Consider the following 60,948-nt stretch of genomic DNA (forward strand, 5'->3'; position numbering starts at 1 on the left):
CATCCCAGAACTGCACTAGAAATAACCAAAGTTTAGAAGTCAAAATCCATATGGTGGGATTCACGATAAAAGTCATACAACCAACATGAAACATAATAACACGAAGACAAAATGGGAAATGTTTAAAGTCCCCGTGAAAATAAATAAACACAGGTTCAATACCTTGATTCTATAACTAGAGACCATCTTGTAGTTATTCGTGAAGAAAACAACGCATATTCATCTATTATATCTGAATACTTTTAGATGAACGTTTTAGAAAGGAGACACACTGACGTTCTTTGCTAAATACTGGCTAGTTTTTTTCAGAGACCGTTATTGCAAAGTCTTAGTAGCACCTACACGCTCTTGAATATCACATCGAGTTCAGAATTTTTCATTCTGATCGCGGATGAAGTTGGGTTTCTGATAAAAAGGTGAGGAAAATTAATAATTTCAAAATTAAAATATTTTCATTTGTCATAGATTTGGGTACTGATATGATCGATGTTATCAAATGTAAGATAAATGTCTAGAAATAAAGCGAAGAAAGCTTTATCTGTAAAATCCTTATTATCTGTCCAAAACGACAAGGATGTCATGAACTTAAGGTCACTTTACGACTTTTAACCATGAAAAAACCTTATCTTGTGGTAAAAGGCATTAAGATAACAAAATGAGAAACAAATGATTATAAAAACTGCACATACAAGTATGAAAATTGTGTATGATTACTAATGAGACCACTATTCATTCTTTACAACAGTACAGACCAAATGAAGTCGATGTAATCAATTTTACATGTAGGTCTAAAACAACCTGCTAAATCCACCTCGCCTACTGAAAGACAAATGTTAAACAAGTTAAATACGAATCTAATAACCGCCTTATATATGAACAAATTAATACCCGATAACAAAAAAAAAAAAAAAAAAAAAAAACGGCACCACTGAAGTAAAGGATCATAATTTGCGGCAGTAACATTAAGCATAACATCAAATGAACAAAGAACGGCACAGGGCAACCAAATGCAATCTCTGGACTATAAATGTTTGGCTTGAAACAGGCACAGCACAAATGTGATGGTCTTAACCATTTTGCAAGAGTACAACCCTCTCTTTACTTACTACCTTGATGTTTCATCAGAAAATTAAGAACAAACACTATGAGTTACAATTTATGACAAAAATCAGCAAAGACCCATCGAAACAACATCTGATAAACAAATTTAATAATACTTTTAGATATTTGGATGACATTTTGGCTCTCAATAATGACGACTTCAGTCTGTATACTATAGAAATTTATCCTGTTGAACTTACTTTAAATAAAGCTAATACTAACAATGACCACTGCTCTTTCCTCGATCTTGATATCTATATCACTAACGGAAAGCTTAATACTAAAATTTATGATAAAAGAGATGATTTTTCATTTCCTATCGTTAATTATCCATTTTTAGATGGTGACGTTCCCTTGTCACCATCTTACGGTGTTTATATATCTCAACTTGTACGATTCGCTCGTGTATGTAACAATGTTTTAGATTTTAACGAGAGAAATTTATGTAATACTGAAATAATTATTACACCAGGGTTTTCGATATCACAAACTAGTCAAAACATTTACTAATTTTAACATCTGTATAAGGACATCATTCGTAAATAGAGCTCATCATGTAGACTTCTTATACGTTTAGGTATTTCACATCCATTTTTTTATGGAAATATTCTTTATAAAGCACAAAAATGTCAGTATTCACCGCAGAAACTAACAAAACCTTTAAATAGACTTATTAAGAAGGGATATAGTTACGATACTGTTGTCAGATCATTAAAGATTGCATATTTTTGCGTTAATATTGATTCACTTATAGGGTCTTTGCATCAGACCTATACACATTTATTCAAAAACCAGTTGTTGGCATGACACGGGTTATGTTCTTCTCATATATGTTCTGATGGTATCATACTAAACCCCTAACGGGAAGGATTGTGCCTGATATTCATATGATGAAATCATAATCTTTCAATCAGTTTAATTGAAGTCTGGAGCTGGCATGCCAGTTAACTGATAGTAGTCTGTTGTTATTTATGTATAATTGTCATTTTGTTTATTTTCTTTGGTTACATCTTCTGACATCAGACTCGGACTTCTCTTGAATTGAATTTCAAATGTACGTATTGTTATGCGTTTACTTTTCTACATTGGTCAAAAGTATAGGGGAGGGTTGAGATCTCATAAACATGTTCAACCCTGTCGCATTTTTGCGCCTGTCCCAAGTCAGGAGCCTCTGGTCTTTGTTAGTCATGTGTTATTTTAATTTTAGTTTCGTGTGTACAATTTGGAAATTAGTATGGCGTTCATTATCACTGAACTAGTATATATTTGTTTAGGGGCCAGCTGAAGGACGCCTCCGGGTTCGGGAATTTCTCGTGACATTGAAGACCTGTTAGTGACCTTCTGCTGTTGTTTTTGCTATGGTCGAGTTGTTGTCTCTTTGATACATTCCCCATTTCTATTCTCCATTTTACTTTAACTATTTAGCTTTCTCCATTACTCATAGTAATGATGTTTTGTTGAAAGCCTGCAAAATAATCTTTTACTACAAATATCACATACATTTGAAATGATCAATCTTTCGAGTAAATAGGGTCAATATGCACCTTGCAAAGCAGGCATGTTCTTACTTAATACACCAACTTCATTGGCCCTTTTTATTACCAAATCTAAATAAAAATAGACATGAAAAAAGACATGCTTAAGGTCAGCTGAAACCTATGAGCTGGACATGTACATCTTACAATCCTTCCATAGATTATAAATATACAGTTAAGTACTATAGTATTTCTTATAGGACCTGAGTACTTGACCACGTAAATTTACTCCTGATTCCATATACATGAAATAAGGCCAATGTAAGGGAAACAATGTCCAAAAACTATGCAAGGATTCCATATACCAAGTTTAGTTATCCTATTACTCATAATACATGTAATAGATGAATACTCAAAATTACAAAATAATACATTTATTTTCATAGTAGTTGCTGAACCATGAAAATGAGACAAAGGAAAATAGAATACGACAGACAAAAGAAGTTTAGCATAAGGCATCTGCATACATAGTATGAAGCATCAATACTTCTACACTCTGAAATATAAAGCTGTTTTCACACAGTTAATGCTGCCATCGACTTCACTCGCAGATGAAAACCTTCTCGATACCAAACATTGATCAAATGGGATCCATGATAATTCAACATAACTATACAACACAAAGACTATCAAGCATATGCCATTCTAAATGCAAATGAGGTGAAAATCACGGGAAAATTCCTCGTGCTTCGAAAGGAGGAGCACTAAATTTAGATGGCATATCTATCAACAGTTTTCAACAATATTTTACAGTCTGTTGATGATTTATACAAGATATGGAATATAGTATAGTTGCCATGACAAGTTTCTATCATAGTCAAATTAAGTAAATTCGAGAAGCATAATGTAGGTAGCTGTATGGCCTGTAACAATGAGAAACACAAACAATTACCATATCATTCACGGTCTAGCTTTCAATTTACATGACGCTAACAAACTGCAATTCGGTAAACTGTTTGAGCCATTGTGATTGTGATACCCCAAAACATACTGAATGAGAAGAGAAAATGTATTACCCGTTCAAAAAAAGATCAAATGTAGTTGGTATGTTCATTCGTATAATTTTGTTTAGGAAAAAAACTTGATTATCAACAGGTTAATCTTTATTTATGGGTTCCCCTCGTTCATAGGTAATTACCCTAAGGAACATATATCCAAGTTATTACTGAATTATCTTTGTCACTGTTATCAAACAGGAAGAGTTTGTTTAAGATTCCTCTCTTTGAAAAGTTGAGTTTTTTTTTATTGAAAGTATAACTGACATAAATTCCGAATTTGAATATTCAAACAGTAAAATAATTGGGTATGCTAATCTTGTTAATATAATACTGCTATAATAAAAACAAATATCGTTTTTTTCTCCAAAACTTAGCGAGGTTCTGACCGTAATTTAGACATCCATCTACCATTAAGTAACAGAAACGTGGATAAGAAATCTCATAGATTTTTATGAAATTTTGCCCGAAATTTGAGCATGTGAATTAAAAAAAAAACATAATTTGTTTTTTTTTATATGTTCAAATGAAGAGCAAATTGAATATTCATTTGCAGTCCCTCGTGTTCTAGCTTTATACAAATTTTCATAAAAAAAAATCCGTGCGATTTATCGTATCTGCTACCTTCACTGTTATTCAGATTGTAAATAAACTCATCATAGATACCAGGACTAAATTGTGTATATACGCAAGACGCGCGTTTCGTCTACAAAAGACTCATCAGTGACGCTCGAATCCAAAAAAGTAAAAAAGGCCAAAAAAAGTACAAAGTTGAAGAGCATTGAGGACCAAAATTCCTAAAAGTATTGCCAAATACAGCTTAAGTAATCTATGCCTGAGGTAGAAAAGCCTTAGTATTTCAAAAATGCACAAAATTTTGTGAACAGTAAATTTATAAATACAACCATATCAATGATAAATCATGTCAACACAGAATGCTGACTACTGGGCTGTTGATACCCGCGGGGAAATAAATCTCCACCAGCAGTGGCATCGACCCAGTGGTAGTAAATAAACTCATCATAAAACATCGTTCATACTGCGGAATGTGTTCTTCCCCTTAAGTCATAAAGCATTTGTTAATTCTTTGCTTTGCACTTTTCATCAAATTCTTAATTGATTTTTCAAACTTTGAGTACCGTTGACGAGTCTTATGAATACGAACCTTGTTTTTAAAACATTTGTTTTAGCAGCCACGTCCAATCAGAAAATATACGTTAAATAAGATATTTTTTTTATATTTTACTAAATATATCGCATTACGTGGATGTATGCCAAAAATATAACTTTATTTTAGTTGAATCTTTTATATTGAAACGTAAAAATATGAACTTCGTTGCAACTTTTATTTTGATAAAAAAAATAGCAAGAATGAGGTAGCTTCCGTTTGAACGAATTCGATATTTATCTGACTCTATTCACATGACATATGAGCTAACTTTTTTTGATTCGACTTCTTTAATAGAAGAGTTGTTTTTATTGATGTAAAATGTTTAACAGTAAGTTACTAGGGACGGGACACGTTTGGGAAATATTGTTGCATTTTTCAGCCTTCTGAAAATGTTTACAAATCATTTTTCAAACTCAGCCTCTAGACTTTCATCTGAAAATGAGATTGTTTATAAGAGACTTAAATGTGTTAAATCAAGTACGCGCTTACATCAATAATCAGTGCTCTTTAAATTCGTACTGTAATTGGCCATTGTAACTCTTCTAACTCGAGAGTTCTTTTTACTTCTTTTGTACACGAAACGCGCATCTGACGTTATTCTATTTTAGTATCTATAATGAATTTATTTGCAGACGATCGAAATTACAGGCTCGAGGAAAAATTATAGCATATTCGCCTTTTATTCTTATAATGGAGGAACACATGTGAACACTAGTTATATATAACTATAAAATAAATGTATTGATACATTAAATAAGTATTAAATAACTATTTTGTTATATTGGTTCTTTATTAACAAACCGCCATTTAAAAGAAGCAAGGAGTCTGAAATTTTGTCTAAATCGATTATCGAATAGAGCATATATTAAAGGATTTGCCACATGATTAATCATATAACACCTCTCAGCAATTCGTAACACAGAATATTCCATTTCGTTCAAATCTTTTTCATCGAACCAATACTTAGCAATTTTTAGAAGAAATAGAGGGAGATAACTCAGTGCAAACACAACTGATATTGTAAAAGCAATCTTTGTCATTTTATCTATCAGTGGAACGTTTTGACCAGGTTCGGCAGTATATACACGCAGTCGTGTTTGTCGTTGTTGGTAAACTTTCTTTCCTATGAGAGAATACAGAACAAACAAGATAACCGTATAAACGAAAAACATACATACATTAAAAAGACTGTAAGCGATTGAATATTTTGAGGGGTCAGATGCAGTCACCGGACATGTGTGTCCGGTAATGTTCCGCTCTAAAACCACATGTTCCATTTCGATCAAAACTGCCTGTGGCCATGACAGTAGGATTCCTATTATAACACATGCAGATATAAAATATTGAACATTCTGAAGAGAAATTTGATTCTTCAAAGGAAAACAAATCTGTCTGAATCTGTGAAGTGAAAGTAACATCACTAAATGTGTAGAATACATTATTCCAAAAATCAGCACTGCTGTGAACGTTTTACACACCCACTGTCCTTTGAATGTATAGTAATGAACGATACGGGCTATGTTGAACGGAATCCCGATGGTACAAAATATCAGATCAACAAAGGCCAAGTTCAATATTAGAGATCGGTATACTGACTTGGCATATTTATTCCAATATATAATAAGAACAGTTAAATTTCCTGGCACTCCAACAACTAACAAAATGCAAAGAAATACTATTGGTGCGACCAAACGACCAATGTGTTCATCGTTTATGTGTTCAAGTGTAAAGTCAATTAAAGTTGCGTTCATATTTGATAAATTTGATTCCATTTGTTTAATCCATGCGTTATTTCCAAAAGCATGCGTTTTATGTAAGGTTAATATCCTGTGTACGATTTTGGATAGTGAACACCAGGACACACAATTTCATTGTGAAGTGGTATTGCAATGCTATTTACTTTAGTCACCAGTCACTTTTATAGTGTTTATTTTTGTTTTATATAACGCTGTAAACTACAAATTTAACTTACGTCGGCATTGTACATGTAGTTGTAAATCTTTTTAAAGGTATTTAAAGGTACTGGACGCGGAAGAGATTGTCATATCATTCAATGATACACCTTTTCCATATAAACAAGAGTTATACTTTGGGGAGAACAGTTCGTTATATCAACAATATAATCTTTTTCGTGGTATTTATTAGGGAAATTGTTTTTATTATATAAGATGTTTATCTAACATTATTACAATGGAAATTCTTTCTTTTCGGATTTTCTCTATTTGTACAAGTGCCCGCTATAATTTATTTGGATATTTCATGTTTTCTTATAAGTATAAAAAAATTTAATTAAATAGTGAAAATAGATTAATATCAGAATATGTGGTTTGATTGCCAATGACATCTCAACCTAATCGGTGACAACATGACGTAGATGTTAGCTGCTAAATGTACGGGCCTCGAAACCCCTATCACATAGTAACATAGCATGGTATTAAAGTCATAATTTTTTTCTTTAACAAAAGTTATCAGATTTATGTACAAATTTATCAACAAAATACATTTATACAGGAACAAACGTTGACCGGAAGCTGCTAACATCTATGTGATTTTAATTGTATATAAACACAAACGGCTGAGGTGAATATCAGTATTTGTGAAGTCAATAGAAACACACATTTACCGAAACAAATGACAGTATTATTTTGCAATTTCTGAGTTTATTACGTATAATTCATTTTAAAATTGTTAGTTTTGATTTATCCCGTTCAAGGGGAGGTAATCAACTTTGAAACATGATCGTCATGTACACAGGCATTCTGCATCTTATACGTATTGTGACTTTTACTCATATATAAAAAATTGAATAGCACATTCATAGACTAAATTAAGTTTATAAGAGAAAAGAGAAAAGATACGATTTTTTAACTTCATGAAGTCAATTTGCATCAGTTCTAAGGAACTCACATTATTTGAAATCTTTTTTCATATCTTAAAGCATTCTGATATTACTAATTATATGACGTTCGTTCATTTATCACACAAACAAATGTTTTACCAATACATGTACGCACGTCATAATTATATATATGTAAAATGTTGGTAATCAAAAATCAAAATTTAAAAAGGAAGAATATACAAAGGTAGGTTGTACAATGGAGTGAATATTAAAAGTCTGGGTATGTACCATTTTTCCAAACAATTCTTGCCGACGTCAAGGCTGCAAAGAAATGCTGCATACAAAGAAATGCAACACTCACTACTTACTGGTTTGACAGGTATACTACCCTTTGTAACAAACTTATGTGTGCAGGGAGGCGTCATATGATTGAAAGCACATTAATTATCATTTGAAATCATAGTTTTTTACCTCAAAACTGTCAAATCCTTTTCAAGCAGAATTTCGATTTACTTCGCTTTTCTGAGTTTCAAGGATGCATCTTCGGACCCTATTACACGACTTATCACATGACTATCGTTCATTTACAAGGCATTTCAAAATGATACAAACAGATGTTTTGCCATTTCTCTATATAGCTACAATCATAACTATATATATCTAATTTCTGCACACCCACACAAATTCAAGAAAGTAAAAAGATAACAAGGGTATGTTGTATAATTTAGTGAATATTGAAAGTCTTGGTATTTAGAATTTGTTCCAACAAATCGTGAAGATCTCTGACCTGCAAAAAAATGCTGCCTTCAAACAAATTCAACAATCACTCACTTTACTGGTATGACATGTACCATGTGCTGCAATATGTCTTGTCAGGCTGCAAACACAGTGTTGATGCTACAGTGCACAGAAAGATTACGATATCGAACAACCATTCCACAAATATATGAATGACCATCGTAAAATCTATTACTGCAAAGATTGCTTAGTAAGAACTAAATTTTAACCCTGTCTAATATAGCATGAAAATAAATATTTTGCCCCAAAAAAACAAGCCGGAAAATAAGACGTTTTTAATTGATTATACATTTTCGTGCGAGCTTCACAAATTGCGATACTGACTATTCCGTCAGGAAATAATGATCTTGCTTACATGTACCATCTCCCTTCGCCCTATAATTGTAAATAGTTGTTCACTATGGCAGATCGGAATTACTGCCTATCACTTTGATCGAAAGACAGGTTAGTGTAAGGAAGAGAACATCAGCCGTGTATGATTTTGAAAACGATAATGAAAACGACTGATAAAGGCGTTTTGTTAAGCCCAAATATTTGTCAACAAGATTTTATAACATCATCTTCGTGTATTACCATAAGTCATGTCCGTCTTGGGTTTGTTTGTTGGACATGAACATCGAAAATATCAGGAATGGATGGTTTAGTGTCTTAGTTTTTGAAGGTTTTCTTGAATCTGTATTGATTATACCCCTATCCACAACAATCAGTTCTTGACGAGGATTAAGTTGTTTAACATCTGTCTATTTTTTTTTTATAACTTTCAGGCAAAAACACTCATTTATCCATTACTAAAATCAGGAATTAAACGTAAGTATTAGTTATTAAGATGAACTATTGGAATCCAGTAATGAAATTTTATTTAAAGAAATCTAGCTGAAGTTCCATCATCAGGAATATAGCACATAAAAGTAACATGCATTGACCAGTTAGATCGCATATGATAACTCGTCTGGTACATGCTTTAGTACAAATTTCATCTTCATTGTCGTAATGTATGCATTCACAGCAACAGTATCTAATACACAACGTTTTAATTCTGAATAGCCACATTAGTCGTATAATTTGAATGACTGTCTCAGCTATTGCATATCCTGCCTTGATAACCTGTACATCAGAAAGCAGCTTCGATGTCTTAACAGTCACACTTATTGCAAGAATAATTTGAGGAAAGTCTTCAAGCCACGTTGAAATCAATGAAAGTAAATAAAGGACTGATGAATCTTCTTTTCCCTTCCAGACACAATAAATCTTTATCAGTATGCTGGTAATGCATGTCAATGTTCCAAAAATTGCAAAGGCAATAATTGCAGTGTGCAGGTCTTTAGCAGTCTGTATAGATTCTAGTTTTGTTGCAACAACCTCTGCGTAGAAGTCCCAATCTAATACTAGATCGACTATCTCAAATGCGATCCATACGAAAGTTATTATTTCAAACATTTTTAAAAGTTTTTCTGAATAAGTACTTTAAACTGTTATTCATGTCCATTCCTTATCATTTAACACATATTTCATCATCCAAATGTTGCAGTCGTCCATATGGTTGTTGTGGAAACGACATACATGTATTTCTTTATCCATACATTATCTTGACTTGTGCTTCCACACATATCATACATTTAATTGAAAATTAGCTTACTGTTTCTAAGTCGTGTAATTTTGTTTTAAGGAAAAGGCCAAATGATCTTAATTTATAATGTTATATACTTGTTTTTGTTATTTAAAAGTCACAGATTGAAAAAAAATATACACTACGTATATTTTTTCAGGGCGGGCCAAATTAGTGATTTTATATCTTAAACGGCTTGATCTTACATGTCAATGTATACTTTTGTGTCACGTACTAGTATGTCCGGACGAATTTGTTTTGAACACATGTATAAGCGACTATAGTGCAGCGGCGAAATCTGAAAAGACGCTTAGTTAAGGAGTTTAATGCACCCAAAGAACACACACCTGGATTTTTTTTTAAATGAAAAAATACATGTTTAACTTTAATTTTAAACATGCCGTAAGAAAGTCGTATGGTCGAATTTCCGTAAAAATGGCTTTTATAGCATTATGTAGTGTAACAAAATTCACTGATACACTAAAATGTGAATTATTATTACGAATCAAAATATTACGGCTAATTTTTTTATAAGAACATGTAAGAATATATCACTGACGATAAAAATAAACAATAACTGTTTTTAAAATATTTACCATCAACATTTTAAAAACCGTTTTACTTCAATAGTTGTAGTTATTACAATTTTCACCAGTTACCTTTAATTTCAGAATAATTATGAAACACTTAATTTGTGTTTATCTGGCATAAATATGCACTTCGATATTTACTTTATACAAAACAACTTTTATTTTCAACATTTCTTATTCGATTTACAAGATTTTTATAATTTGATTAGGACACATCAGTCCATTACACAATTTATTTAATTCCGGAATTACGTTCTGGGACTTTTTTTTTTTATAATCCTCACTCCGTTCAGTTCTATCCTTGTCCAAGCCAAATATCGATTAGCATTTTCACATTGAAACTGTTTAATTAATATCACTTTTAGGGTTTATATCTGTCTTAACACTAATTTTATATTTGCTTTGTTGTTGATTTCATTGTTTTTTTGTTATTTTGAATACCCAGAGTGGTAATATATATTGTTTTTTTTTATCATTGTTTACATTGTGTTATCACTTAAAATTTATTCCGGATCAGTTGTGAAAAATTTCCTGATAATGTCGCATAAGTAGTCCATTAAAACTAACCCAAAAAGTACCAAGAGAGGGAAATCTTCCTTAGATTGGCAACAATGCATCATTTATCTACTGACAAGTGCAAAGTTAGTTTTATTGAAGCTATTAAAGTACGGGAAGATTACATATATTTGAAGATTGTAGAAGTTAGAGTGCATGTCTTCTATTGATCATTTTTTTCCTGGAAACTATTGAGGTTAGATATCCTAGATCGTGTTGTAAATCCTACACGAGTAAGCAGAATTTATCTTGTTATAAACAAGAATTTATGGAACCGAAGGAGAACATAGATAGTGCTTGCATTATTTCACCTGCTGCAAACACATCTAGAATCACAACTCGATCAGAGTGGTATTCCTGTATTTGAGCAAAACCTACAAAAGCGATGCTAAATTGCACAAAATGGAATCAGAAGACAGAATTAAGAATATACTAGAGGCAGCTAGAAATAATTCGGTTCATGAAATTGAGTCAATTGTTTTACATGAAAATTTTACTGAAAATGCCCTTTATCATTCGGTCTGTATAACTAAATATCTACTGAAAACACCACAAAAAGTAAAAGCAGAATCTTCTGACCACAATACTGCATTTGTGAAGTTGGTTTCAGAAATAAATTCAGACCTGATGGTAAAGCATAAAGCTCTTATGATGTCCACCTTACTTGAGAAATTTCGATTCTTGCTTCCACATGACAATGCCGACAAATACACAACCTATAATTTCAACAACATTGACATTTACAAGGAAGTGGTGGATGGCAAGGATACTTTCCATTCTATGACTACAGCTGTTTTCCAACTGCAGACTGAAATGACAGATTCAACCGTAGTACATGCTGAACAGGTAAAAGTTAAACAAGGACAGGAAAAATATCTACCAGTCAACGAGCAGACAATGTCTTTGATAAACTGTGTACCATTCAACATTCATTCTTGAGAATGGAAATGGGTAATGTGCCAAAGAGACAACAACCCGACCATAGAAAAACCAACAGCAGAAGGTCACCAACAGGTCTTCAATGTAGCGAGAAATTCCCGCACCCGGAGGCGTCCTTTAGTTGGCCCCTAAACAAATATATACTAGTTCAGTCATAATGGACGCCATACTAATTTCCAAATTGTACACAAGAAACTGAAATTAAAATAATACAAGACTAACAAAGGCCAGAGGCTCTTGACTTGGGAAAGGCGCAAAAATGCGGCGGGGTTTAACATGTTGTAAGATCTCAACCCTCCCCTTATACCTCTAGCCAATGTAGAAAAGTAAACGCATAACAATAAGACAGGTGAAAGGGACGAAGTCTGTATAACGAATGTTATTTCTATTGTGTTGTTGTCCATATTCTGTTTGGTAATAAGATATGCAAGCTAGAGGGAATTTGTTTTACTTTCAACATGGCTGCAGCTAACAACAAAACAGGGACACGGTAACACAACTGTTGAAAATCAATTTTGAGTTTATATTAAGTTAATCGATTTTTCGTACTAATGATTTTCTTACAGTTTTTTTTTTTTTTTTATCTTCTCCCAACATTATTAACTGTAGTTAAAATTGATTCCGCAAAGATAAAATTCGCCGGTTTTGTTGTTCAATTAATGCCTCAATATGGTTTTAATACCCTTCATTGTGTTGTGTCCATTTTTCTGAAATGTTCGGTCCTCGAGTGTACCTGGTTATGATGACCGGATGCACAGTATAATACCATGCTATCACCACGCATACATGACTATTGATAACCTCAATGTGACTTTTGAAGAATCTAGCAATACCAAGGGATGTAAACAGTCATTTGAAATACAACAGGTTTAACGTGTTTAAAGCATTTATTTTATTAACACAGACAAGTGATACTTTCTATATACATTTAAGTAGACGTAGAATTACAGTAAAAACAGAAAACACATTGCTGCAGTTTCACAGCTGATACAGTATGTTTCAAATCTTTTGTTGTGTTTATTTCTTTGTATTTAAGAATATATTGTTCAGCTTAGAAATACCAAAAAAGGTTATTTTGACGTTTCACAGTAGGGTTAAAAATATGGACGATCTTAGCAATATTTATCAGCCACATATGAATGTTCCTCCACTTTTGCCCATCTGATATTGTAACCTATTTGTAGAATTTCATGCCTTGACTCATGCTTCAAGTTATGACTTATCAATGTCATCTTATTTATTTTCTAGTTTGAATTGGTTTGCATTTGTTAAATGGGGCCCTTTATAGCTATATCTACGCGATATTGGATTGTTCAGTATTAAAGGTCGTACGGTGACATATAGTCGTTAATGTGTGTGACCTTTAGTCTCCTGTGAATAGTTGTCTCATTGGCAATCACACAATATCTCCTTTTTTTTAAATGATATATATATATATAGCAACATTTGATTACCATATTTGCAATTGATTATTTGCTAAACTAGTTTATAAAACTGTTTTGCTGCTGGGCTAGACATGTCATTTTGAGATATTAATTTTTAATCGCAATGGCAATGTTGATCAAGAAAAACTTTTACAATTATTCACTTATGTATACGTATTAACTATATTTTAATGAAAGTTGTAATAATGTATGGTATTTAAATAACTTTTCATCATGAAATATATATAAGTATCATATGTTAAGGCGTGGTATACCTTTTATTTGTAAGATGCATTGGTAAGGTAGAAAGGGTATGCACAAAGAAAATATGGAAAAAAGTATTTTAATACACCTCCCTTGATACATCTTATCGCATACATACACATTAAACGTCATATGACAGTCATACAATACTTATCCATACCACAGCCATACAATGCTTGTGCGTATCACAACTATACAATGATATAGAGTGTGTACTCACAGTAATTCTGATTACATCATAATAGATAACAAAGCTTCCTTAAAACATGTAAACGTTTAAAAACTGATGTGAAGAACAAGAATACGATGACATTGTTTGGATCTGTTCCATGAATATGAGTTGATTTTCTGGTCTATTTCTATATTTATAGTAGTGTCGATACAAGTCTGGTTGGTTATATAAATTCATATTACCTTTATTGGTCTCTTTTATAGATTTAATATGTTTCTAATTTGACTCCCCTGTACTCTTCTAGATAAATTTTAGTCGATCAATTGTTTTATAACAGGTTACATAATGTATGTTCTTTAATATATCACGATATTCAACAGTATTGCAACGCTAATTTAGACTTTAAATGATTGTCGTGGATGCTGTATGGTCATGGTCAGTTATCGTATGGTCAGTTGAATGATCAACATTGTAGCGTTTATCTTTATTTTCTGATTTAACTCCCCTTTTGAAAGAAATGAGATTCCTCATACTTCGCCTAAAACGTTTGTCAAAAATAAAATATATTATTGGATTTGCAACGTGGTTGACAATGTAACATCTTTCAGCAATTTTCAAAGTCGAAAATGCGAATTCATTGATATCGCTCTCATCAAACCAGTCCTTTGCAACTTTCAGAAAAAAAGAGGAATATAGCTCAGTGCAAACACCACTGAAATAGTAAAAGCAATTTTTGTCATCTTTTCGGACATATTGCCGTCAGAAGTTTGTGTATGAGGACAAAGTCGTTTTTGGCGTTGTAGGTAAATTTTCCTGGCTATCAGTGAATAAAGCACAAACAAAATTACAGTATAGATCGAAAATAAACATACATTGAAAGTACTATATACAATCGAGTACTTCGAAGGATGCTCAGCAGTAATTGGACAGGTGCGAGTAGTAATGTTATTTTGTAATTTTATCGCATCAATATCAATTAATACTGTTTGTGGCCATGACAGTAGTATCCCGATAACAAAACAGACTATTATAAAATAATAAATGTTCTTGACAGAAATTTGAGTTTTGACCGAATAACAGATTTGTCTGAATCTATGCACTGATAGTAACATCACCAGATGAGTAGAATATATGAATCCAAATACAAGGACTCCTGTGATAATTTTACACTCCCACCGTCCATCGAATGTATAATAATGAACAATACGAGCAATATTAAAGGGTATGCCTAAAGTGCAGAAAGTAAGATCAACAACAGCTAGATTACAAATGAGTACTCTGAACACACATTTGGAATATTTGGTACCGTATATGAATAAAACAGCTAAATTGCCTGGTATTCCAAAAATCAACAATAGACAAAGAAATGAAATCGGTGCAATGAAACGTCCGATATGTTTATCCATTATATCATCAATTGTGATTGTTTCATTCATTTTATATGTTTCTTAGCCACAATTCTGCAGTATACGTTATCTACGTACAAAACGAAATAACTTCTCGCATGCTTGACAATCAGAAGTGAAGTGAATGAGGTGAGAGTAATATATTTTATTTACAAATTAATTGTTTCTATGTAAATATTATCATGTCATGTGTAGGTGTTAAACAATATATATTCTGTGAAAAGTATCAACACCGCAGACAATGCGGAAATGAGCATTTAATTTTAGAAGACAAAAGGTCAAGAGGAAAACATCCACACATTCTACGCATATTATAAATCATATTCAACACCATTAAAAACGCACTACTAATGTTTTCGTTGGACTAAACATATATTTTGAATATCGCTAACAAAGTCATTAAGATTTGTCAAAACTTTTACACATTACTCCTAGAGTTATACTTTATGTGAAAATGAATCTGAATTCAGTATTCAGTTTCGTAATAGATTATGTTGCCATACAAATTTGGAATGGCTTATTTACTTTCTAATTATCAAGTTATAAAATTGAAACCATCCCATCGTAAAGTTTATGGACATCATCACTAAATGGTTGACCATTATGGAATATAAAGGAAGATGTGGTATAATTGTCAATGAGACCAAATCACACCCAAATTAACAGCTTAGTGAGATCTTACGGCCTTCAATACTAAACAACGCCTATAATACATAGTCAGGAATACACAGCACCGAAATCACAAATGTAAAACAGTTCAAACAAGAAAAATAATTAATGTACAAAACATGAACGAGAAACAAATATGTATTACAACAAATAACAACCACTGAATTACAGACTCAGATGACGACACATATGTTCAAAGTTTTGAAACTGTAATCGCGTTACCAAGACAGGTGTAACATGTGGAGCATAATGTTCTTTCCCATTTAAGTTCATCTGCGATCAGTCTCAGGTTTGTACGGGGATCTAGTTGCGCATTCCTTAGTTTTGTATGTTGTGTTTTGTGAACTTTTGATTTTTTATTCTATTTTAGCCATGGCATTTGTCAGTGTCTTATGAGTTTGAATGTTCCATTGGTATCTGTTGCCTCACTTTAGGAACATATCTGTCGTTTTATATTCCATAATGGTTAACACATTGCTTTCTTGAAATTAGCCAATTGATGATTTGTTATATACCACTTGGAATTCTTGTCTTAATAACTTCCTTGCGACTAGAAACCGAATTCTAATGACATCAGGATGGCTTGTTATTCTTATTAACTTTGGACATAATTACTCCATATTCAGGAGCTGCTGGAATATTACTACCTAGAAATTGAAAACTGACAACTTAAAAGCTGAATAAACAGCACTGTATTGTGTATGTCAACATATCATTGAACTTTAACAGTAGTGTATTTATGTAAAAGGCATAAGGTCAGATGAAATGATAGACATAATTACAGCCACAAGAAAGACATTTTTTTGTAATTATGTCTTTTTATTAAAGATTGATGTTTTATCACATGGGCGAGTCTCAAAGCGTAAATAAGTGTTTTATTGCCAAATGTATAACACCTTTTTTATGTTTTTTACGAACCACACCTTAAACGTTGTCAGAAGGGTAGGATTTTATTTTTAAACAGGTATTTGTTTAAATTCAATATCATCATCAATGAGGAAGACAGTACGCCAAACTTAAACTGTTCACATTCATATCCGTTTTTCATTCGGTTAATAGTTGTTTCATTGAAAATCGTATTATCCTTATGATTTACAGTAGTTTTTAATGAGATATAACACTTCCTGATAAGACAGCAATTTCATATCTAGTGTACGAGTTTATTATTGTTTTCTATTGTGTGTGTTTACTTTTTTTTGTCTAAATAAGGACAAGAGTAGTATAGTTTCTACAGATATCTGTATATTCAAAATATATTTGGCACAATACTGTTCGCTTCTTTAATGACACTGGTTACAAATATACAGGCAATATAGTGAGTTATAATTATTCTTTTACTGTAACGAAATAATGGTCAGTAAACTTTAGATATTTATATATATATATAGTTATCTTAGAAGATTGATTATATACCAAAGGCTAAGTCGCTGTCCGTGCATACAACCTGATTAATAAACTAACTATAAAGGTCTTTTGAAGCAAGAAATATATATATATGTCGTGTATAAGTTGCAATTTTGTACAGGTTATAACATGTACAAAATATTGTTCATGTTATAACCTGTACAATGCTAAAATACATGTTATAACATGTACAAAAGTAACTCGTATATGTTATAACATGTACAAAATATTGCTTAAAAATGGTTTTTACCTGTACACAATTTGAAAATTATAATAAAGCAGAATATACATGCAAGATTGATATTTATTAAATAATAAAGAACAAGAAGCAAAATCAAAAGAAGAAAATTAATAAATGGCAACTAAAATTTGATCCTGAAAAATGTAAATACATGAAAATATGCAAGAAATCAAATAACACTGACCACTCAACAAATCACAGTCAACTAAATCATACAATGGCAAAGTTTAAAGAGCGAAAAATCGGATAAGGCCAACTCATTTTTTGAAGTTTGCAAAAGTACTTTCAAGTCCTTGGGTTCTGAGACATTCATACCATTGTATAAAACCATGGTCAGAACTCCTTTGGACTATGCTAGTTCAGTATGGTCTCCATACAATAAAAACGATATTGATAAAATAAAAGGAGTCCAAAGAAGGGTAACAAAACAACTACCAGGTCTTAAAGACACGAGTTATCCAGAGAGACTAAAACAACTAGGCTTACCTCCACTATCATATAGGAGAATACAAAAGGATATGATTGAAACCATCAAAACATTGTGTATGATACGTGTACAATGATCTACAATGCTGTTAGGCGAGTTATATTTAGATTTGATTTATAATTAAAATATTTTTAGTTTTATTATATGTCTATGCGGTCCTTTTAAAGAAATAATGGTATAAGTCTTGAAAAGGAACACATAAACATATAATAAAACTACCAAGTTGACACACAGTTGGAAAACAAGTTGTCGTACAGTAAAGATGTGAACAGTAGCATGGTGGGTCGGAGGACGATTGGCCTCAAAATATTCTGGTGCTCAGTTTTGGAGTATAACACACAATTTTGTATTTATTTGCTACTTGTTGGTTTAAAAAAGTAAAGCGTTTTTTATCAGTAAATCGTTTCAAAGCATAACCTTCACCAAACCGCTTGAAATGAGTTTAAAGGAATTCTAGACTTGTTTATTTATTTTTTTCCTTTCTCTCCGCTTTGTTTGTACCCAACTACCGGTGGCGATGATACACAGTGTTCATACTCCAACTTGCTTCATAAGCCATGTTAACATCACTTGAATTAGTTCAAGAACCATTGTTTCTGTTTCTTACCAATGATTTGTTCATTCTTGTCGGCTGAATCATGACCATTCAATTCAACATAAGTTTCAGTATTTGTGCCAGTAATAATACAAGTCTCTGATATTGTTTTGTCAGTTTCAGTGTCGGTATAAAGTTCTCAGACAGTCTCGGTAAAAAGGGTCTTCACTATATTTATTATTGAACACAAAACTTGCTTCAAATACAGCTTCTAATTCATTTTCTGTTTGAATACCAGGTCAGAGAATACCGCATAAAGCCGGTTTATTGACTAAATGTGTATTTCAAAGGCTTTTGTTTTTAAAAGTATGAAGTAATTATCAAACTAACATAAATGGACAATAACAAAACAATGATAAAATATTATTAAGTAGAAACATATTTTTTATTTACAAATTTTGTACAAGTTAAAACCAATTTTAAGCAATATTTTGTACATGTTTTAACATGTATGAGGTACTTTTGTACATTTTATAACATGTATTTTTACATGTTATAACTTGTATTTTTGCATTGTACAAATTATAACACGTACAAAATTTTTGTACATGTTATAACCTGTACAAAATCGCAACTTGTACACGACATATATATATATAAAGACGTACAGATGTTTGAGATTTATCAATAAGTACTATGTTTTATAAGGGGCTCCCCTTTTTCCTGGATCTGCAGCTGATTATTTTTTATATAGGTTATTAGAAAACACTCCAAAATATATTAAACACCCCAAATGGTATTAGAAAACATTCCAAGTTTATGCATTTGTTATTATAAATCAGCTGAAAGCTTTTGCAGCGGGTAATGCAAAACATCACAAACCATTTCGTAGATGAAATGAAAAATGAAAAAGATATTACGGAGTCTCCAATTTTGGTCTGATAATGTACATGTATAATAAAACGACGATAATTGCAAAATGTATAATGTGTTTTAGCCTATTGAAAGGGTGGTAAAGAAATACACAATATAAGAACACGTTTTTAGTAGAGAAAAAAAATATGAAAAATGAAAAATTACAGGTACAAGGGCATCCATATACTCTTTTCGAAATTCTTTTTTGTATCACTGGCGAATTTTTGGAACACCTTTTTTGACGAGCAATATTTTTGAATAGGAAAATATGGTCGGAACTCCCATTCACCACGGATTGCAACCCTCTTTAAATAGCTAGATTCGTCCCTGTTTATTTCCATTTTTTTTCAAAATAATAGCTCAGAATTACTTGTGTTTCGGTTATCTTATGGAGGGGTTTATTTGCTATTTCACAATTATCAAAAGGCTTGTTCAAAAGAGAGACGGAATATCTCAAAGCTATGAGCAAACTCATTATTCGACAACAGCCTGACAATTATATGGCAAATATCAAGAAACGTGTAAAATACTTCAAATATAAAGCATGCTTTATAGTTGTTGCTTCAATAAAATTGTCTGGGCTTTTTACCACCTACTTTAAAATGGAATGTGCTCATTGTTTAATAAAGACCGTGCAGTGGTCTTTAGTTGTTTAAAGTAATATCACCATGTTGTCTCAATGGAGATCCTAGCACATCTCCTTATGAGTTACTACACTTTCAACGGTTATATCATCGAAACTCGTTATTGAAAATAAAACATTAAATACGGCCATTAGTTTTCTTGTTTGAATTGTTTTACATTGTCTTACCGGGCCTTTTATTGTTGACAATGATGTATGGGCTTTGCTCATTGTTGGAGGCCGTACGGTAACCTATAGTTGTTTATGTCTGTGTCATTTTAGTCTCTTATGGACAGTTGTCTCATTGGCAATCATATCACATCTTCTTTTTATATGACTTTAAAAAACTAATCAATTGACAAACAAAGCGCAGAAATCCGAAGACAAAGCAATACAAACCCAACAAAACAATATTAGTGAAATATTTCTTTAACGGGTCTTAAAAGATTTGTTTACATTCTTTCATTATTGGTGACCTTGCTATGACCCATATTTGGTTACATCCTTGTTCTTGACTCATTTGTAATTGTTTTATTAACAATTATACCATCCTTAGTTTGATATGTTATACTTAACGTTAAGTGAGAAATTATTCTTCCTGATTAGATATCCGATTCATATTAAGTTAAGAGTATAAAAGTAAAAACAAGTATTCTTACTTAGTTTCAGGAAATCACCCACTTTAGTTATTTATGAAAATCGAGTAATTGTTTTCATCGTAAATATTGCAAAACGTTCAGCATACAATGTACTTACTACGTATTGCCCGATTTAAAAAGCTGACGAAATCGAGAAAAATACTTGATAGGCTTGAAATGGATGTTTGAAATTATAAAAGCAATAATTTTATTTTTGAATATTTACATAGATGATAAATATAATAAAGTTGAATTTTTGTCCGTGAAACTCCCATCAGTATGGAACCAACTTGTTAAAATCCTTAGATGTTTCCTTTTGACAAAAATGTAAAAATAAATTATAAAACAATTGCATTTTAATTTTTTCATAGGCATTTTCGATTCTTAAGCTTTTTTTTGCCTGTTCCAATTTTGTTCAGCAATATTTTAATTTCTGTAAGAAAACATTACCTGATTATCTGAGAATGTATCGAATATATGTACCCCTATCCTACAAATATTTTTCCAGATTACCATGTCTTGGGCAATAACATTGGTTTCAAATGGTTACATGTATGTATATACACAATTTTTACATTTGTAATAAATCATTCAATGGTTTTCATAAAAGAAAAAAAAACACCAAATTTCGAAAGTAAGTGTGTAGTCGAAAAGACAGATAAAAAACCGATATACTAGAAACACTATCCTGGATTTAGTTCGAAATTTCATGCAATGTTAAGCTATGATAATATATCGGTAACCAATCGGTGTTATAAACAGCAGCTTCAGGTACAGTTCAATCAGGAGACCACTGGGTAAGCGATAGATACAAATCAGTACATCTTATCGTTAAAAATATCGATTATTTATCGATTGGAAGCAAAGTTTCTAATAATAGTATTATGTGGCCATCAGTACAGGGACTTTGGATATACATGGAGTTCGCAAGCCCGGTAAATATCTCAAATTGGACTTCAGCCCTTTGCTATTCTGATGTTGAGACCCTTCTTACTATGAAGTGTTTTAATTCATAAAATTCAAGACATATTTTTCTCAGTATTGTCTATTAGTTTTATTTGTCGTGTAGTGTATTTGTGAATTTCATATTCATCGCTATAGTTGTTTCCATTCAATGCGAGCTTACTCTATTTTCATATCGAATTTTAAAAATAAAAATAATAAAACCTATAAACTATATCACCTAATAGTCTGATTTTTATCATGTGTTTTATCATTTTTATTGTGTGTCAGCTATCATTTTATTTTTCGTCAAAAGTACTGTAGTATTTTAAGGAATTTTAACTTCAGTACGTTCAATAATCTAGGTTTCACACCCTACCAACTATATTATATGAATATAAAGTATACTTTCCGTTTCGAACTTTGCTTTGATTTTTTATCCTGTATAAAAGTGTACAGTTTTAGCATTTTTCACTAACAAGGATGATGATAAATAGTAAATCTTCGCAAGTTCACACTAAGTCTGGTAATTTGTAAATGTTCAGCCTGCATAACGGAGCTCGAGCCATTTTATGATGCATCTACAGCTACAACTGTTTTGATACTTTTGTATCGCTTTAAAGCGGACTGATCCAAATGAATCAGATAATGAATTGCTTGGATTTTTTAAGTCAACCCACCATAAATAAATGTTTCGGTTCAAATCTTAGTGATTGCTTTTATCTAACGTCATCGCGCTGTAAGTAAATCAACGGTATATATGTATATATTTTGCAGTTGCACGTTGCAAAGTTATAACTTCATCCGATAATCAAACAACTATATATTATTCATTAAACTATGTCGTTTCTGATTGTTTGTTTTAAGGTGTGACTAAGGTTTTATAGCTTAAATGAACATTTAACTTGGAACTTGTCTGTTACAGAAAAAAACATATCTAATACTAGAGGTAAGTAATTAAATCAAAGAATGTGTATTCAAGAAATAATCAACAATATATGATCTTCTTAAATAAACATTGTCGTTCAAAAATAATCATTCTAGCTAGAAAGTAAAAAACACAAAAATACTGAACTAGGGGAAAATCAATTCGGAAAATCCATAATCAAATGGCAAAATCAAATAAAAAACGAATGGACAAGAACTGTCATATCCCTGACTTGGTACAGGCATTTTCAAATGTAGAAAATGGTGGATTAAACCTGGTTCTATAGCGCTTACCCTCTCACTTTAATGACAGTCTCATCAAATTCTGTTATATTTACATTGATGCGTTAAATAAACAACCACAATAAATAAAATGGTCAAAATATGGGGACATCAGTCATCATCGTATAACGCTAGCTTTCTTCGATTTATCAAAATATCCATTTGACCTTTGTTTGAAGTTAAAATGAAAATGTCCAATGTAAATGATTTCTTTGTCCATGTTGTGTTGTTTAGTTTGTGAAAAACTCTAGCATACTTCCATTGGCTTTTTCAGACTTTTTTTTTATTGCTAACGAAACAGTATAACTACATTTTATTTTGTAGACACGTTGACTTGACAAATAAAAACAAATATTTTAGAGGACCTAAATATGTACAAGTTATATGTCAACGGAAAGCGAACAATGACAAGAAAAAGAAAATTAATTTGATCTGAGGACATTTTGTCATAGTGTAAACGGAAAACGCTGGTAAAATAGAAATGAAATTAAACAACACACACATACATACAAGCATAAACAACGATGAACAATACAAATAATGATAAAAATTGAGTTTTATAAAAAAAAACACCACATACTTTATTGTATACGTAAGTATATTATAAATTCTTTTACATGCATTTTATCATGTTCATGTAATGTAAGAGTGATAATATAGAGTCATTTACAACACTGTCGTTGATGTTGTTTTTTCAGTTGAGTGGTCTATTTTATATTGTGCATCATGTTTCCAATGCCTTTTGAAAGAAACTAGTATCCTCACACTTCGTCTAAAACGATTGTCAAATACAGCATATATGAACGGATTTGCAACGTGGTTAATGATGTAAAATCTTTCAGCAATTTTCAATAATTCAAACTCGACCTCGCTGATTTCATTCTCATTAAACCAACGCTTAGCCACTTTAAGTAGAAAAAGAGGAATATAACTCAATGCAAACACCACTGCAATAGTGAAAGCAATCTTTGTCATTTTGTTCGAAATATTGCTTTCAGATGTTTGTGTATATGGACGTATCCTTTTTAGACGTTGCAAGTACATTGTTCTTGCAATCAGCGAATATAGTACAAATAAGACTATTGTATAAATCGAAAACAAACACACATTGAAAGTACTGTATACAATCGAGTACTTTGAAGGATGCGCAGCGGTTATAGGACAGATGCGAACAGTTATGTTATTTTCTACCTGTAACTCATCAATATCAATCAATACTGCCTGAGGGAATGATAGCAGCAATCCAATAGCCAAACAGGCTATGATAAAATAATGAACGTTCCGAAGAGAAATTTGCACTCTAACAGGATAACAGATTTGCCTGAATCTGTGAACTGAGAGTAACATCACCAGGTGAGCAGAATACATGAATCCAAAGACAATGATTGCCGTGAAGAGTTTGCACACCCATCGCCCTTCGAATGTATAATAATGAACAGCACGCGCGATATTAAATGGTATACCAATAATACAAAATACCAGATCCACAACAGCAAGATTAATAATGAATAATCTGTACACACATTTGGAATATTTGTTACCGTATATGTATAAAACGGTTAAATTTCCTGGTATTCCAAAAATCAACAAGACGCAGAGAAATGATATCGGTGCAACAAAACGTTCGATGAGCTTATCATTTAAATCATCACGTGTGTTTGTTTTATTCATGGTCAAATTAGAATAACTGCTAATAACCGGCACGATCTGAAACAGTAAAATATGATAGAACTGTATTTTATTTTATAACAAATACTTTGTATTTTTTAAACAATGTAAATCAATATTTTTATCTCAGCCTTTCCTGCTATAAATACGCAAGTAGTTCTTAAGACAAATGAAGGAAATGACAATTATACAATGTATGGGAAATTCATTTTCCGTTCTTAATAATAGTCCTATTTGTATGGACAATTTTATAGCCTATGAAAGAAGCTGTGAAAATACAAGACTGAACGTGACCTCAGATGTTTTATGGAAACAATGTATAAACAGGACAACGTAATTACTGACCAAAATTTGTCGAGTACAATCTAAACATAAAAATAACCTTTCAAACAGTGAATAGATTAGATATGATTTCTTAACAATGTTTTCATGCATATAAAACGAAACCATATGACTTATCAATGTCCCAAGCAATGGAATATAGAATTATTTAATTTCAAACGTAATGGTATTCCTGTACTGATAGAACGTCGATGTTCAACTTCCTTCTTGAAAAATAAACTTCATGGAGTCAGTATCATCTCAGATCCACACAGTCGTTGTGTGAAGATGTTTCCCATCTCTTTTTTAAATGTTCTAAGTATGATGTCATGATATATATATAACTATCTTATATAATAAACCTGGTACTAGTGAAGTGTCAAATAAATTTTGATTGCTGTTCTCTAACTTTTGATTTATGTGCCTATCTTGTCTGTTTTTTGTTTGTTCACGCATTGGTGTCAATATAAAAGATTTGTATGCGATTGTCACACAAGTGAGAGGTTCGAGCAATACATCAGAAAATGCCTTTACCAAGTGATTCTGTCCATGTGTTTGATCTTTTGACTGTCATTTGACCAAAACACCTTCTGTTTTGATTTTTTCCGAAGTACGATACATTTTTTATGTTTTTTTGTTATTTTAATTGTTTTGTTTTTGTTTGTGTCACAACATATAGGTGAGTCAATGATTTCCATTACCATATGAAAGACGAAAATACGTCTTTATAAAATAATTGCTACCAATGCGGTTGTTTACAAGGTTGTTTTTTTACTTTTGACGTCAGGTCATACATATGTCCTTATCATATGATTAAAATAAAATCATTGTTTTTTAATGTATTTGAACTTTTTATAGAATATTGCTGCAAAATCTTAGTTTTATCAATGATGTTGTCGGTTAATATTCGACTTGGTTCCTGAACGTATATTGACAAAAATATCTTGCATGTTCAGTATAAAAACAAAATAAAAACAAAATAACAATAATAGGTAGCTCTTTTAGCAGTGACCGTCCGTGATGAAGGTAGTGAATATTTGGACCGCCACTGGAAAATGATGATTCATTGGATAAACGTTCGGCCTTGCAATATCATACAAACGGACAAGTTGTTTATCTTTTGCAAGGATTCCTAACGTGCAGTATTTTGGTTTACTTTACATGAAGTATCTAAATCGACGACCTGGAATGAGCTCAAGATCTCTATAAGGGTAAGCAGGTCCAGATGTGGCACCTGTCGTGCTGCTCATGCTAGTTCAAACCCGGTTATAAGTCTAATTCGGTAGGTCACATTCGTGCTTGAAGTTACGACATAAGGAATATATCCTGTTAAACTGATATTCCATTGCGGTCAACCAATTTGTGATAGCGTCTTTTACGGAGGAATGATATCAACTGATCATTCTGAAATCGTGGTTTAATAGTTTACCTATATGCATCAACCAACTATCAAGAAAATTTAAAATGGAAAATACATTCACGTGAGTGTCGTATTAATTTTGAGATATACACTCCGTATACTTTGTGCTTCATTAATTCTTTTAAAAGGTTCTTTAGTTTAAGAGGATATAGTAGTATGTCCTTTGTTTGGATTGTTTTTCTTTGACACATTCCACATTTCCAATCTCAATTTTATAAGCAAGATTTGCCACAACTTATATTTGAAACCTTTGGTTTCGAATTCTTTCGACTTCCCTATTTTCTTTTAACTAAACACCGTTACCATTCAAATGCCACTTTTGAGCCAAGTGTAGTCCAAACTACTGGTGTACTGCATTTAAATCATGGTTTTGATCTCAACATAATTTGTTGTACTTTGTTGTTCTTTACTAAAATTAACTAAAAACAAACGTTTGTTTGTTTATGAAACTTCTTGGACACATTTAACTAATATGTACCTTCTATTTTTATGTTGTATGACAGTTGTTTATAGTTCGTGATAATTATGACAAAAAAAAAACATAATATATTGAAGTGACAATACATTGGATCTAGCAGTCAAACCTATGTACACGTATAAATAGCAGATTTTACATTTCAAACAAACACACACAACGTTGTCAATATCATGGAATTCGACGCGACTGTCATATAAAGGAGAGGTTTAGCTAGCTATAAAACTAGGCTTAATTCACCATGCATGTTCTGCATACTAAAATGCCTGTACCAAATCAGCAATATGACAACTGTTAGTTATTCGTTTGAGCTTTTGATTTGCCATTTAATTAGGTACTTTCCGTTTTAAATTTTCACCGCGGGTCAGTATTTTTGTGATTTTATATTGTACAAATTAATCTTAAAAAAGGCAACAACACATAAGCGTATTTAATTACAATGGCGTTACCAAAACTGTTTTGGTGTTGATACCGTAAAAGGTATATATTTTCGTGATGAAATAAAAATTGTGTAAATATTCTAGTATATAAAAGCAAATAACCAATTTACAATAAGAGAAGTATACCGATGCAGACGCGAAAGCCAGGTGATGAAAAAGGTCACTTGGTCCTTTTAGGCGAATGCTCTTAAAAGATCAATATCAGTTGAATCAGCTACATGTTAAAACTAATCTTTTTCCTTTACTTTTACAAGTGAAGTTTTGTTGCAAGCCTGTAAAAATATTTAATTACAATTATCACATACATTTAAAATTATCGATTATCCAAGTAAATAGGATCAAGGCTAGATATATTCAACTTATTATTTAACACAACAACTATAGAGGCCCTTTTTGATTATCAAATCTAAAAATAGAGACCAAACCGGAAAAAAAACATAATCCTCAGAACCATATCACTTTTTCATAGCCAAAAACTATGATAACTTCCAAAGGAGTAGGTCCGGTAAGGACCGATTTTGGCCTCATATTTCAGTTTCATCTGACGAAAGATTTTGACCACTTTTTAAACACTTAAGTGTCTATTTCATTTGATTCAATTAATTATGTGAAAGATTTTAACTTATTCAGTCATTAAAAACGATCCGATTCAAGCTAGAATATGAAAAATCTACCAAACATGCGAAAAAATGTCACTTTTCAGATGGTTTTTGTCAAAAACAAAAGTGGCCGCATTCGTGTTCATCCTCAATTTTTATATATGATATGTATAATCATAAAATACAACTTCCATTTCAATATTTTGGATGAACACGGATGCGGCCACTTTCGTTTTATACGGAAACCGTCTAAAATTTAAGTAAAATGCTGGAATTGTTAAGATTTCAGTAATTTAGTATGACTTAATGGTGCTAGTACCCAATATATGTGCATTGTATTGACAAAAACAGCCCATATTTATGTAGCAGAACCATACTACTATCCAATAAATAACTAAAAGTTTACATTATAACAATTCTGTAAAATTGCTATATTTCGGTGCCAAAAAGGGGTCTTAAGGTGATATGGGAGTCTAAAATAAAAATGATAGAATTTGTTCATACTTTGCCAAAACTTAGTATCAATTGATATTTGTTCAAAAATATAATAAGAATGATAGGTCACCGCGCATTTTCTCAAGCTACAGGTGGTGACAAAATGACACATTTTGTATGGATTATACAGGAAAAAATTTTGCAATTAGAAACTTAACAAAATGATAGAATTGTAACATAAATGAGGATAAGATAGCTTTCATACAATGCTTTGAAAATATCAAAAGAAAAGATAGGGTCACCGTGAGTTTTTTCCGGCTAAAATACAAAATAGGGAAATTCCATGTACAATCCTTCAGAAAATGCACTGTTTTAGAGTTACCTCCCCTTAAAATGCCAATTTGAAAACATTTAAAAACAACCAATAATTATCAACACTTGTAAAAATATTAATATTCATAAGTTATATTCTTATAAATTAGTTCTTTTAAATGATAATTCATATTAAATATCTACATTCCTGGATTTAATTTTGCTAATTTAATAGAAAATCTGGACCTTAGATTCTCTGTTTTTTACAATCCGAGATGGCGGAAGACACCCATACCACCTTAATGAACCTACTTCTTTGTATAATAGGTTTTTCTTTCTTAGTGTTACTCTTATCGTATTTAAATTTAAATAAATGTGTTTACCAAACGGATTAGCAACGTGATATACAAAAAATCAATTCGTTTAATTTGACTTCAACATCCATGATTCATTTATAAAAAAAATATTTGTTTGTCAGTTTATTATAGGACCTTTTCGCCAACCATATTCTTAGTGATGTTGAAAAGTCAATTATTAACGAGTAACGTCTGTAGCCATGAAAGAAATATTCCAATTTAGTTGCATGCGATGATAAAATATTGAATGTACTGAAGGGAAATATGTGTCTTTGTCGGTTAAGAAATCTGTCTGAATCTATGAATAGCAAGTAACAATACGCAATAAGTACATACATAATTTCAAAAATAATAAGGGCTGAGAACAATTTTTCGTTCCCCATCATGCAAACCATGAAATCAACTACTGCAAGATCCCTAATAGTGGATCTGTAAACTTATTTACACAGCTACTTTTTCATAGATACTATTTCTGTACTAAAAATATGTAGTACTGGAAATTTACTTTTAATATTTATTGCTATTTCTGTACTAATAATATGTAGTACTGGAAATTTACTTTTAATATTTACAAATGTAGTACTATTTCTTCACTTTAAAATTATTGTAATATTAAGGTACTTGTATTTTACAGAACTTGATTTGTACTATATATTTTGGTACAGAAATAATACCAACAGTGGTCGCAATATTCCATGAAATCATATCTTTACTGAGAGATTTGAAATAGAAAAACATTCAAAATGCTGAAACTATAACAGGTGTAACAAAAATATGTAGTACTTAAATTTCAAGTACAAATAAAGTACTCTAAAATACAGGTACCTAAATATTACAATAATTTTAAAGTAACAAAATAGTACTGAATATTAAAAGTAGATTTCCAATACTTCAGATTTTTAGTACATAAGTAGTATCTATGCAAAAGTAGTTGTGTAGAGTATTTCAATCCATGTATACGATCAAAAATGTTACTGTGTCTATTTAGTAGCTTGCAGTAGCAATAGCTTAAGCAGTTTACCAAATTGCAGTTTGAATTTCTTAAGTCCTGTTCGAATAAAGCTCAGATGAAGTTGTCATGATCTTTCTAATAATTTATTTTTTAATAATAACGACAGAAACTTCATGAGCGACAGATAAATCTCCATTTATGGTTATCCTTTGTGCATAGGTAATCACCCTGGGGATCATATACCTAAGTTATTACTGATTTTCGTTGTTACTGTTATCAAACAGGAAGTGTTTGTTTAAGATATCTTCATTTAGTGGAGTGTTTTTTTATTGAAAGTATAAGTGACCTACATTTTATACCGTTGTTTTCGGAAATTAAATGTTCAATAAGAACATTGGGCATGTTAATCTTGTTAATATAATAATAAAAAATGTGTTATCATTTTTTTCAAAACTCAACTAGGTTATGACAGTAGTTCAGACCGCTATTTACCTTTAAGTAAAAGTAGCGTGCACGTGAATTGTTGGCAATATCACAGATTTTTATGAAATTTTGCTAGATATTTGAGCATGTCAATTTTGAAATGATGTAGCTGACTTCATTTTTGGAAATTGATTCAAATGCCTTTAACTTCAGGGGAAGATGGATATGAAACGCAGGCACTTACAATGTGTACACATGTACATGAAGGTGGAAGGTATTGCTTTACAATAGGAATAATCCATATCACATTGCCAGTAAAGAATTGCAATCCTCTCTTAAATAATGAATGATTGGGTGTTAATGTCATTTTCATCCCCAATAGGTGTCGAATGAAGCGAAGTAATTGTGTATTAAAATATAGTAAACGAATTTATGTAAGTTTTTGTAAACAGTCGTCGAACAGAAAAATAAAAAAGTGTTAAACTTTCATAAACCATTTCAAATAACCGACCTTGATCATGATAAAGGATACTTTCACTGTATATATTAGAAAAACCGTGAAATCTGGCTTGTCACCTAATTCAGGGTATCGTAAATATTCGGTAAAGCACTTAATGCAGTAAACATTGACAGTGATCATCAATTTTTCCCCCAACTGTATTATTTCTTATTCTTATAGAGACAATTATGTGTATATTACACATATAAAAGATGCATATAAGTAGTACATTTGATATTTTTGGTGTTTATTCAGGTAAGATCTTGAAAAATTTTAATTGTTTCATAAAAGTACAATATTCATGTCACTGCCCTACATTTGCTTCTTTTCTTTTTGATAATATGCATGAGTCGTGGAAACAATCTTTTTTTCGGCAAAATACCACCATCTTAAACCGAAAGATTGTGTCTTGAAGTGGTTCCAAGTAGAAACAAACAAATGAAGCACAACGTATAAAAGTCTAAAGCTCAAAAACATAAAATATGTTTGGTATATCTGTAGATGCGTATACGTCAACATATATGATACGGTTGATACGTTTTAAAAGATTGACCCCTATTAGCAGCCACGTCAGAAAAATTTAAATACGATAATTCTATATTTTACTAAACATATCGCTTAAGTTTTTGTAGGACAATAACATAATTCTTTTTTGTGGAATCTTTGATATTGACAAGCAAAAATATGAACATCGTCGCAACTTTCATTTCGACTAACATTTAGCAAGATTGAGGTAGCTTCCGTTTTAACGCAAAGTATATTTATCTGACTCCTTCTCTATAAAATCTTAGCTAAATTTTTTTATTCGACTTCTGAAATAGAAGAATTGTTTTTATAGATGTAGAATTTAAAACAGTAAGTCACTAAGGACGGGAAACGTTTGACAAATATTGTAGCAGTGTTTGCAACGGGGAATTCAAACAGTTTATTAAAATACTGAAACCGGTATTTGATGTATGTATTAGCAAATGTGTAATTATTATGATGACGTTTGCGTTTTAGAAAGAAAAAAAAAGGTACAAAAGGATACTGGCATTTCTTAAACGAGGAGTTTAATATTGTTATTAACTATAAGCAAAGAATTCTAAAAAAACAACATCAAATTTGATTTTTCTGCTCGTTTTTGAAAAAAGAACACCAATAAATCATGTTATAGAATTGTTAAATATTTGAATACATATTGAGTACGATCGGAACTGTATCTTGTTAAGTGTTATAAGAGGAAGAGGCTGAATGTCTTCTCAAAATATTAACGTCAAACAGTATATAACTGCCTTATTCCTTAATTGGTAAACATTGTTCTTAGATAGTAAAGATAACGATGCAGCATATCTGTCATTCGTTTACATCTATTGTTATCTGGTAAAGTAAAAGAGGAACGAAAGATATCAGAGGGACATTCAAACTCATAAATCAAAAATAAACAGACAACGCCATTGCTAAAAATGAAAAAGACAAACAATAGTACAAACGACACAACATAGAAAACTAAAGAATAATCAACACAAACCCATACCAAAAACTAGGGGTGATCTCAGATGCTCTGGAAGGGTAAGCAGATTCTGCTCCACATGTGGCACCCTTCGTGTTGCTTATGTGATAACAAATCCGGTAAATAGTCGAACTCGGTAGGTTACATTCATGAAAGGGAAAGGGATTGTAGTTACGACATAAGGAACATATCCGATATGTATTGATTAAAAAGAAATACAACCTGTGTTCAATGTACAACACCGTTCTGGAGATGTTTACCAATTATTTTTATAACTCAGCACCTAGTTTTTCATCTGAAAGTGAGATTGTTTAGATACTTAATATGTGGTAAATCAATTAAGAGCTTACATCAATAAAAAGTGCTTTTTACATTCGTACTGTATTTGACCATTTTAACTTCTTCTCAATTGGGAGTTTTTTTTACTTCTTTTGTAGACGAAACGGGCGTCTGACGTTCAACATTTCTATTCTAGTATCTGTGATAAGTGTATTTGCAGATGAACGATGTTACAGGCTCGCGAAAATAATACATTCGGCTAACTTTTTAACTTTTTAATAAGCAGGAAGACATACAATTATGTACAAAAGTTATATATAACTAGAAAATAAGTTCATTGATACATTAGTTAAGTATTCATTTACTTACCTATACTCACTAAAGAAAGGTGCTAATGTTTATGTTGATATTTTCTTATTTCTTTTAGTATTATCTACATATATATTGTTATTTTGGTTCTTTATCACCAAACTGCCATTTCAAAGAAGCAAGGAGTCTTATATTTTGTCTAAATCGATTATCGAATAGAGCATATATCAAAGGATTTGCTACATGATTAATCATATAATACCTTTCAGCAATTCGTAACACAGAATATTCCATTTCGTTCAAATCTTTTTCATCGAACCAATCTTTAGCAATTTTTAGAAGAAATAGAGGGAGATAACTCAATGCAAACACAACTGATATTGTAAAAGCAATCTTTGTCATTTTATCTATCAGTGGAACGTTTTGACCAGGTTCGGAAGTATATACACGCAGTCGAGTTTGTCGTTGCTGGTAAACTTTCTTTCCTATGAGAGAATACAGAACAAACAAGATAACCGTATAAATGAAAAACATACATACATTAAAAACACTGTAAGCGATTGAATATTTTGAGGGGTCAGATGCAGTCACCGGACATGTGTGTCCGGTAATGTTCCGCTCTAAAGTCACATGTTCAATTTCGATTAAAACTGCCTGTGGCCATGATAGTATGATTCCTATTATAAAACATGCAGATATGAAATAATAAACATTCTGAAGAGAAATTTGATTCTTCAAAGGACGACAAATTTGTCTGAATCTGTGAAGTGAAAGTAACATCACTAAATGTGTAGAATACATAATTCCAAAAATCAGCACTGCTGTGAACGTTTTACACACCCACTGTCCTTTGAATGTATAGTAGTGAACGATACGGGCTATATTGAATGGAATTCCAATGACACAAAATATCAGATCAGCAATGGCCAAGTTTAATATTAGAGATCGGTATACTGATTTGGCATATTCATTCCAATATATAATCAATACGGTTAAATTTCCTGGCACTCCAACAAGTAACAAAATACAAAGAAATACTATTGGTGCGACAAAACGACCAATGTGTTCCTCGTTTATGTGTTCAAGTGTAAAGTCAATTAAAGTTGCGTTCATATTGGATACATAAGATACCATATGTTAAATCCATGCGTTATTTCCAAAAGCATGCGTCTTATGTAAGTTTGATATCCTGTGTAAGATTATGGATAATGAACACCAGGACACACAATTTCATTGTGATGTGGTATTGCAATGCTATTTACTTAAGTCACCAGTCCTTTTATAGTGTTTATTTTTGTTTTATATAACGCTGTAAACTACAAAATTAACTTACATCGGTTTTGTACATAAAGTTGTAAATCTTTTTTAAAGGTATTTAAAGGTACTGACCGAGTAAAATGTTGTCATATTGTTTATTGATACACCTTTGTCTTATACACAGGAGTTATACTATGAGAAAGACAGTTGGTTAAATCAACAATATTATCTTTTTCATGGTATTTATTAGGGACAAATGTTTTATTATATAAGGTGCTTATCTAAAATATAAAACCTTTCGGAATTTCTTTCTTTTCGTATTTTCTCTATTTGTACAATTGCCCGCTATAATTTATTTGGATATGTCATTTTTTCATATTAGCATTAAAATAATTAATTGAATAATGATAATAGTTTAATATCAGAATATGTGGTTTGATTGCCAATGACATAACTCTCCACCGGAGACAACATGACGTAGATGTTAGCTGCTAAAGGTCATAGTAATGGCCTCGAAACCCCTATCACATAGTAACACAGCATGGTATTAAAGGACAAGTCATGAAATTTTTTCTTTAACAAAAATAATCAGATTTATGTACAAATTTATTAAAAAAAATACAGATATACAGCAACAAACGTTGACCGAAAGCTGCTAACATCTATGTCATTTTGATTTTATATAAACACAAACGGCTTGAATATCAGTATTTGTGAAGTCAATTAAAACACACATTTACCGAAACAAACGACAGTATTTGTTTGCAATTTATAAGAGAGTAAATAGACAAATAAATGTTATGACAATTTTCTAAACCAATTTTAACATTACATCATAGTTATAGCACACGACGTTTTGAGAGGTAAACATACTTATTTCCGTAGGTGATTATTCGCATCTATTCAAAATCCTATACATAAAGAAAAGCCTACTAACTTCTATTAAAATTGAATAATATAATATTATTTCTCTGAGAAAATCATACCTGCTCATTTTTATACTTATATAGTATCTTTTGACGATTTGCTTATTTTAATTTTTTAGAGTTTTTTTTAATGATGTTATATTAAAAAGATTCTTGTATATTCAGTTGTGTGCGTTTTATTTTTTGTTCCTGAATCATTTAAAAAAAAAAAAAAACATCATTTTACGGCACAACAATGTCCAATTATTATTTTTAGGTTTAACCCATGTTTTCACTAGCCAATGAACAAATAAAAAAATGTAGTCATATGATAAAAAGATACGGTAAGCGGATTGTGTATTCTGATACATTAGTAGAGTATGTACTTGTGCACTAGTTAACATTAATAAGTACGCTAAAGATAGACAAGCCACATACATTTTTAGATCTTAAAAATAGATATTCAATCTTAAAATACTATTAAATCAACAATGATATATAACTCGGTCAATACTTGGTCATGTACATAGAAATAAAAACAACTGTGAGAAAAAGAATATTTGAATTTATAGTCATATAGACAAATCGATTGTACCTGATAGCAAAATTAAGACTTGTGGTAGGTTGTATATTTAACTAAGTTTATGACGTATACTTTATTTTAAAATTGTTAGTTTTGATTTATCCCGTTTAAAGGGAGTTAATCAAATTTGAAACATGATCGCCATGTACACAGGCATTCTGCATCTTATACGTACTGTGACTTTAACTCATATATTAAAAATTGAAATAGCACATTCATAGACTAGATTAAGTTTATAAGAGAAAAGATACGATTATTTAACTTCATGAAGTCAATTTGTATCAGTACTAAGGAACTCACATTATTTGAAATATTTATTTAATATCTTAAAGCATTCTGATCTCTACTGATGTCGCTTATCTGAGTTTTAGGGCTGCAACATTCGAAACGTTTTAAACGACTAGTTATATGACGTTCGTTCATTTACCAGGCGTCTCAAAAACATACAAACAGATGTTGTATCAATACCTGTACGCACGTCATAACTATCTATGTAAAATGTTGGTAATCAAAAATCAAAATTTAAAAAGGAAGAATATACAAAGGGTGGTTGTACAATGGAGTGAATATTAAAAGTCTGGGTATGTGGCATTTTTCCAAACAATTCTTGTCGACGTCAGGGCTGCAAATAAATGCTGCATACAAAGAAATGCAACACTCACTATTTACTGGTTTGACAGGTATAACTACCCTTTGTAACAAACTTATATTATGTTTGCAGGGAGGCTTCATATGATTGACAGCACCTTAATTACCATTTAAAATCATAATTTTATATCTCAAAACTGTCAAATCCCTTTTAAGCAGAACTTCGATTTACTTCGCTTTTCTGCGTTTCCAGGATGCATCATCGGACCCTATTACACGACTAATCATATGACTGTCATTCATTTACAAGGCATCTCAAAAAGATGCAAAAAGAAGTTTTACCATTTCTCTATATAACTATAATCATAACTATATATGTCTTATTTCCTAACACCCACATCAATTCGAGAAAGTAAGAAGATAACGAGCGTATGTTGTACAATTTAGTGAATATTGAAAGTCTTGGTATTTAGAATTTGTTCAAACAAATCGTGAAGATCTCTGACTTGCAAAAAAATGCTGCATACAAACAAATTCAACAATCACTCACTTTACTGGTATGACATGTACCATGTGTTGCAATATATATTGTCAGGCTGCAAACACAGTGTGTATGCTGAAGTGCACAGAAAGATGACGATATCGAACAACCATTCCACAAACATATGAATGACCATCGTAGTGTCTATAACTATAAAGATTGCTTGGTAAGAACTAGATTTTAACCCTGTCCAATATAGAATGAAACTAAATACTTTGACAAAAATAAAACAAGCCGGAAAATAAGACGTTTTTAATTGATAATACATTTTCGCGCGAGCTTCGCAAATTGCGATACTGACTATTCCGTCACGAAATAATGATCTTGCTTACATGTACCGCCTTCCTTCGCACTATAATTATAAATAGTTGTTCACCATGGCAGATCGGAATGACTGCCTATCACTTTGATCGAAAGACAGGTTGGTGTAAGGAAAAGAACAGCAGCCGTGTATCATTTTGAATACGATAATGAAAACGATTGACGAAGGCTATTTGTTAAGCCCAAATATTTGTCACCAAGATTTTATAACATCATCTTCGTATATTACCATGAGTCATGACCGTCTCCGGTTTGTTTGTTAGACATGAACAACGAAAATAACAGGGATTGATGGTTTAGTGTCTTAGTTTTTGAAGGTTTTCTTGAATCTGTACTGATTATACCCCTATCCACAACGAGCAGTTCTTGGCGTTGATTAATTTGTATAATCCGTCTAATTTTTTATAACTTTCAGGCAAAAACCCTTATTTATCCATTACTAAAATCAGGAATTCGACTTAAGTATTGGAATCCAGTAATGAAAGTTCATTTAAAAAAATCTAACTGAAGTTCCATCATCAGGAATATAGCACATAAAAGTAACATACATTGACCAGTTAGATCGCATATGATAACTCCTCTGGTACATGCTTTAGTACTAGTTTTATCTTCATGTTCGTCATTTATGCATTCACAGCAACAGTATCTAATACACAACGTTTTAATTCTGAATAGCCACATCAGTCGTATAATTTGAATTACTGTCTCAGCTATCGCATATCCTGCCTTGATAACCTGTACATTAGAAATCAACTCGGATGTCTTTACAGCCACAATTATTGCAAGAATAATTTGAGGAAAGTCTTCAAGCCACGTTGAAATCAATGAAAGTAAATAAAGGACTAAGGAATCTTCTTTCCCCCTCCAGACACCATAAATCTTTATCACTATGCTGATAACGCATGTCACTGTTCCAAAAATCGCAAAAGCAAGAATTGCAGTGTGTAGGTCTTTAGCAGTCTGTATAGATTCTTGTTTTGTTGCAACAACCTCTGCGTAAAAGTCCCAATCTAACACTAGATCGACTATCTCAAATGCGATCCATACGAAAATTCGACAACACTTCCAGACACAAGCAGATGGCATTATGAAATAATTCCTGTAATGGAAAGAAAGAAATATTATGTCAAACATTTTTTTAAATTTTACTGACTAAGTACTTTAAAGTTTTAGTCAAGTTCACTCTTTATCATTTACCACATATTTCATCTTCCAAATGATGGAATTCCTTCATATGGTTGTTGTGGAAATGAATTATTTCTTTATCTATACATTATCTTGCCTTGTTCTGACACTTACATTATACCTTTAATTGAAAATCAACGCACTGTTTCGAGGACGTGTGATAGTAGACAAACAGGTAATTTTTATCCGAGGAACAGGGCAAATGCACGTCTATTATAAATTTATATGCTTTTTTGTGTTATTCAAAAGAAACAACAAAGGTGCAACATTGACAACGGCTAGATCTTACATGTAACTGTATATTTTTGTATCGCGTACTAGTATTCCAGACGTCTTTGTTTTGATCACACGAACAAGCGACTATCGTGAGTGAAGACAAGGTGTGCTCATTTTCAAAATTCTGATTTTGTTTTATATATGTTTGCGAATTCCCTCTATTTTAACACTCTATATCCCACATGCTAAATGCTTAAGATGCTAATTTTTGGAACATGTAATAACAGTAGCAAAGGAAAACCTCTCTGCAATTCAACGAACTCTTTCAACAATACCTTGGTGGGTCCTTGGTTCTAAATTTCATGTCTCAAGAAACAATTCTAGCCACTATCTTTCATTAACTCACTATTTTATAGACTTTCGCCCTAAATCTCGCCACGTTGACGTACCTAGCAGATTACTCCTGTGGTGATAATTATGAATTGGCTCTCTTAGAATCCCGTTATCCATGATATTTTTTTTCCTCAGCACAGCACGTAAAAAAAAATTAAATAATTGTATGGGTAGATCTTTTTATCAACTAACGCGTTGGTATAAACACGCTTATTCACCAGGACTTTTTATACTCTTCAATTTGCATACAAAACATTTAGATTTAGATTTACTTAATGGCGGACAGTTTATATTTTAATGTTTTACACCACTTAAAGTATCGCTCGCCTTCATCAAGATAACATTACTATATAAACCGAGATTAAGCCAGACAAGGACATAAATACACAATTTGCAATTATAAACTGATTACAAATAAGATATAAAATGTGAGAAGAACGACTCTATGAGAGACAAATAAAAAAAATCAAACATACCTGTTTTAAAACTTCTAAGCTTACGGAGTTATATTGAAGAGGTGCAGAGTCAGGTTCTGAGCAATGTATAGCAGTAATGTTATGTAACACTTATATAAGTAATATGTAAATCCCCATTCAAATTGAAACTTCTATTTATGTTTCAGGAAATTTTAAATCTATTTTTAAAGTTTACAGTAACTGTGTTTGACTTGATTCTATTTATAAATCGATCTAGCATCACACTTTCCATTAGAACAAAAATAATATGATAACATGTACCAGTACGACATATAACATCTATTTGGAAATGATTAACGCTCACACTTTATAAAACTTGAGAATATACAAATGGTGATGCATGCATTATACTCTTTTAACCACTTTCAAATATGTACCAGTGTTGAAATTCGTTTAACATTGAAGGTAATTCATCAACGTACCTTCACGTGGGGTTTGTTGATTATGGTATTACTTGGTCCTTTTGTATAGGGATTTAATAATTCTAGTCAAAATATTTCATGATTAAATATATGACTAGGAATGCATTTTTGATTGATTGACTAACTACGTATGATAAACTTAGACATGTTTTGAATAATTGACGAAAACAATAACCGCTGTTAATAGTAAAAAATAGAATTTTGGCATTTAAGACGTTCACTGTTTTTCGCCTCACTCCGATTTCCTCAATCTGTTCAATCGTTAAGATTCGAATTCTTATTTCGATCGTGTACGTCCAGTTATGCATGTTAAAGTTTGTGTATTAATAATTTGCTAAAATTAAATGAAGATGTATTGAATGTCTTTGAATCAATATCTGACATATATATATAAAAAAAAAAAAAAAAAAAAAAAAAAAAAAGTTTCCCGAAGCCACACACAACTGTACGCACTGAACGATCTAGATCCACTTCTGATGCATATTGTATTTTATCAATTATTATACGAATAGAAATTGTAATACTATGCATATATCATGATGGTTATGCAGAATAAAATTATTGAAAAGTGTTGAGGGACGGGTCATTAGAATTAATTTTAGGACCTCAAGTTAAAACTGGAAAAATATGGGAATTTTTTGTTTTCCTCTTACATGTCTTAGGTTCCACTTCTAAAAGAAAAATAATTCTCTCGGTCAGATTGATATAAGAGTAAACGTATGTGTTTCTTATTGAAGTTCATTGTTTAATTTTTAAGTTTTGATGAAAAGACTTTTGCATTTTGCTGTGTAATTACTTTTACTTATTGGAATAAGGCCCTATCAGTGCTAACTGTCTATAGCCGTTTTGTTTCTGTTCGATTGAAGATCAAATATGTTTATGATTTTCTTCAATTAACATCTAAACTTTCGTGATTGGGTTACATTGATATATCATCCAGAACAGAAAATCAATAAAACAGACACGGCTTCTTCAGCGTCCTTTTTAGACTAATACCTCGAATTTTATCATGTGCGGTCATCTCAGTGTACCAGGATCTTTGAAAAAGGAGGCTATTGTCATTCTAAAATTACCAGTTCCCAGCATACATGTATAAGTACCAATATTCCAAATGCATCTGTTGTTATCCATTTCCCAAATCCTTTTTTTAAATAAAACAACCAAATTCATCTGAAGATTACAACTGATTTTTTAAAAATATTCATTATCAACGTCCGAAATCATACATGATGGTCAATTAAAAAATATAAGCACCGACGTTGTTCATAAGCTTAATAAATTGTTATGTTTTTTTTTTATTTAATCCTTGTTAATGATTACTTTTATTTTTTAGTTCAATTTTTGAACTTATACATCCCGTCATTGTGTTATAGTGCTATGTTTATTTTTTTGTATACTTATCTTCCTTTTTTGCTGATGTGCTTTGTCTATATGCCATTTTGTTGAAATATTTGTTTATTTTTATAGTGATTAAGATAAAACTACAAAATTGACCTTTTCACCTCTTTTCTGGACATTTTTATCTATATTGACATCATAATGAAAACGCAACACTTTTGTTTTGAAAATAACATTTTTATACAACATTATATTTTCTTTACAGGAATTGTTAAAATAGTTAATAGTCTATCTCAAGATAAAAGTTATGAATTGTTTTGATATTGCCTCAATTTCTTTTTGTAATTTTGCAGGTTTAAATCACTAGACAAATATTCATATAATGTCAAAGTAATTAAATTCTAACTTTTGAGAAAGTAACTTCGTTTTTGTCTACTTAGTTGTTTTTAATCGTTTTTGTTTAATTTGTTATCAATACAATTTGTCAATTACTGAACATAATAGAGGATTCAGTGTATTACAAGGCAGGTACCTTTGATAACTATTGATAAGTCGCATTCCAAGTACCCATGGTACTATTGTCAAAATGGCCAATAACGTTTGTATGTTTGAAAGCATCTATCTGAAGTTCAACCATAAGTATTATAGCACACAAAAGAATGATGACAACTCCAATTAGATCGAATATGATTGCTGTTTTGATCCATGACTTATTTGCATTCTCCTCATCAACATCATAGTCGTCGTCGTCATCTATGCAATCACAACAACAGTATTTAATACACATCTCCTTAATTCGACATAGCCACATCGATCGCAGAATTAGAATAACTGCCTCAACAATCGCATATCCTGCTTTGATAACTTGTACATTATCAATTAACTCGGATGACTTGAAAGCCACAATCATTGCAAGGATGATTTGGGGAAAGTCTTCAAACCACGTCGAGATCAATGAAAGTATTACGAAAAATGTATCATCTTTTTTCCTCAAGACACAAACTATCTTGACCAATATGCTGGCAACGCATGCACATGTTCCAAAAATGGCAAAAACAAGAATTGCAGTGTGTAGCTTTTTGGCAGTATTTATAGGTTCTTGTGTTGTGTTAACAACCTCTACGTAGAAGTCCCAATCCAAAACAAGATCTGTTATCTCTAATGCAAGCAAGAAAATAATTCCACATAACTTGCAAAAACAATCAGATGACATTGTGGAATAAATGCTACAATTAAAAAAAAAATACACACATATATATAGATATATATGTATATCATTGAATACACAGAAGGATACGTGGTGATGGATGCTTTTGTGCTTCTTAATCTAATTTTGCTTGATTTTCATTTTTGTTTCGATTTTCAGTTAAACAATGTTAAAGTTCAACGAGACAAAATTAATGCAAAATTTTAGCAAAATCTGTGACATAGCCCATTTACTGTTATAAATAATGATATAACATGTGCACACGCTTAAAACACGTGTTTTATGTCTATCTCTCGATTAAGTTTGCGTAACAGGTTACACTTCGACAATTGAAGTTAAATTTGTCATAGCGGATGTGGTCGAGTGGTATTGAGCGCTGATATTGGGGCTAATTAAGCGATTGGTGATGTGGTGTATGTAAGGTGTGAGTTCGAATCGCGTTGAGGTACAAACATTTAAAACACAAAAACAAAACTGATTATAGCAAAGTTGTGCGTAATTTTCAGACTTATATATTGAAATGTTTTATAGAAATATGAATGATCTTATCTAAGTAAAGTTAAGCATTATAACATAATAAAATAAATTCTGCGTTAACCTAGTTCGGTATGCTTAATGCACATTATACATGTTCTAAAAATAAGTTCAGTTTACCAAAAACATGTAGCTTGTTTTCAGGAAATCATGTTAAAACCAAATAAGTTATTTCATGGCTTGTGAATAAACTTCCTTAATTATTCTTTAATTTGCATGAGTTCTTCTTCTTTTTTCTTTACATTATTATTTTTCTAAGAATAACGACGGAATAGGCGCGCGGATCTAAACTTTCAAAATGTTTAAGATAATTGAAAAACAGTGTTAAACATCAGTGTACGAGACAATAATTCAGCTTACGAGACAATAATTCAGCTTACGAGACAATAATTCAGTGTACGAGACAATAATTCAGCTTACGAGAAAATAATTCAGCTTACGAGAAAGTAATTCAGCTTACGAGAAAATAATTCAGACTACAAGACAATAATTCAGCTTACAAGTCAGTGATACAGATGCGGCGATCAATAATATATAATATTCATCAATATAATAAAGTTACTGACAATTCAATGTGCAATAAGAAATACTGCAAATTATTTGTAAACACACTCGAATTTCGCATGAAGAAAGGAAATACATACTTCAAATGTCGACAAACTAAAATATCAGCTGTTAGGACCGAGGCTCCTTTGCTATGGTTGTTACTAATGGAAGTGCATATATAAATATTTGGTATTAGGTATTAGACATCGTACATTTATTATATTCAAAACTTAAGAAATGTCAAATTTCTCAAGTACCCCTCCCAAATTAATATCAAATTAATAAAAATATATCCTAAATATCTGGGTGTATCTGATAATTACTATGTTGAACTTTAAATTACATATTGTCTTTTGCATACATGTACTTCACGACGACTGCCCTCAAAATTGTCACACACCTAAAATTATCACCCATCTGTGATGATGAGTGATTCATAATGCGTTAAGCACCCATTACGACTGACTTTGTGCTAAAACTCACCCAAAACAGTTAACATACTAAATTTGCTATTGCTTATATGAACTAGTTACAGATAAAAAATAATTTGTTAAAAACTGTTGACAGAGCAGAATAAAAAAAATAAATCAAACTTACTATTTCTATAAATATTCACCTGACTGAGTAATGTTGACATAGGTGCAGTAGCAGCTTCAGAAACAATGTCTAGCAGAAACGTTTTATATGTAAATCCCAACTGAAGTAGGAATCTATTTATATATTTGGAAATTTTAAAATTATTTTTAAACTTTGTTAGAAAGTGAAAGTTTAGACTTGATTTTGCAGAAACAGCATCACACTTTCAAGTCAATACTATTACTTGTATTATAGATAACACTTGTCATTTTATGTGTTTATTGTAAAGGATGCATACAATACACATAATATTTACTTTGTTCGTCTATAGGGTTTTCAAAATATAGTTTCATTGAGTAAACTTCTGTTTTGTCGGGTACGAATCGTGAATGCTTCTGTTTTGTATTTGGACAAACCCTTCGCCATTTTAGTGTATCGTTTGTTTAGTTGAACACTAGCTAATATACTAAATAGCTTTTTTTATTAAATTAATTTTAAACGCAAGTAATATATCTGTAGAAATGACTACGTTTTTATACAAATGAGAGAGTAGCTAGCTATAAAACTGGGTTTAATCCACCATTTTCTACATAAAGGAATTTGCTGTGCCAAGTAAGGATCATAACAGTCGTTATCCCTTAGTTAAACATGTTTAATCTCATTAGCTAAGGTACTTTCAAAGTTAAACATGTGTTAAATTTTCCTCAGTGTTCGATATTTTTGTGATTTAACTTTTTCAGGAAGATATCTGTTAAATTTTATTTAACACGAAAGCTTGAAACTCATTGTTGTTTCTCGTGAACAAGGAGTTATGTTTCTATTCCTCTCAGGAAATAAATATATTTTGTTTGTCAATTTTAAGTCGAATCTAGCAAAAATACACGAAGCACACCACATATATCAAAGATGATATTGATGTACATGAGCACCTTTCTTTATATATATATATATTTTTTTTTACAATAAAAGAATTAAGCGCCCTATAACAGCGACCATTTTGTATCCCTACTCATTGGCTCTAATGAAAAATATATAGAATCATAAATCATAGGAATCTTTATTGGTTTTATGATCATTAAACTTGTTAACATACAGTAACAATTATTCAGCTGAAATATGAATAACAAGAATGTGTCCTCAGTACACGAATGGCCAACTCGCACTATCATTTTCTATGTTCAGTGGACTGTGACATTGGGACAAAAACTCTAATTTGGCATTAAAATGAGAAAGATCATATCATAGGGAATATGTGTACTAAGTTTGAAGTTGATTGGACTTCAACTTCATCAAAAACTACCTTGACCAAAAACTTTAACCTGAAGCGGGACAGACGGACGAACGGACGGACAAACGGACGCACGGACACACAGACCAGAAAACATAATGTTCCTCTTCTATCGTAGGTGGGGCATAAAAATTACCATTGATATTAAGATGAAAAACTCTACATTGACATATAATTTAACATATGCTTTTTTATTATATGTCCTTTCAAGTTCTTTAAAACTAAAATTTATGTGAGCCGTTAGACATAGAGCTGTATATGCGGACATTCTAATATGATTTCATACATATTTCTATTCTATTTTTGTTAAGTCGTTTCAATTGCACTGTACTCGGTGGCATTCTCAAAAGATTTCATTCCATTTTCTTTTCATTTCAGCAATGACGTTTGCGAAACAAGTTTTTAATAAGATATTGATAATGAATTGGGTGCTTATGTTTGAGTCTTTATAATAGCGATTTATGCTTAGGCATTCCCAGTAGATCTCATACAAATGTCTATTCTATTTCAGTTTCTTTTTGTAATTCATATATATTCATGCCTTATCATTTTACTTATTTATAATATTTGTAGCATACATGCAAGTTGGTCGGCTTCAAGTATGTCATATAATATTCCTATACTTCTTATACACTTTATGGAAATCACAGACAACGTAATTGATCGTCATTTTTCTTTTCAAGTCTACTTATATTAAATAAGGTAATTGTGTAACAGTAGTGACAGATTTAGAACAGGCTTTAAAAAATATCTTCATGAATCCAATTCCTTAACGAATATGTAGATGACAATGCCACCAATGTTCTTTGACCCTAACGCGACCGCATTGGGTCAACTATACTGCTTACGCGACAGAACATGTGTTCAAGACAAGCGACGACATATGAAGAACTTTGATCACTGCTGCTATATCCTCCAAGAGATACTTGCAACTAGCCAATCAGAAATTAATGATCAGGAACGTGTCAAATGCAAATAAAAGACTGAAGTTGGACATGAATACACCATAACCAGCACAATATATACAAGACAACATATCTACTATTGAGCTTAACCACTTGCTATCATAGCTAAATTACAATAAGTTGCCGGAATAATTCGTTTTTCTTGAACTTCTGTTGGACGTTTTATACAGGGACAAATACTATAAACTCAACATAGATTATGATTACTCGACGTAACATAAAACAGTAGCATGCGCAAATCTATAAGCGCATTTACAGGCAACAATTTAAAACATTACAGACTTTCAAATGCTTTATCTACTGATCAGATTCTACTTTAAATGGTATTTGACCAGTATTATTTATGCAGAACACTTTGCTAGGTACCCAGACAAACAGTAGAGAGGCCGTTATCCTTAAGGGGCCAATGGATAAGTTATAAGTTTGTTGTTAGTATTGATAAGATGGCACAGACACGAAGACCTGCTAAGGAAGTAAAACGTAGTGAGACTCAATCAAAGTATACATCAGGAACTTCTAGCAAGACCATAGTTTTATTTCAGCATGTAGAGTCGCGGCATTGTCCGGTGACACCGTTATACTAGTAGCTAAATAGTCCATTAATGACCCTTGTTTTGTTTACAAACCAAATTCGCATGAAAATTACCAGTCAATTGTTAGTCAGATTGGTCTACAGGAAGGGAGACAGAACTATGGCATAGGAAACAGACACATATATTCACTGAAGGTGTGATGAGATGATTGAAGCTGTTAATTTTCTCCTTGATAATATTTATGTACGTTTCGGCAACAACGTTTATCGACAGGTTGTAGGTATTTCCATGGGCACTAATTGTGCCCCTTTATAGCGGATTTGTTTGTGCACTGTTACGAAACACAGTTTATGACTAAACTAAGGAAAGACCAGTCGAAATTGCATTTAATTAATAAATTCAACACACTTACCGTTATCCTGATGATATTTTTTCGTTAAATAATCAAGAATTTTCTCAATATACTGCTGAAATTTACCCCAAGAAACTTACTTTAAATATATCAAATTTATTCGGTAATAACTGTCCTTTCCTGGATTTAGATATTTCGGTTTTAAACGGGACACTCAACACTAAAATTAACGTTCCCTATTGTTAATTTTCCATTTCTAGATGGTGATGTTCCTTTGGTATCATTTTACGGTGTTTATATTCCATAACTTGTTCGCTATGCCCGTGTCTGTTGTGACGTTTTTGATTTTAACGAACGCAACCTTTGTATTACTGGTAAATTAATTAGAGATATCGTTACCATAAATTACTTAAATTCTTTATTGAATTTTTCCATAGGTATAAAGATTTTGTTTTGAAGTTTGGTTGTACCTGTAGAAAACTTATTTCAAACGGGATAGCACATTCTCATTTTTACAGAAATGATGTTAACCGTACCCGGAAATTTAGAAATGATCCATGTAAACTTGTCGCTCCTTTAAATAAACTTATTCTAAAAGGTTACCTATTCCACACTGTAATAAGATCATTGAATATTGTTTTTTATTGGTATAAATATAGATTTTGTTATCATTAAATTAAAAGCTAACTAAATATTACTAGTATGTTATATACATAATTTGTATGCATATTCATGGATCTACAAACTGTCGGTACATGTAACTTGGCATTGCACAAGGTCGTGTTTTTCTCTGGCTGTTTATGACGTCTTTATCCTAAATCCATTGGATGTTGGATGTGTACGGATTGATTGTTTAGTCTTAGATGCAAGATTTTTTTAATAGTTGCTAGTGGCTTTGAACTAGCTGTCAGATAACTGCGAGTACTCTCAGATCTGTTCAATGTGTCTTTTTGTGTCGGGATGTATAAGTACCCAGCCACGTCCACTTGTATATTTGTCTATTTGATGAGTTCAGCCTTTTTCAACTAACTTTTATAGTTCGTTCTTATGTTGTACTGTTACACCACTGTCCCAGGTTGGGGGAAGGGGTGGGATCCCGCTTATATGTTTAACCCCGCCACATTTTTTTATGTATGTGAGGGTTCCAAGTCAGGAGCCTGCAATTCAGTGGTTGTCGTTTGTTTATGTGTTACATATTTGTTTTTTTCTTTCAGTTTTTTTAAATAAATAAGGCCGTTACTTTTCTCGTTTGAATTTTTTTACATTGTCTTATCGGGGCCTTTTATAGCTGACTATGCAGTATGGGCTTTGCTCATTGTTGAAGACAGTACGGTGACCTATAGTTGTTAATGTCTGTGTCATTTTGGTCTTTTGTGGATAGTTGTGTCATTGGCAATCATACCACATCTTTTTTTTATACATAGTGTTTGTAGTGTGTGATGGACTGCCATTTGGTTTATGTGAAGAGCAAGTAGCGCAAAACGTCGATGTCGTTCATTTGAAAGGTCAGAGAGTTGCAATAGGGTAGAATTTTTTCTTTAATAGCAAAATAAATGTCACTCAGATATATAATACCCTTACAAAGGAGTAACAGCTCTAAGAATTCCAGTGAGTTATACTACGACCCGATATTGGTATCATTGAAAAAATGAAAAGAATGACGAAGACAATGTCACTTGTCTTCACTGCAAATTTGTGTTGGTGGGATTCTGTTTTAAAAATGCACAAAAAACTACAAAAATTTAAAAGACAACCATAACGCTAGGACCGTCATTGAAACCGCAATTGAACGAAACATTGAACAATTCTTAATCCACTACATAAGACACTGTATCAGTAATAAATTTGTAGCAAGAACCCGATGATTCATTACATTTTAAGCTGTGGAATGTGCGAATCAAAACTAAGTTTATCTAGCTTTGATGACCCATATGTGTTTTAAAGCCATTATCATCATGGGAGCCGGTATAAGAAGAAATAACGCTGACCCAATTGTGTCAGCAAATTCAGCATTAACCCTGTTGTTCTATGCAAGTGACCATCTAAAAAAAAGGGTTCTTGAATGTAAAGCGGTTTCAGTTGAGTTTTCATAACAGTTCTTCAATGAAACAGAGTACCATTCGATACTGGGGTAGTAGTTGATTTTTAAAGCAGAAACAGTTAACAAATAAGTGAACATGAAGAAATCGAATAACAGAAACTTGGACAAGCTAAACAATACAAGCTAAAACAACAGGACATAAGGTGAAAGAAATTGTATGTAGTAAAAAGGCGACTGATTGGTTAGAGAAATAACAACACCGGTACGTACCAATGAGAAAAACAAACTGCTTACAGAGTACTACTGCGACCGGAAAAAATGTGTAACCTTTCGATAAACCAAACACTTTGTCATTATTTGACTATAAACTTTTGATTTTTTTATGAAAGGGCAACAGGCGAGCAGAATGTTTTGCCCACAACATTAACAACATAGATGCGACCAAGGATTAATATTTGTTATAACCAAATATGATAAACAACAGATAAACGTCATTCAAAACCAGTTCTCTTTGTGATGTTGCAGACCATATGTTCAAGAGTGCATTGTTAATTGCAATGCAATCATTATATAAGTTGACTTTCTCTTTCCAGAACATAAAGAATTACTTTGTTAATAGTTTCACATCAAATTGAATTAAGTATGTTATTACTGAACAATATTTAGCCATTTTTGGTGTCTTTTGGATTCTCACTTGCATAGAACAACAGGGTTAATGTTGAATTTGCTGAAACAATTAGGTCAGCGTTATTTCTTTTTATACCGGCTCTCGTGTTGATAATGGCTTCAAAACACATATGGGTCTTCAAAGCTAGATAAATGTAATGAGTCATTGGGTTCTTGTTACAAATCTATTACTGATACAGTGTCTAACGTAGTAGACTAATAATTGTTCAATGTTTCGTTCATTTGCGGTTTCAATGATGCTCCTAGCGTTATGGTTGTCTTTTCAATTTTTATAGCTTTTTGTGCATTTTTAAAACAGAATCCCACCCAATTTGCAGTGAAGACTAGTGACATTGTCTTCGTCATTCTTTTCATTTTAATGATACCAATACCGGGTCGTAGTATAATTCACTGGAATTCTAAGAGCTGTTACTCCTTTGTATGGGTATTGTATATCTGAGTGACATTTATTTTGCTATTAAAGAAAAAATTCTACCCTATGGCAATTCTCTGACCTGTCAAATGAACGACATCGACGTTTTGCGCTACTTGCTCTTCATCAAATCAGATTTTGTCAAATGTGTTGACGTCTTCTTATTATATATTTAGGTGTGACGGATAGAAAAATTAATCACCTCCTCTTTATTAATTATATTAAATTTTGTACGATTATTTACGTTTGAAGTTGGATTCATAACAAACTGGACATATATATATTACAGTTAATTGCTATTAATAAGTATTGCAATATGCATTTTGTTTAAATGAATTATCAGTATTTAGTTCTAAATCAATCCTAATTCTATCTCATTTTTGAATGATAGTTTTTCATATGTGACGTCATGCTGTTTCTAAATTTCATAAATTCAAATGTGGCATAACGTTTCTGCCTTTTCGCCATCGTATGTGACGTCATATTTTTTTTAATTTTTTTTTTTTAATTACGTTGACGCCTGGACTGATTCGGATGTGTGTCTAATTTGTGATAAACTCGGGTTTAGTTTTCTGTAATTAGTTAATACTTCAGTTTCATTATGTATATCTCTTTCATATTCATTTGTTAAAATTTACTGTTTGCAATATCATTAAGTGTTCTATATAATAAGGATGTTCTTATCCCGTGCTTCAAAACAATGCCGTATTTGTCATAACCTTTTCAACTTTTGATCTTCAGTGCTGCACAACTTTGTACCTTTTTCACGTACGATCTTTTATATCTAGGCGTTATGTATTCAGGTTTAGTTTTCTGTAATTAGTTAATACTTCAGTTTCTTTGTGTATATCTCTTTCCTATTCATTTGATAAATTTTACTGTTTGCAATAGCATGAATTGTTCTATATAATAAGAATATTCTTATCCCGGGCATAAAAACAATGCCGTATTTGGCGAAACCTTTTCAATTTTTGATCTTCAGTGCTGTACAACTTTGTACTTTTTTCACTTTCGATCTTTTATATCTGGGCGTCACTGGTGAGTCTAGTGTGGACAAGGCGCGTTTTTGGCGTATTGAATTTTAAACCTGATGCTTTTTGTTATCTATTAATCATGTTTTTCTTTGTCTAATGTGTTCTCCTATTTATTTGTATTGTAATCCTGTAATATTATGTTGTCATTTTAATGTTATAATTAACTTTGCCATTAAAGTGCGAGGTTTTGCATGCCATAAAACCAGGTTCAACCCACCACTTTTATTCCCCTTTAAAAGTGTCCTGTACCAAGTCAGGAAGATGGTCATTGTTATATTATTGTTCGTTTCTCTGTGTGTTGCATTCTAACGTTGAGTCGTTTGTGTTTCCTCTTGTTTTTGAGATATTGAGATGGGACGTGGCGCGGTACTTGTCTGTCCCAAATTCGTGTGTTTGGTTTTCGTGTTGTATTTGTTGTTCTCGTGGTGTTTTGTTTGATGCTTGGTCCGTTTCTCTGTGTGTTGCGTTTCGGTGATGTGTCGTTGTTCTCCTCTTATATTTAATGCGTTTCGCTCGGTTTTGGTTTGTTACCCCGATTTTGTTTTTTGTTCATGGATTTATGAGTTTTGAACAGCGGTATACTACTGTTGCCTTTAATTATGATAATTGTTCCATCATATAAAATATTATTGTGATCTATATAGATTCAGGATGAATATGACAGTTTATGAAGCAAATCAATACGTTCGAACAATTCTTTCGATTATAATAGTAAGATTATGAACTATTCAAATACGATATTTTTGAAAGAATACATTTTAAAGGTAATGACATTTTTACAAATTAATGCTAATGTACTTTTGACCAGTTTTCAAGTTGTCTCCTGTAAGTTGTTGTTGATAAACTGGCTGATAAAAAACATCCATATGACGAGTGCGGTCTGAAAAAAACTCAAATACAAGTTTCGGAAATTTACTTTTGATATATATACACTTGACATGAAATTATTACAACGATGTTTCATATAGGCAATTACTTAAAAATCGTGCTTCCTCGTATGTAGGAAGATCCACAGTTGCTAAATTTTCTGGAGGTTCTGATGTTTCGTTAACATTTTCTGCACTGCTAAATAATGCTGTTTTTGTCGCATAACCATCTTGACAAATTGCTGCATTACGATCAACAATGTCATTGGTATCCGTTTCATTGGGTTGACCAGCTCGTTGCCTATATGGTACTGTATCAAATTGGTGCAAACACAAACCTATAATTGATATGAATTGTTAAATTCTGAATATTTAGAAAAATACAATTACTTCAAATCATCATTGTTTATAACATGAAACTTATACACCCCAGAACAATTAATTTAATTGGACAAATGAGGGGAAATGTCTCGTATAATTGTTGTTTCTTTGAACATATTTACGCATATAGTTTTATGCAAAATGTGATATGCATGCTGCATTAAAAGAAAACATGTCAAGGATCAGAAAAAAAAAACATACATTCAAAAAATGACAACACCATATCTAAATGAACATTACAACTAGCAAACATATCAAAATATAAGTTGTAAAATATCTCCATTAAAGTTCATGTAGTTTTGGTTTATAAGAGTCTGATCAACGCCCCCCCCCCCCCCCCCCCCAAAAAAAACCCAAAACAAATGAGCAGTAAATTCATTGGCTTCAGTACTTTTGTCAGTTTTGAGTAAAGCTAAAAATGACGAAGTTGAAACAGGAATTCACACACATTTGAAGAATTATCAGCGAAAAATCATGATCATAATTATATTATACGATAATAATGGAGGTGTTTCTGACTGACGTTTGTTTATTTTTGTTTGTTCATAAAAATAGTTATGTTTCCTGCACACAAGGTATAACAAAAATTGTTGAGGATAGCTAAAGAAAACCCTATCTGGTTAATTATAAGGAACGATGTAACGGTTTATTCAAACTTACATGCATTATCATATTCTGGTATTTCATTTGTCACTGGTGGTGCTGATGATTTCTGTAATACCATGCCTGCATAAGTTTTCCTCTTAACTCTCGTCATATCGTTACACTTTGCTTTCAAAACTACAGTTGCAAAACACGCTATGACGACTGCCAATGGTATTCCAAATCCTCTACAACAACAAAAAATCAGCTATATTTCAGGATGTCTAAGACACAGTACGTTGATCTCTTGTAAGGCTCGTTTATTGCAACTTGTATGTATAACTACATTAAAGTCTTAAATTCAACTGTAATGTATTTTGCTCATTAAAGGTAACAGTCAAATCCTTTTGTAAAAATTAATACGTCGGACGATTTGTTTAAACTACATTTATATTTTACTCATAATTTGTAAATTAAATAAATATCCCATTTATAATACTAGCATTACAGTTATCGAAATTGCATACTCACAGTATATAATCAGTAATTATTGTCTTCTTTGTGTCGGAATACGTAGAGTGTGTTGACGATATTGTCGTTCTGAAAATTATGTTTATAAAAAAGTACAGTTGTTGTTTTATTTTTTGACTGATTTCCATCATATTTATTTCAACTTATTGCACGACATGCATGCAAGTTTTCAAAAACAAATTACCAGTTAAGAATGCGAGTCAACCGGTAGATTTCGTCTTCAAAACACGACAAATACTAAACTGCCATATTTTCTCAACAACATGGACCGATTGAAATATTTTTTTTATGATCATACGAAATGGATGCGTCAAAAATAATAAAATCGTGAACAGGTCGGCAAAAATATTCTGGAAACATTTATAGTTCGAGATAAACTTAACCGTTTAAGCTGAGATATTGTTTGAACATCAATTATAAACACTCATTTATAACAATATACATGTATAACATGCTTAGTTCTATGAAGTGTCTAAATTCATGCATACATTGAATATGATGCTTCCATTAATTATCCCGTCAATTCCAATTTTGATTGTTAATAAATATTTTCCAAAATTGTGTTCTATTCTTATTGTCAACAATAAATCATGGATACGTTAAAAAACGATTTTTGTTGGTTTCGATATTGTATGAACATGATGTACATTTATTACAATTTCAAGTGAATAGAGACACTCAAAAACGTACAAAATAAAAGTTACGAGAACTGTTTTGTCATCCAAACACCATATGTGTACTCCTGAATCAAAATGAGATCACTGACACTGAACGTAAATATTCAATAATCAACAAATCAATTTAATTATCATAATTGAAAAAAAAATGCATTGTGAATATACACCAATAAGATGGAATTTACAACAATTACAACTAAATAATTGAAAAAACTCCTACTGGTTTTTCTTATTTTATGAATGGCATTCGCACACATCGTTTGTAAGTTACTGATTCACATATATACGTCATCTGTTACGAAGAATTCATGGTACAAAATGAATTAAGTCATATGACGAATAGAGGGAACGAAAGGAAAATAGTTCATCTTGTTTTATGTGTTTACCCTGGACAGTAAACGTTTTTCCTTTATGTAGAGGCATAAACGAACCCTTGTGCATTATGCCTTATGTTTTTTCATTGCAAAAAAAATAACTATCTTAATAAATCTATAATTCTCAGCCAGTTTACTCACTGTCGTATTGTAGTCGCCTTTGTATATGTTTTGCTCCTATATCTCTGTCTGTATCTTTGTCTATATCTTTGTCTATGTCTGTGTCGATGTTTGGTTACGTACACAGTTGTCGTTGGTCTTGTTGTGCTGAAAATACAAAACATAATTATATTGGTTTGTATTTTTTTTTTTAAGTTTACAATAAAATTGAGAATGGAAATGGGTAATGTGTCAAAGAGACAACAACCCGACCATAGAAAAAAACAACAGCATATAGCTTGTAGAAATAGTGGAACATATTAAAAGTGTTATATCAAAGATTTTTCTAAAACGTCAATGGGTTATGCATGTATTGACATATTAACTGCATTTTGTAATGTCGAACTGCACAACATAAGAAAGAATCATAAATCTGAGGTCCAAAATGAGGTACACTAAGTATATAAATAAGGAGGATAGATCACATGTACTACCTTCTCATTGATGTTGTAATCAATATATGCTTGGAATAATTTTTTTATTGGTACTAATATTGATTTTGTTATCAATGAATTAAAATACAAATAAATATTATTGTTATATACATTGTGTTTATTCATGATTCTACAATCAGTCGATACCAGTATCTTGAAATTGTAAAAATTCATGTTTTTCATTGACTGTTTATGACGTCTTAACACTCAATTTATTAGATGTTGGATATGAACTGATTGACAATTAAGTCTTAGATGCGTGATTTTATTTAGTAGTTGTTATTAGCTTTGAACAAGCTGTCAGTAATTGCGAATACACTCAGATCTGTTCTTACTGTTTTTTTGTTGTTGAGATGTACAAATACCCGACCACGTGCTCTCTATGTGTTTGATAGATGTATTTCTATTTGATTCAATCTGAAGAGTTCAGCCTTTTGCATGATTTTTATAGTGTGTTTTTATGTTGTACTGTTACAACACTTTTCAAGGTTAAATTGGGGTTAGGCGCCGATAACCTGTTTAACCAAGCCACATTCTGTATGTACTTGTCTCAAATTTGTTGCGTTGGATAAAACTGCTATTTCATACGCTTGTATAGACAAATTTCACAGTAGAGGGGTCTAAGTACAGAACAAACAATATTTACCAAATGAACAAAAAAGTGAAAAAATATATTTTAACAAAACGCATTTGACTAGCATGTCAAACAACGGATGATCTCATAATATTTTATGTATATGAATCTATAATTCGTAGCCATTTAACTCACTGCGGAATCGGAATAGTCGCCTTTGTATAAGTTTTGCTGGTATGTCTTTGTCTATGCCTGTGTCGGTATTTGTTTCTGCACACAGATGTCGTTGGTCTTGTTGTGCTGCAGTTAAATATAAAATAGGAATACATATACTTTTACTTTTTCGTTGTGGCTATTTTTTACGAAACTAATTATTATTTTGATAAAGTTTTACTGTACGTATAATTGTTAATTTTAAGAATTAGTTCAACATACCTTCTAGGTGAACTTTCATCGAAAAAAAATTATCCTTTTACATCGCGCGTGAGATAGTAAATAGAGTAACTGATAAACATACTGACTAGATATACGAATACAATGTACTGAATAAGTTGAAAACAGGAGACATACGTAAAATAGTGACTGTCACGTGAAAACACAAAACATGTACCCATATTTTGACTATTTTATATATTATGTCTGTTCACGCATCGTTGTAAATATAACGGAATTTGATGGGACGGCAAATTGAGAGGTTTAACGCTAAAAAAAAAAACAGGTTCAATTCACCATTTTCTACATTTGAAATTGCCTGTTCAAAGTCAGGAATATGACAGTTGTTGTCCATTCGTTTCATGTGTTTTGTGATTTGATTTTGCCATGTGATTAGGAACTTTCCTATTGAATTTTCCTCGGAGTTCAGTATTTTTGTGATTTAACTTTTTATGTACTAACAAAGTACTTTTTACAAAAAACCACTTGTGAACCTACGCAAGTTCACCTCATATGGTGCGCTTAATTTCAGTGTTGAAAGTTATTTTACCACTTTCAGTGAATTAACATTATTCTATCTATGTTGTAGTTTAACATTGATTTACGCGTATGCAAATATTTAAGAAATAATTGATGCAAGCTATACTTTATTGAAGTTTTAACATGGGTAGTCATTATATTCGTGATTATATTTGCTCGATCGATAGGTAGGGCTAAAATAACACGAATATGATGCCTATCCATGTTAAAACAGCAATAAAGTATAGCTTGCATCAATTATTTCGATTCTGTTTAGGACAATTAAGGTAATTTCTATGTCCGATAAGTATAAATGTAAAAGCGTTTGGTAGGCTCTTCCATGGACCTCCGTTTTTGTTTGTAAAAAAACAAACGACTGGCACCGTGATTTTTCAGAGGGATGAGTTTGAAAAGCCATCATGAACGGTTGTCGTTTCTAGGTCAAATATGTCAATTTCGGAATGCACCACATTACAGTCATAATAAATGAATTAATAACATCATGTGCACCATTTAAGAGTTTGAAAGTGTTTTAAAGTGAAGGAAATATATTAAGTGCATGATAATTTGATGAAATTCATTATTCTGAAGAAGTCAATATACGCATGAGCAAACAAATTTCATTGGATTTAGAGCATGGTTTTGTTCACAAAGCGAAAGAAGCACGTCATATTAGAATTGGAAACTATTGTACAGCAAATGAGTACATGTTATATGTAAATCGGTCTTTATTTTTCTCAATGAATTTTTCCCCATTTTTCATGTCGAGGTCTCGTATAGCCAACTACTCAGTTTGTGCATTGTTGATAGCCTTACAGTTACTGATAATTGCCTTTATATTCGTCATTTATACTCTAGTTGATAGTTGTGGCAGTGACAATCATACCACAACTCTTTGTTGTTTTATTGATGGAAAGTTATGTTATAATTAGTTGTTACCACAAGGTACAGAGTTTTGGCACAGTTTTGTTTAATAGTATTCCATTTGTGCTTGCATTCGAACCTTTTCCCAAGCATTTGGGTTTATAAGCACAAATATATTGAAGTTCATGAACGAATATTGTCACTATATGGGACAGTGTTGGGGCGCACCACAAATTGTGAAAATCCATTAGATTAATAGCCACCTCTGGAGAAAATATTAACGTAACAGCCTTTTCTTTTAAATTTGAAAACAATAAAAAAAAAAGTACTTTCAAACATCACAGTTTCCATCTGGGTTCGATTGGAACTCAATTATTATGATTATATAAACCTGTCCTTTACTGTTAAATTCCTGGATAGAATAACTTTAACTAATTCACAATTCAATCTGTGCATTAACACATTTACATATTTTACAAATTGAAAGAAATATTTATTTTATTTGGGCTTTGTTGTTTCAAACTTGTCGTTATAAACATATATAAACTTTATCATAAAAGATTACCTTGTCAGACGCGTTGTTTTTCTAAATCGTGGCACAGTTTGATAACGAGATGTTAGTTTCGTTGTGTTTATCATCCAATCAAAACGTTTGTAGTGACTTCCCCTGAAGAATAAAAAAATACGGATACAAAACAGTGATGTTCATTGACATGCGCTGGAAATTACCTAAAATGGTGTTGTAACAAAAGCGTACCAAATGCAATAAATTAAGTGAATGAAATTAATATGACAATTGTATATACAACAAATATGAAATCAAATCAGCATGTAGCCTTTACTTTTTCCTAATATATTTATATTAATAACTTAAATTGACTGAATGTTAAAATCAAACTTCAAAAAATTCAATGCATGACAGAATTATGAAGTTAGAATAAACATTATTTATATTATAACTCTCGTGCTGCAATATCCAATATTGTCAAATAATTTAAGAAAAAATTCTCGAACCTCTCAACGAAATCACAATTTGAAACATTTTTCCTTGTCAAATCATTGCAATTCTTTAAGATATACAAAGCTGCTTTTCTCCTCAACATGCATGTAATGTCATATAGACCTTAAAAGTCACATATCTTTGTGCTACATACAGTGTCATTACAAAATATAATGCAATGAAACAATTTGTTTTCTTAAAATAATCTATATATCTAGGTTTTTTTAAAACCCAACACGGGAGGCTCACTTGCATTAAAATATGCTCAATCAGGTTCTAAAACTGTTAAAAAGGTGTATAGACAAGTATAAATACTTTGTACAGAAAGTAGGGTGTTACAATTTGTTTAACATTTGTTCAGTTATAATCTATACATACCATAATATTTGAAAAGTTCTGCATCCCAGCTGACTTTGTGTTTGATTAAGACAATACCATGTTCCTTTTATCTGGCAGCACTCTGTATTATATTTACAATAATATGTGGTTTGGTGACTCCAAACGTATCCACACCTGTTATTATAATCTACATGAAGACCTGTAATAGGATATTATATCTTAATGAATGTATAATATGATCACTGTGTACAAGTAAAATAGGATTTACTTACTATAAAAATCTACGAACAGAAATTAAAGAAACGTAGGAAAATCAACATTAACTATTGCCCGTGATTGTCACTCTTTTCATTGTAAATATTATTTAATATTTAGAGGTGTCGAATGTAGCAGTATGTGCCTTTAATGCGGCGTTTACACATTGCCGATATTGTCTTCCGTTTCAGACAGCGATAAGACTGCTATAACATTGAAAAAGTCAGATTACTATCCTCAATCATCTCGAATGCTATTCATGTCTGATCGCAGTCTCAAACTAGTTCGTAACTGGACCGGGGATGGTCTTGAGAGGTCGGCCAAGCAACCCGACATTCCAGGAAACTAAGCTAATTTTGTGTAGTGACTATGTCGTGACAGATATTGCTGTATAGGATCAAAATCTAACAATGTTATGTGTTTTATTGAAGGTGTCTTGTGGAACTGGGATGATCTGGAGAAATTTGTCATTGATGTTTCTGCCGATTGAGTCCAGATTGAATCAAGATCTTGTCATATTCGAACCCTCTTTCCCGAAACCGTTCCATAACAGTCCCGTTATAAATACGAAATTCGGCAATGATAATCACGTCAGAGTCCCGAAAGTTACAGAACACAATACGAAGTCCAGGCAAAGCAACACGATACCGCGGACCATGATAGGATAACGTTCCGACAGTACCCGATCATTCCAAATATGATTATAAGCGCATTTTCACAACAGTACTATATCTACCATAGTGGATACGTTCGAAAATCTACAGATTTTGTTAGTTGAAGTAATAAAATATTAAAACGCAAATCCTCAAATTAAAATATTCCGTTTTAAATAACAACAAATATTTTTTGTGAAATTTTGTTATTTTCTGTTTTATTTCTTTAATTCCTAGATATGCATGGAATGAGTTGCAATCAATTTGTTGACACAAGACTAAACCAAGAGATGTAAGAATAAAGCAAAATAGCACTTCATTGCCATAACAATAAAGGGGTTTATTAAATAATTTATTGTAATTAGTTTGCAAACCTAATTAACTTTTTATAATTAAATTAACTTGGACCGTTTAATGTTTGCAAACAAAGTTGATTTTTATGTTCACTTACCCGATGCTGGATAAACCAAACAACAGAAGGAAAGAAGCCCGATTAGTAACACAAAACTGCCCTCCATAGCTCTAACAACTGTAATGTGAATTAAGGAAGTTATTGGGGTGGGAATTGTCACTTTTCGTTTCAATTGGGACACTCACATTATGTCTTTTATTTCTAAATATAGAAATAAAGTAACTGTGATGTTTGAGTGAAAATTTCTTCAAACCAAATTACACAATAAGCGATGAAAAAGAAAATTAGTGTGTGTGCAAAAAAGAAAGGAGTGACATGTGATGTGCGTAAACAATCTTATATTCAGTAACCAGTGTAGCGTTTCATAAATGCATTGTTAAAATAATATCTGATAACGTTTTGAAAATATCAGCATTTCCATTGGACAATGAATAAGTGAAGGGTTCGGTAATTTGTGCT

At 31.7% G+C, this 60,948-nt stretch overlaps 1 protein-coding gene and 2 long non-coding RNA genes across 3 annotated transcripts; all 3 read right to left on the reverse strand.

Annotated features, from left to right (window-relative positions):
- Positions 1–37,148: 37,148 nt before the first annotated feature.
- Positions 37,149–39,629, reverse strand: LOC139485081 (uncharacterized). The gene is made up of 2 exons (XR_011655250.1): positions 39,503–39,629; positions 37,149–38,331 (listed from the first exon to the last, which is right to left on the reverse strand). It is a non-coding gene; the product is annotated as an uncharacterized lncRNA (long non-coding RNA).
- Positions 39,630–41,478: 1,849 nt separating this feature from the next.
- Positions 41,479–44,265, reverse strand: LOC139485082 (uncharacterized). The gene is made up of 2 exons (XR_011655251.1): positions 44,147–44,265; positions 41,479–42,488 (listed from the first exon to the last, which is right to left on the reverse strand). It is a non-coding gene; the product is annotated as an uncharacterized lncRNA (long non-coding RNA).
- An 8,070-nt stretch (positions 44,266–52,335) lies between these two features.
- LOC139485083 (uncharacterized) lies at positions 52,336–60,618 on the reverse strand. Its single transcript, XM_071269201.1, has 8 exons — positions 60,529–60,618; positions 59,209–59,368; positions 58,396–58,497; positions 56,211–56,315; positions 54,990–55,115; positions 53,798–53,866; positions 53,345–53,514; positions 52,336–52,641 (listed from the first exon to the last, which is right to left on the reverse strand). The coding sequence occupies exons 1-8, from the start codon at positions 60,593–60,595 to the stop codon at positions 52,385–52,387; spliced, it is 1,056 nt and encodes a 351-aa protein (XP_071125302.1). The 5' UTR covers positions 60,596–60,618; the 3' UTR covers positions 52,336–52,384.
- Between the last annotated feature and the right edge of the window lie 330 nt (positions 60,619–60,948).

This window comes from Mytilus edulis, chromosome 8, assembly GCF_963676685.1.
Source record: "Mytilus edulis chromosome 8, xbMytEdul2.2, whole genome shotgun sequence".
Lineage (NCBI taxonomy): Eukaryota > Metazoa > Mollusca > Bivalvia > Mytilida > Mytilidae > Mytilus > Mytilus edulis.

What these genes read in the sequence shown, in the direction of transcription:
- LOC139485083 (XM_071269201.1), bottom strand. Translation starts at nt 60,595, where the DNA reads ATGGAGGGCAGTTTTGTGTTACTAATCGGGCTTCTTTCCTTCTGTTGT. An exon ending in TTTGGTTTATCCAGCATCGG is followed by an intron (nt 59,369 to 60,528) that starts GTAAGTGAACAT and finishes ATCCTATTACAG; the next exon opens with GTCTTCATGTAGATTATAAT. An exon ending in ATAATTACTGATTATATACT is followed by an intron (nt 53,515 to 53,797) that starts GTGAGTATGCAA and finishes TTGTTGTTGTAG; the next exon opens with AGGATTTGGAATACCATTGG.